The sequence below is a fragment of the Myzus persicae genome, unplaced genomic scaffold, assembly GCF_001856785.1.
Source record: "Myzus persicae strain clone G006 unplaced genomic scaffold, MPER_G0061.0, whole genome shotgun sequence".
Lineage (NCBI taxonomy): Eukaryota > Metazoa > Arthropoda > Insecta > Hemiptera > Aphididae > Myzus > Myzus persicae.
In genome coordinates this window covers 1-72,089 of record NW_019102455.1, presented here as the reverse complement: position 1 = coordinate 72,089, position 72,089 = coordinate 1, and the positions used below count along the sequence as shown (strand labels likewise).

General features: G+C 30.8%; 8 protein-coding genes and 2 long non-coding RNA genes across 22 annotated transcripts in view; 5 read left to right on the top strand and 5 right to left on the bottom strand.

The window, feature by feature from the left end:
- Nucleotides 1-24,327, bottom strand: part of LOC111032176 (potassium voltage-gated channel subfamily H member 2) — a 128,799-nt gene extending 104,472 nt beyond the window's left edge. For 5 of the 6 annotated variants that reach the window (XM_022312410.1, XM_022312415.1, XM_022312413.1 and 2 more), the window contains exon 1: nucleotides 23,891-24,327. In XM_022312410.1, the coding sequence (XP_022168102.1) occupies nucleotides 23,891-23,966 (76 nt within the window). In that variant the 5' untranslated portion in view covers nucleotides 23,967-24,327. Of the gene's footprint in view, nucleotides 1-14,391; nucleotides 14,490-23,890 lie in introns of all 6 variants that reach the window. The other variant, XM_022312412.1, reaches the window with a different exon arrangement.
- A 10,300-nt stretch (nucleotides 24,328-34,627) lies between these two features.
- LOC111032195 (ceramide-1-phosphate transfer protein) lies at nucleotides 34,628-37,266 on the top strand. Its single transcript, XM_022312443.1, has 4 exons — nucleotides 34,628-35,202; nucleotides 35,299-35,501; nucleotides 35,586-35,761; nucleotides 36,658-37,266. Exons 1-4 carry the CDS (start codon nucleotides 35,099-35,101, stop codon nucleotides 36,781-36,783), a joined length of 609 nt encoding a protein of 202 aa, XP_022168135.1. The 5' UTR covers nucleotides 34,628-35,098; the 3' UTR covers nucleotides 36,784-37,266.
- Nucleotides 37,267-39,604: 2,338 nt separating this feature from the next.
- On the bottom strand, nucleotides 39,605-41,986 carry LOC111032186 (NKAP family protein CG6066-like). Its single transcript, XM_022312435.1, has 4 exons — nucleotides 41,767-41,986; nucleotides 40,829-40,928; nucleotides 40,628-40,760; nucleotides 39,605-40,561 (listed from the first exon to the last, which is right to left on the bottom strand). The coding sequence occupies exons 1-4, from the start codon at nucleotides 41,865-41,867 to the stop codon at nucleotides 40,173-40,175; spliced, it is 723 nt and encodes a 240-aa protein (XP_022168127.1). The 5' UTR covers nucleotides 41,868-41,986; the 3' UTR covers nucleotides 39,605-40,172.
- An 85-nt stretch (nucleotides 41,987-42,071) lies between these two features.
- Nucleotides 42,072-42,967, top strand: LOC111032187. Of its 2 annotated transcripts, none has more exons than XM_022312437.1 (3): nucleotides 42,072-42,167; nucleotides 42,366-42,548; nucleotides 42,616-42,967. In XM_022312437.1, exons 2-3 carry the CDS (start codon nucleotides 42,443-42,445, stop codon nucleotides 42,810-42,812), a joined length of 303 nt encoding a protein of 100 aa, XP_022168129.1. In that variant the 5' UTR covers nucleotides 42,072-42,167; nucleotides 42,366-42,442; the 3' UTR covers nucleotides 42,813-42,967. The 2 variants fall into 2 exon arrangements, with proteins under 2 accessions (XP_022168129.1, XP_022168128.1); XM_022312436.1 differs by having other exon boundaries at nucleotides 42,101-42,293; nucleotides 42,616-42,897.
- An 11-nt stretch (nucleotides 42,968-42,978) lies between these two features.
- LOC111032183 lies at nucleotides 42,979-46,686 on the top strand. Its single transcript, XM_022312425.1, has 2 exons — nucleotides 42,979-43,073; nucleotides 43,155-46,686. Exon 2 carries the CDS (start codon nucleotides 43,436-43,438, stop codon nucleotides 44,927-44,929), a length of 1,494 nt encoding a protein of 497 aa, XP_022168117.1. The 5' UTR covers nucleotides 42,979-43,073; nucleotides 43,155-43,435; the 3' UTR covers nucleotides 44,930-46,686.
- LOC111032185 (probable serine/threonine-protein kinase DDB_G0267686) lies at nucleotides 46,354-53,447 on the bottom strand. 2 transcript variants are annotated; one of them, XM_022312433.1, is made up of 4 exons: nucleotides 53,286-53,447; nucleotides 52,125-52,418; nucleotides 48,601-48,868; nucleotides 46,354-47,240 (listed from the first exon to the last, which is right to left on the bottom strand). In XM_022312433.1, the coding sequence occupies exons 2-4, from the start codon at nucleotides 52,344-52,346 to the stop codon at nucleotides 46,711-46,713; spliced, it is 1,020 nt and encodes a 339-aa protein (XP_022168125.1). In that variant the 5' UTR covers nucleotides 52,347-52,418; nucleotides 53,286-53,447; the 3' UTR covers nucleotides 46,354-46,710. The 2 variants fall into 2 exon arrangements, with proteins under 2 accessions (XP_022168125.1, XP_022168126.1); XM_022312434.1 differs by lacking the exon at nucleotides 53,286-53,447 and adding an exon at nucleotides 52,842-53,030.
- A 6,593-nt stretch (nucleotides 53,448-60,040) lies between these two features.
- LOC111032184 (protein PFC0760c-like) lies at nucleotides 60,041-67,645 on the bottom strand. Of its 6 annotated transcripts, XM_022312429.1 has the most exons (6): nucleotides 66,297-66,516; nucleotides 64,860-65,124; nucleotides 61,364-63,267; nucleotides 61,205-61,272; nucleotides 60,759-61,107; nucleotides 60,041-60,364 (listed from the first exon to the last, which is right to left on the bottom strand). In XM_022312429.1, the coding sequence occupies exons 1-3, from the start codon at nucleotides 66,489-66,491 to the stop codon at nucleotides 62,306-62,308; spliced, it is 1,422 nt and encodes a 473-aa protein (XP_022168121.1). In that variant the 5' UTR covers nucleotides 66,492-66,516; the 3' UTR covers nucleotides 60,041-60,364; nucleotides 60,759-61,107; nucleotides 61,205-61,272; nucleotides 61,364-62,305. The 6 variants fall into 6 exon arrangements, with proteins under 6 accessions (XP_022168121.1, XP_022168120.1, XP_022168119.1 ...); XM_022312428.1 differs by having other exon boundaries at nucleotides 61,187-63,267; XM_022312427.1 differs by having other exon boundaries at nucleotides 61,205-63,267.
- On the top strand, nucleotides 63,563-64,971 carry LOC111032189. Its single transcript, XR_002604289.1, has 2 exons — nucleotides 63,563-64,566; nucleotides 64,869-64,971. It is a non-coding gene; the product is annotated as an uncharacterized LOC111032189 (long non-coding RNA).
- LOC111032188 lies at nucleotides 66,422-68,409 on the top strand. Its single transcript, XR_002604288.1, has 3 exons — nucleotides 66,422-66,533; nucleotides 67,701-67,918; nucleotides 68,066-68,409. It is a non-coding gene; the product is annotated as an uncharacterized LOC111032188 (long non-coding RNA).
- A 1,140-nt stretch (nucleotides 68,410-69,549) lies between these two features.
- On the bottom strand, nucleotides 69,550-71,743 carry LOC111032190 (poly [ADP-ribose] polymerase 12-like; the record flags this gene model as incomplete). Its single annotated transcript, XM_022312438.1, has 2 exons — nucleotides 69,550-70,517; nucleotides 71,479-71,743. Coding segments are annotated over 2 exons (657 nt in total), but the record flags the coding sequence as incomplete, so codon positions are not given.
- Between the last annotated feature and the right edge of the window lie 346 nt (nucleotides 71,744-72,089).

Sequence of the window (72,089 nt, the reverse complement as noted above, 5' to 3'; positions counted from 1 at the left end):
GAAAACAAACTAATAAATAGAAGATTCTTATTTATTATAGTAAAATATTTTCAAAAGCGAGTTCAAAATTTTCAAATTGTAAAATTAATATTATATAATTATTGTTTTTCAATTAAAACAATATCATTTATTAAATTAATTTATTGAGCTCAGGTTTTCAAATTAATCTTTTGTTTAGTTTTTTTAATACAAAAATTAAATTTAAAGAGTATAAAATAGTTCTTTTAAAAATATGCTACTTTGAAATGGGTAGGTTTTGAAATAATTGTTTTATTTATATTTCATTATTTTACCATAAGTAATAAGTTAAAAATGAAAAACTATACAACATTCATAATTATTCAAAGCTTATTTGACTTACACGTAATTAAATTTTTGATAACCGAACTGAGTAAATACTTTTAAACGTTTTTAACTGTTAAACAATATAATAAAGCCATAGATGTATAAATATGTGTTAATAATAATATAATATAGCATAGCACATAGAATATTATTTACTTTGCAGTATTACAACAAAGTATAGCTTTTGAATAAATTATTTAATTCATTTTCATACTATCGACAATATTATACCACCTATTTGCTGATATTCCAATATTTATTTAAAATTATAAAAAACTATTTTTTTATTTTCTTATTGGTTTGTTGATTCCTTTGTAGATTAAACTGATGTTTATTAACTTAAGATTCGCAATTATAATTTAAATAATAGCATATTATAATCATAGTATGTTATAATTCATATAAATGCAACTTTGAACGATTCAAATAGAAGTTTGTCACCACCACTAACAATTCAACAAGATAGATTTTTTTATATTTTATTTGACGTTTATTAACAACAAAATCCTAAAAAAGGACCACACGCGTGAATAATATTATTAACAAAATGTCTAAGTTTATTAAAAATAGGTAGGTATACATTACACGTAGATGTATACGTGGTGTTCAATAAACGCTTATTAATCACGATCGTTTAAGATATTAAAGAACGTAGAGCAAGAAACAAGACATGGCCACAACGCAAGTGAATACATACTTGTATTATAATATAGGTACTCCGTGTCGAACGATCGATAAAAATGCAATTAGGAACACAATCTTTCTAAATTATAATCATACACCTGGTCAAACGGAAATGCGTGTACAATATTTAAATACTTACAACCTGCAAAATTCTATATTATTCTCGCTAACAACCATAATAATGTTTGTATTGCTTATCATTTAAATCACAGTTTGTCCTAAAAAGCAGAAGAACGGCCACTATATTATTATTACGTAAATATTTAATTTTCCTTATTACAAGTGCAGAGAGAATCGATACACAAAACCTAAAATACCTACATTTTGAAACGTTATCATACGACCAATATCATATTTTAATGCCTCGTAATAATACGGTTAAGCGTCGTATTATAATTGCCGTTAATCATCCCATAAACTAATAGTTTCAAAAACTACGTGTTACCTTGAAAAGTGTAGAGTAGAAAATTCTAAGTGTATTTTAATTTAAAATTTGAAATCGAATACTTTTGAAATCAAAAATGTTGTGCCCAGTAAAAAAAAATGAAATAATATTTTTTCACGATTTAATTGTATCTATCAACTTAATATAAAGTACATGGTTTTTGGTTAGACCGTGGTTGAAATATTTTGACGTACCTATATAGACTATATTATACCATAATAATATTGAATATATATTTCCTGTCGAAAAACCGTGTAAAATATATGTTTCTATACAAATTTCATCAAATTTTAAAATTAAATGCTTACCTATAATAAAAACATATTATGACTGCTTTATGTATTCTTGAAATTTTTTGATTGCTATTAAAAAAACGTTTGAGGGGTCTTACATTAAATTGTTAAGCTTTATTATTCATAGACAAAAATTAAATTTAACCATACATTATTAAATTGAATAAAAACTAAAAAAAGTTCGAAAATGTCTAATGACTATTAATAGCTCAAAAAGAGTCGAAACATTTTAAAAATTGTATCACGTCCAGAAAACATTATATGAATATTTGATAAAAATATTAACACTCTAGTACTCTACGGTTGGTTTAATTGACTATTCGTTTTTGAATTGGAACAAAAAAACAAGATCGATTTTTCCAAAGACTTCAGGTTATGGGTAAATATTGTTTTTTTGGATTATACTGTAATAAGGTATTGGGAAATTTCGACTTTTGACTTAATCTTAAAGGACAAACTAAATCCAATTTACCATCTCAAAGAAACCTCCCTCAAAGTTGAGGATCAGAATATTTTTTCTACTATAACAACACCAATGTGTCAGTGTATTTTACCAGACACAGAATAAAACAACAAACAAAATAACACATACACATCATTGTAAACCTTAAATGTATATTGTATTAATTTTTTTTTTTTTTTTGTTATTATTATCAAATTTCATGTAAATAATATATTACAACAATCTTGCACGTATAATATTATAGTGACAATCACCGTGCTCCCGGTGATTTATAATGTGACAATTACCACGCTCCTCGTGATTTATAATGAACGATAGACAGACAGCGCTGATATACGGCGATATACCATGAACGTTGAAAACGTTCCTTACACACAGGCCACCTATGTATAACGAACGTAATAGGCGTTACCAAGGGGGGAAGGGGGGGGGGGGTAATACCACACGCCCTGCACCCCACACGGTAAAAAAATAGGATTTTTGTAGTCTTACCAGAAATAGGACATTAGGATCTTCGTTTTTGTACGTCGCATTATTTTTTCCTCACGGTCATTAAGCACAATAGTCAAAAAAGTTGTTCTTCAGTGCTTCGGATGATGATCTGGTTCATGATTATGAATGTTGCCACTTTCAGCTATACAAATTGAGTAGTTAGAATTTACTTTCTATGTATTATGGTCTGTGGGTCTTTGGTACCATCGTGGTTATGCATTAATAGTTATAGTTATTATAAGTTGTAGTTAGAAGCTGTTTGAATTTAGAAATTATTTTTTATTTTATTTTGTCTGATTATAGAGCTAGGAGGTAATTGTTTAAAAACTATTGCGTCTCTGGACTGCAAGATAATACGACTAGTATGATGCCTATTTCAATATATTATTATTTTCTTGTAGGTACTTACTGTAGTATCCGACAGCGATTATTCAAATAATCAAAAGTTTATCCAGTCAACGAATAAAACGACACAATTTTAGATAAAAACGTTAAGGTGACTTATGACGCTATGGCACCATCCCGTTCTTCTTGGAAACGAGTAACGACGACGGTTACTGGTACGCTGCCTCGCTGCAGTGTCATGGAAGATTAGAAGAATAAGCTAGTAAGTTGGCGCTGGCGGAAACGATATTATATGGAAGATAATATTATATAAAATCAACAACGAAAAAATGGCGCATTTTGTATTTAATCGTTTTACATTCAGAGCGTATTGTACAACAGCTAGGGACTTCTATAGATATAATTTTCAATTTTTCGTACTAAGCGCATTCCGTCAAATGCGGAATCTTGTACAGAAAAAAATTTAAAAAATCGGTTTTTTAACGGTTAAACTGCAGATATTATCAACAATCTGCGAGTAAAGAAAAAGTAAAATACCTATATACGTGTCTTCGTAACGCACGACCATTACTCTGAACATCGCCATTTTTTTGGTTTTTTTACAATTTTAAAACTGTATTATTTAATAAAATGAAAACAATTTAAATAATGCAGACTTTTTTGTGCAAGGCACTCGCTCGATTTTCTTTGTAGGTTGGTATGCCTACACAGACTGTTGTACAGCAACTCAGATCTATATACATACTACACTGTCGATGTGTTTCATATTTTACAGAGATGTAGTCACCATTAAATAGCCTCTCGACCACATTTATTTATATTTAAAGAGTTCGGAATAAAAAACATTATCGATAACATTGTATAATATTTATTTATTAGTGCTGTATCCTATCCTTAGCTGTTCTATAACTTGAAACTGTGAAATAATGATTATTCTCACTCGACAAAGGCAAAGTCAGTTAGCATAGAATTATTTTAATTCGAAAAAACAAATTCGCACTAAATACAAGAGTACTACAACGCATTACAGGTCATATAAAACTCTTTTCAATTAAATCTTTTTGAGATTTGACATATTTATTAAATTTCTTTTTATAATTTATCAAAGATTTTAGAAATAAATGCTTCATACCACTTATTATAAGTACCTAACCTCGTTTACTGATTATAAGATATTCTCTTGTGGTTGACAAAACCAATTTTTTTGGACTACATATACCTAAGTAATTATTAATTATGAAAACTAAAAGTATGTCAATTAATATTTAGTTAGCTTGTTTAAGGTAAAGTTTAGGTAGAGGAGTGACATAGTGCACTCCCATCGAACTATTACGGTATCAGTTGTTGTCATTGTGCCCTTCAGAACATTATATTATATATTTATACGAGTGATATAGACATAATGCTGTATGAATTTCAAATATAATAAACATTAAAACACATCGCTTAATGCCTCATTCGTCGAGGGAATTTGTCGAACTAAGACACCAAGTAGTCTAGATAGTTTCAAACTATTTGATAAATTTAACCAATGCAGTGCCTTCGAATATTTTGTTGGGTAATAATGTAAATTATGTATGTAAATATATATATAGCTATATAGGTTACAGCAGCGATTTATAATATAATCGTGTTGTCGTGGGCGTGGTTAAAGGTATACTTTTATATAGCTGAAGAGGTAGATTGTAATTTCATACAAATCACAAAGATTTTACTATAGAGAATTGTCCTTTTTTCAAATTCAGAGTATAAAGAAAAAGTTTATCGTTGTGGAGGAAAAGATAATCTCACCCCATCGGTTGTCCGTAAAGCGCTCTAATGGTCTTAGAACCCCCCCTCCCCCCTCTATCGTCGATCAAACGCGTTTTTCAAAAATGTTTTTAAAGATACTTCGAGTGTGTATAGCAGAGTTATCCATACCATATATAAAATTATGTATAGGTATACATCATATTTTATGTAAGTTCAGTTACTTATTATTATGATAAATCGATTTTAATCTAAATTCTAAATGTTCTATAACTATCAATTAGTTGTTACCTATTTATTTATCAATGTGTCTTAATAATCCTGTTATCAGTGTTATCGCAAGCCAATAAGCATAATATACCATAACTCATAAGTATTATGTAGTTACTATATAATTGCATTATCTAACTTAAGTAACAAATACCTTCGGGCTTCAATACACAAGTAATACACTTAGAGAAGGTACCCCCAGTAGCGTAATTGTAAAGTGACAAAGAAGTCTAGTTGTCTCCCCCTTCAGATATGCCAGCAGTAGAAATCTTCAAATATTCTAAAATAAAAAAAGAATGCATTACATTTGACACTCATTTATAAGATAAAAATATTGTTTTCCTCAAATTATAGCATACAAGTAGGTTGGTACTTGGTACATATTTTTGGTTTTTGTAAAAACAAGCAATTAGGTTATGATTAGGTTTTAATTTTGACTTAAGTTCATCAATTAGTTTTCCCCTCTAGTTTTTTTCTCAGATACGCCACCAGACATCCCTAACATGTAAATCAAAACGAAATACCGTATACTGTAAATATTTGCAGTTTGTAATATTTACGTTAAATAATAATATTAAAAATAAAAAAAAATTAAAATTATGTATTATTAACTATTATGGTAAATAGTATAATCATCATCGTCATCATAATATTATTATAGGAACTAATCGACGGTGCCACGCCTAAGACGCTTCTCTCTCCGTTCACCATCGTTATAATATTACACAGCATCGGAGTACGCTCGCATCACACGTCGTATTTAAAATTTAAATAATATCTCGCGAGCGTTACGATCTCGAAAGAGCGGACCTGGACTGGCGGGCGGGCGGGCGGAGCGGACAGAGAGGCGACCGCCGACGCTCGCGTGCCGTTTAAATATAGACGCGCCGTCGCCGCCCGCGCCGTCGTGTTGTTCGGCGGCATGAGCACGCATAAAACATGATCATGATGATCGTCATCGTCATCGCCGTCGTCATCATATTTATATTATAATATTATATATTATTTTATATATTATTATTATTATATACACGGGTGTTCTACGCCAAAAAAAAATACATTTTTGTCCACCGGCGAGACGACGTCGTCGTCGTCGTCGTCGTTGGTGTGGCGTCTACGCGTGGTGGTATAATAATATCACATAGACTATAGTACGTACACCTAACCTACCTACACGACTTATAATAATAGGTGATACAAGGTGATCAGTTTTAATATCCAGCAAGTCATACAATTTTTGAAAATATTGTCTTTAAATTATAATATAAAGATAGATGGACATCGTACGCCATTGCAATACAATTAATAATAAAATTAGATTTTTTTTCAATTTTGATAGTAAGTTTGATTTTTAAATTGTTCTGAAGACGACATACATTTTTGATTTCATATTCCGAAGAATAATACATATTTTAAAATTATTTCGATACAAATCAAAATCGAATTTTTAACGAGTGTGATGAGTTAGGGATAGTATCTACTTAAAGTTTAGATGCCCGGAGTAGTTGACCAATACTTTGATGCAGCGTAACGTCGTGCACCTATTTCGCACCAATAAGAAGATTGTAAGAAATATCATTTTTTATCTGAAAAATGATGGTTTACAATGACACCGGATTATACAAAAACAAAATATTTTTAAATAAGTTAAGACTTTTCGAAATAATACGTGTAGACACTTAAATATGGATCACCTTGTACACTCGGACCGCAAGTATTTGCACACATGTACGCTGCGGCGAATACTCCGTTACATGCACTTACAACATATGGCGTCCGTCTCTGTTTGACGGCGCCGTCTCCGGATTAAAAGTTAAAACGATATAGGCACCTGGTACCTACATACTTAATGTTATTAAGTGACGGATCGGCTTATCATTAAAATATTATAAGTATTATTCGAAAGCACGGTTTGAGGTAAGGTGAGCCGTGAGCATACCCCCACTAGTACCTAATGACCCTTGACATTTTATCATATTAAAGTATTGAGATTATAATATAGTATTATTATAAGACAAATAAAAAAATAATATCAACTATGTAATTACTAATTAGTATATACCTGTTTCTATCTGTATATCAGATGCAGATACAAGTGCAAGGTGGGGCAATCAGCCCCCTCCCCCCAACCTAATGTTATAGTTCTTAAATAAAGTTTTTCATAAACTTAAAAATGTACATTTCATTAATATTTTAAAGTTTTCGTAGTTCTAGTGTTGTTTTTAACTACTGTAACTTTCTCATATGAAATATGAATGCCCAAAAATTGTATATTTTAATACAATTTACACTTTAAAGTTTATAAAAAAAACTTTTTTCAAGAACTACGAAAACCCATCCAAATTTGTTTATGATTTTGATATATGTTATAAATCAATGTCTATAAATTACTGTAGAGATGAGAATATTATAATATTAATAGGCATAATATATTATTCACAAAAGTATGTTAACGAACCATGTATGAATTTATTTTTTCAACAACTTAATTGAATACAAACGTTCTATCTATTGGAAAGTCTCTATTCCCTCCCTCGAACTTCTGTATCAGCCACTCAGTATACTCAGTGACGATGCTGACGTTACCACATTATGAACAATTAAAACATTGTTTAAATTTTAAGTTCAAGACTAACTAAAAAGAAAGTAGGACTTTAGCACACTGAGCTTATCAAGACATTTTTTTAATTATTACAATATACTCGAATTCGATGGGTCTTGATATTTGGGTGTATTTCAGATATTAGTCGACGTGAATTTTTTTTATGTAAATTAAGTCGGGGGTTTTTGTATGGCCCGCATGGTAAAGTTATAATTTATATAAAAATAAACATAATCCATAACAAGAATAGTACTGTGCTCGTTATTTTTGTTGATAATATGAAACAAGGATCTCTTAAATCATTTCAGTTACGCATAATACTGTGCAGCGTAGGTATACATAATATAATCTACATTTGACAGTGTTTAGTGAAAAGTTTCCATGCAAGTTTGTGGAACGTGTTTGTCGTAAAAAAAAATAAGTAACCACCTTGATGAATAGCGATATGCTTTCTTGCAGTGGCCCCTGATAAAATTCGTCATCATCACGTGTGCGTGTTAGTCACGTATTATCGTCGATCGGCCGTCACTACCTGCACATATTGGGGTGCGTGTGACGGGACGCGGAAAAGGTAGTGGTCGAGTATCGTTTTTTTTTCCTCAACTTTCATACAATTTACTGCTTTATATTCGGTTGTAATGTCGCGGGTTGTTATTATTCGGTTAGCGCGAATAAGTATATAGTTCTTGTCGAACGGCATGGAGAAGTTCAACGATTTTCGCAGAACGTTTCGTCGTCCGTTACAGTCGGGTTATCAGCAATACTCTGGGAAAGATCGAGTTTAAAATAACAAACAATTTAGTTTTTAGATTTTCTCAACTTTTTCGTGTTCATATTATTATGCATTAGCACCTATGTAACATTAACGTGACGCGTGCCGCCGCTACCACCGTTGCGTTGCTCCAAAACCGTGACGCTTTTTTATTTATTTATTTTTGTCGCGTGGTAACCCGCATTTGTGTGCGTGCCCTGATTTCGTTTTTCAAAAAAGCTTACACGAAAAAACGGAAAAACACAGTACACCCTGTGTCCCTGTACGTATGTACTGTAGTTGGATCGATAACGTTCTAACGTGACGCATACACAACAATAGTGAATTATCATAATGAAATATTATGTACATATAGCTCATATAGTAAGGCGCCGACAGTCCTCCCAAAATGGATAATTATCACAAAACGGCTGCGCCAGAACTCAGAAGACGACGGTTCAGCAGCCTGCAGTCAAACAAGTTGCATATATGGTTGGTGGTGTTGTAGCCAATATAGTCGTCATTCATCGTCATCATCCGAAGAGACACTCGCGTTTGACTCGATTAAATAGAATACAAAATAATTGTTGAAGACAAAGAATATTGCTTAGATATAATCTTAAATGTTTGTCGATGGAATTGTTTGACACCAGCCGATCGCATACAATTGCAAATTAATTTTCGGAGTTTACAAATCTATGTTTTGTTTTTTAAGAAACTTACATCTGGCAGTCTTTTCGTCGTTTTAAAACATCGATTTGCAAAATCCAAAACTCAATTTGTTACCATGGCCTTACTCGATTTGTGATTATTCAGTACTATATTTTGAAACCTATTATTGGCATGGTAGAGGGCCCAACTTCGTGCACATCCAGGCCGTTACACAGCACACGCCCCCACATACTATACGAGTACGCCCTTGTTCGTATACATTTAAGATCGATACGACGCCGCGGAGTGTATTATTATAAATACAAGAAAGCTGGGTCTTATCGTCGATGGAACGGCGATACCACTCGAGTTCGAGGCTCAGTGGCCGGAAAGAATAACCATCTCGTCCTCCTCTCCCCTCCCCCCCCCCCAAAAAAAACCCTAAATAAATTACTAATATATAATTTACAACGAAGGACGTTAGTATAACATTACATTTATATTATATACCTATTATAGTTAAACTTACACACGGCGTCTTGTGATTTGTGAAAACCTAATATCAAATTCGGCAACGTCATTATATAATTATTGTTATTTGTCGCATAACTCATAAGTCTTAATATATCTGCATATAACATTTATAACATTATATGTAAAATGAATACGTATGATACGTGTGAGGTCTGTAATATTTACGTTTATTATAGTATTATGTATGTAAAAGCGCGTTACGGTGCAAGTCTCCCAACAAATGGTATCGTCGACCCACATTATATAATATAATATGTAAGAAAATAATATACTCGGCTCAACATAATAATAATTATACACCCTATCTCGGCCGTTTATGTTAATATTATAATATATTGTCCCGACCGCATTATTATTGTCCCTTTATGTTTTATATACGCGCTTGTGTTTTCCGTGTCACGGTGTCTTGACGTACCTACCTACGAATTTTGAGTATACCCATTAATACATACTGGATAATATAAACTGTGGTTAGGTAATTAATTTTGAACTCGTGATTTTTCGTAATATTTTCCCGTTAAACGATGTAACCAAACAGAGCGCCCTGCTTAGCTTTATCTTTCAAACATTTAAATTGAATTACCTATAGTGAACGCAGTAACATAAATAATAAAACGTCCACATTATATTTTGTTGGAACCTAATATACCCACTACCCAGTATATACGTTTACGTATGATTCGTACGACGATCGCAGTCTGTAGGACATCACGTTACTGCCTATAATGTAGCTATAATCGATATGTACGCATTACTCCAATTTCTCGTTTGTCCACACAAAGCCTTACATATCTATGCTTTGCACGTAAAGTAAGAATTTAAAATCTAATAATATAAAGTGAAGTATATTTTTCTAGGAATCATATTTATTTATTTGTCATGGCAAATATTTTAGATATTATGTATATGCTCTTAAACAACTTGGTTCGATATTGACACTATAGCAGTGGAGCATACAAGATGGGGGAGGGTGTTTAGGGTATATATGACCCTTTAGCCAGTGTTATATATAAATTGTATTGTAATTAAGTATTTAGGCATAAAAAAATTAAATATATAAAAATATTTTTCATGTTATTCTTTTCATATACATACATAAATACGTAATATACATAAATATCTTGACTGGACGATTATCTCTAATCGATATTTTTTTTTTACAACCTCGATTTATTTTAATTTACATAAAGTAGTTGTAAAATAATATACTATATATTTGGTAACACCTCTCTTAAACAAATCTTAGGTATTCAACTGGACTATAAAATAACAAAAGATACATTATACATATTGTTATACTAGTCTTCAGCGATTGTTCGTGGGTACATTAAATTATCATAAAAATACTATATAAAGAAAAACTGTTTTAATACGTAAATTTAAAATATACGTTATTATACACAAACACGGTAAGCTAATTTATTACGACCAGATAAATGCTGCGACGTTAATAAACATAAGCTTATAAGTTCGATTCGTATGTAATCAAAACTATAGATGATACCTTCCTACCTACCTATCACAATAACTAATATTACATACACCGCTTATTATCTGGTATTATAGTTAGACTCGATTAAGTACCTTAACAACCAAAGTTTAATTTTATTTTTGATATCCTCCCCGAAAACTGTCATTTGGCATGACTTGGAAATGGAATACCAACTTCGTTTATTTGGGAATAACAGTTCATAGCTAGTTCTAAACATTATTATGCACAATCCATACAAGAATAGATATGTGTAGCTTATTATTTAAGTGCAATATATTTAATCCAATAAATCTTATAATTGATTTGTTTTAATAAATTACTCAATCGTGTTATACATATAGGTAAGCCAATAATCAAGTTATTGATTCAAATGCAGCGTCGTGCCGTCTTATTGTTACTATATAATACGTTAAAATTGTATTTTACATATTTTATTATCCATTGAAATTCATAAATGTTTAGCTACATTTCTTTGATCACATTATATTTTAAAATATACCTACTAAAAACTCACCCATTTTTTAGGTAGCTTATAGAATCTATATATAATATATATAGTTAGAAACGGTGAGTTTTATGTTTATGAGTGTGTTCAATTCGAAATGTATTGAAGTATTTAATTTATTCTATATTATTATTCATAATTAATAATATGACTTTCGATCGAAAACGCACCGGAATGAAATAACCATAATTTATAATAATAGGTGGTGATTAAATGTCTGTCTTTATTGTTGAACATTATACGCACTGTCGCAGTGTGATGTTTGTTTGGAAATCGAAGTTTTGGTTTCGGAAACGTTAAATTAAGAAACTACGATAAGACTTCCATAAGCTATCACTTTATGTAGAGCAGCGTTGAAAGTTTATTGTGCGAGATTCGTGTTTATTCTGAAACTGCAGTTATATTCAAGCGATTTCGGTCATTTAAAACGACAATAAAAAAAAACTACACTAAATTTCAACCCACGCGTAATTAGTACATTATAAATAAGTATTATAATGATTACTGGAGATGTGCAAACAAATAAATAACAAATAACAAATCAAAACGAGGCTCACGCCTCAAATTTTCCCTCTCCCACGTTCTCAGAAAAAAAACAAATCTGGGTGCGGACCAAAACGGATGAAAAGCCAACAGAGTATAAGACTCCGAGTAATACTCATGTATTTTATGTGAAAACGTTTAACTAAATCACAAACGGAAACATTGAATATAATAATATTATTATTGTGTAATATGCGAATATATTCCGATATATTTAAAAACCATATTTCATAATAGAAGTAATAATAATAATAATACCAGTAATATCGAAACGAGTTTAAAGTCCGGAAGTGGGGCAAACCGAATGAATATGTTTTGGCTTACAGTTTACTCAAACGTATGGAAAATTCCTATTGACGAGAGTTTTCGTCCTATAAACTAAAATAATATATTACTTTACGGTCTTTTCAAAAGGACGTCCGTTTATTATTCAAAATATGACAACACTCCCGTACCCAAACCGTTTTTTATTATATTTTCGTATAACATTAATTTATCCAACACACTGTGGTGAAGTGATTTGTTTCATCTCACCCCCCTCGTCATCCTCACCCTCAACCATCTTCAAACACCACCGATTACCGCGTTTTGACATTTTCCGTTCAGTTTCGCAACTGTTATTACTTTTTTTCCGTTTGTTGCTCATTTATTGTTTAATGTTCATGAATTAAAATTATATTGTACTTAAAATTATGTATAGCCGCTTGCGATTATACTGTACGGCCAACGAAAATGTAATAACTTCTTTACGTGTCATTTTTGGCTCTTTCCTCGTGCTGCCCGAAATCACAATGTTTACTGGTCTACCTCTTTTCAATTAAGCTCTTTAACCTTTTATATAATAATAATATGACACTGAAGTGTTTGACGGTACTTAATACGCGTTCGAGGGGATGGGAAAGATGTAATAACAACGGAGCCTTGAATAGGACATTATATATTTTTATGAAACTCAATATTCGATCATTATAATTATATAGGTACATTGAATGATACTCGAAAATATTGCTAAACAATTTGTATACATAGTTAAAACAATTTTTCATTTCATCTCGCTTAGGTAACTTAATCTATAATAATTTTGTTTTGTTTACGTATTTACTCGTGACTGCTTCAATAATAATAACATAAACATTATTATTCGTCGTTCATTTTAGATTCTGAAAGAAGCGATGAATGTGTTTATTTTACAATCATGTGTGTTTTTTTCTTTTGTCTGTCATCACCTTTCGAAGCAGTAAAAATACTTCAACATACTGCTTCAGCATCTTTTCCAGTAGAAAATTAAATCTTATTACTACTCTAAGGGATCAAAAGTAAAAAAATCTCAGTAATTTTTAAATCATAAGGAAAAACAAAATCAGGAATTTTCACTCAAAAACATTTTTGGACAAAATTAATTTTGATCGCCTTTTTTTTGTTGTATACACTTTTTAAATCATTCTGAACAGCCGACAGCTTTTATTGTTTTCATACAACAATTATATGAATACACTTCGATACTTACTGATCATCAAACCTTCTATTTCTTATAGGCTATTATACCTCCAGCCTCAATTTTAAAATTATACTGAATATCGTTTATTATAAATGATAATGTAGGTACTTACTATACAATAAATACACTGCATTTAAGTTCATATATTTGATTTCGTCATAAAATCACATAAACTTAATTAGTGTTAGTTTGAGTAATCAAGCATACAATAATGCATGCAATTACGGTTTATTATTTAGAAATGAAGATTTATGAATAATAAGGCAATATTCAATAAATACCTGTAAAATATACAAAATGCAATTGCTGTAAGCGTAGTACCTATATACTGTGCATTGTGAAAATATAATAGTTTATGATCATAATAATAAATTATATTATTTTAATTTATGATAAACAAACAATGTGAGTTTTTAATTTCAATATCAATATTTGTAAAAAAAAAATATGGTCAAATAATTTCTGGGAAAGATAAACCTTTTAATCGTGATTTTTGATTCCACTGATATCTGTCGCTACTTAAAGGTAAAAAATATTTTTGTAAGCCTGATTATTTGTTTAATTTGTTAATTTTGAAACGAATGCGACTGAATACGTGCTAAGATATTTTAATACTACAAAATGTCAATAATAAATTAAGCAAATATATTAATTTTGAAAAATTCAAAAATGGTAGTAGATATGTTAAAAAAACGACATAAAATATAGATTAATGATAACACTTCTCACTTTTGCGCTTAAAATCTTTACGGAAATCCAAAGGCATTGTAGTTTTTAATAATGATAACATACACCGTGTTGGCCTGATCGTTTCACGGAAACCATGCCTAATTTGAAACAAAAAATCTAGGTGTTAAAAATCACAGTTTCTTATACACGATGTGTGTATTAATGTTGCTATAGTATAACATCAATGTTATGATGGTAATTTAGAATATCAACAAATTGGTTGTACAGTCCAAGCTAAATTTTGGACGTACTCAAATACGAAATCAAAATTAAAGAGTAACCTAAACAGATGTATAGGTAAACCCAAATAATTTATTTTCAATGAGATAATAGCTGATTAATTGAATTACATCAATAGCACAGCTCGGTGGTATTTACAATCTAATTTAAACATACGTTAAATAAATTGTAAATTTTGCTTAAATTTACACTCACGCATTGGTAGTCTCAGAAAGAGTGGTTCGGATTAATATAACTCCTCGCAAAAAAAGCCATACAACTTCAATACACAAATTAATGTGTGAAATTTGTTTGAGTTTGTGCACTTTTAAAAAAAAGTTAGTTCTCCTATAAGTTCTAATTAATTAGAATAGTTCACATATTATGGATTGTTATAATATAATATATTCATATTATATTAGTAAAAAACTGGTGTATTCGTCAATAATTAGTGAGTATGCCAACAAATAACACAAATGCATGGTAGAAAATCAACAATTTTGTGTTAGAATTGTTATAATTAAAACTATATTAAATTTAAATAAGGTAGTTAAGTATGCCACCTACACATAAAATGCTACTTACGTCGTAAATTAAATTCGTTAAATAATTACTAATAAGTATCCCACACATTTTAATACTCTGATAATATTATCTTATCTTACCTATCTTATTATTTATCCTTATCTTATTTTCAGCAACATAACATTTAAATATTACTTCGTAAAAAATTTTAATTTATCTAAAAAATATTTTTCAGCTTTAAGTCACACTAAAAAGTCTCGAACACATCAGTTAAATGTTTGCGACCCTTCACCATTCCTCCTAAAGCTGATAGAGAGCTTGTTTTTTCAACTTCCATAATAGCTCTATACTTTGAGTATGGTCCTCCGATATCGGATCAATGAAGTTTTCACTACAGCTTACTGTACCGTACCTATCATGTTGAAAACCAAGACTGGTTTTAGTTTGCATAAGCCATCCGCTTATCTGAATGAATAGTCGTGCACTAGTGATTGGATTAATTAAATTTAATATTATACGAATAAGCGTTTCTTAATCACGTTTTTGCGCACTGAAATGTGCTTTAAAATGTCACCATTAATACATCCTGAAAACCTAGGGATCCTGGACTGCACGTTGACCATAGTTTCGACAATCAACACTTAAATCTGGATTTAATTCTAAATCTTCAGTGAGTTATCTGTTAGGAGCAAGCTAACGGCCTAAATTATATTAAACAGTTTTATTCATTTTATTATCCAACCAAATATTTACCAGTGTATTAAATTAATTTATCATAAGTATAGTTATTGATTTTGTAGATATTAAATATGTTTGCAGCCTGGAGATAGGTATAAAAGACAATTGTAGGTAGCATACTTAACGAGTATTTACCTATAGGAAATACCAGTTAGATTTATATTTTTAGTTTTACACTGAAGCGTCTCAATCACTAAATGTTTCTAAAAATGTAAACATTTTAAATAGTAGACATGAGCACACATAAGCTATTACACATATCTGGACCGAGTTTATCTAAGCTAGGCATGATATTGTATAAATTGACGAATAAAAGTCAAAATTAATTTACCCATGGAAGACATCAACTTTAATCAACCTATACGTATCTATTTTTTTAATTTAACAATTCTGGTGAGGGTAAAATAGGTAGTGTAAAAATAGCGTAGATACAATGAATTAGTATGTCGAAGTAACTTATCATCTATTACTATATGCGTTATGTTTTTTATTTAGTTATTAAATAAAACTCGCTACTCGCTAAGCTTAAGAATTAACAACCAAATATTTTCTTTAATGTTAGTGCCTGGTGGTATTATGCTATGTATGTTTATAATAGTTATAAGCCCATTTTACCATAATATATGACCGCTTTTGTTGCAAATTGTATTTGATGTGTAACGTGTGAAAAATGCCGATGTCAAAACTTTTTTTCGAGATCTTTTTAAAAGAATACAGAACATAAGAGTCATATAATGCAGTATTTTTACACGCAAGACAAAAATAAATCATATAAATAAATGAAAAAAATACAAAGTGTAAGTTAGTCCCTCAAAAACTGATAAGTGGTGATTTAACCATGAAAATGTAATAATTAATACAAATATTTAAACACACATCTCACATGTTTTCAAATAATTTATTTTTTGTAATATTCTAAATGAATTTTAGTATACTTAAAAATGTTAATTGTATACAATTCAATTCTGTTAAATAAATACATTGTTATTATAACATTTCATGCATTTAGAATCAATTTTATTTAATAGGGATCCCACAAGATTCTAAATGTAGCATGAAAATATTATATTTTAAAATTTTCAGCGGATTTCTTCGGGGAAAATAAATATAAGATTATTTAATATTTTTTTACTGAAAAAATTGAACAGTCATCTTGGTGATTTACTTACGTGATTACTATCATCGTATACTTACTATTTACTGTTTTAATATGGTACTGAAAAAACCAAGTATATGTTTGACAAAATATCATATCTGGCATTGATATATTTATTACATTAAAATAACAAAACTCTATTCCATCACCAGACTTAATTGAATGTATTCTAATCAAATAACTTAAGCATTTTTAGAATACTAAAATTTTAGCATTTTATGAATATTTTATTTAAATTGAATTGTTCATTTGCATTTATTCAAAATACATTTCTGAAGGTACATATATATTTTTATTTTATTTTAAAGATTAAAATAAATCTCAGTGTACTAAAAACAAACAAAAAACTAATTACAAAGAAAAAAACAGAAACAAAACGAAAACAAACAAATATTATTACAACAGTATAACAAAATAATAGTATTATTAAAACATATATATTATAATATTATACATAATATATCTTGTAACATGATGGTTTTATATTTGAATATTTTTGCCATTTTAAAAGTAATATTTTTTGTTCACGCTAAACACTAGTTTATAAATCACTTATTTCTCCGAAAAAATAAATGATAAACGACAAAACATATTATAAGGACTTTTTTAACTTCTTAATTTTATCGCAACATAAAGCAATACAATATATCCAATTATTGTATTGTATATCAAAGTAAAATAAAATAAAATGCAAAATACGTTTTTATAATATATATATTATTATTATTATTAATTCGTCTACATCATTGTTTTATATTTAAGAATTGTATATTATTTTTAATAAAATGCATAAGGTTCGAATCTTAGAAATTCAGAATTCTATATTATAATTCAATAATGATATTTATAAAAATGTAAGTTATGATAATTATTATTAACATGGAAGTTGAAATCACTAATTTCTTTTTTATGTAGGTAGGTACATTTTCAATAATGTTTCGGCAACCTAATCATTTTAAGGTAAACTTAGATAATATCATAGTTTTACTTTTTTTCTGTACACAGTTTAATATTTTGTATTCTAATATTTGTAAAAAATATAAATTCATATTTTTTGAATTTAATCAAATGAAATCTAATATTTAAAGTATTTAATTCGAGAAAAGATGATGTGTAAGTGAATTCAATTTTTTTTTTTTGCTGACATTTATTTAAAAAAAATAATTTACTCTATTTAAACTTGCATAAAAAACCAATCAACTAACGTATTCCAAATAAACTAAACTATGTAAACAAATAATAAATAACATCATAATAGATGTATTTATAGTAATTATTTATACTATTTTATAGAATTATACGAGTATATAGTTTAAAATCAAAAAATCTTAAGTGTTTTGTTATATTCAAAATCTTATACTTCAGGTGGTCGTATGAATTATTCGCAATGTGTTATTGAGTATTTGAATGTACCAATACGTAAGAATTGTAAGTATTTATCTAATGAAAATTTGATTATTATTATTATTACTCAAAGTATTATTACTAACCAAGTATTTTATACAAGCAAATTGTTGTGAGATAAATCAAAACATACTTAAGTTGAAGGACAAGTAAATTGAAAAGGGAAACTGTACTTCAGAAATTAATTCATTCAAAATTATTGCAGTACAAAACACATTAATTATAGTTACCTATTCATTATATCATTATGATACTGACGCTTTTATTCGTCAATGTCTTAAATTATTGATTTAACTTTTTTGTTGTAAGGTATTATTACTATAATGTATGACTTTAAATGAGCAAAAATTTTTTGCCATTTGTTTAAAAAAAAATATGAGTTCAGAATTGCAGCTCATGAAGTAAATAAATTAGAATATGAAGTAGGTACCTATATATCAAGCAAGGCTGGATCAAGCAGTTTATTTTTATACTTAACTTAATAATTTTAATATATAAAACTAAATAAATTGCTATAAGTACCATTGATCAATGCTTCCGCGGAAAACCTTCATTATATATTTATATAATATTAAAACAAAAGTGAAAATATTTTTTATTTTTTTTCATTTACCTATATTATAAGCATGTTTATTGTATTACACATTTTTCTAAAACCATGTTTACCTAGTTAAAATATTATGGGCATATTTGAATAAGTGCTTGGGATCAAGGACACGTAAGTTATATTTTACAACATTGCAATAAAAAACACGTGAGTTAAAATAAAATATGAGATATTTTTATCGTATTTGTGTCATTACAAAATGCGTTTTTTACATATTTTATGAACCCGTATAGCTAAATAACAGACTTTTGGTCATAGTTTATTTAATAATATTTTGCATTATTATTTAACTTAGCTTTTCTATTTCCACGTAAATAAGGTTATAAAAATGCTATTATTAGTAAAATACTGAGCGCTTTAATTTAGTTTTAAATTGTATTTATACGTATTCATGTGAATTTCTTATTTATTCCTTACCTAAAATGGTATTACTCAGTTTAGTCGAGTTCATTACAACTTTAAACATTTCCTACAGGCTATATACTTTGAAAAATGTTAAATCAATAATATATACTACAAGTTACAAAATAATTATATATACGTACTCAAAGTTTTGTTGTTGACAAATATGCCAAAAAAAACAAAAAATTTAAAAATGTGTGTATATATTATGTACATTGTACATGTTACGGTTAGTCGGTAAAAATAAGAATTCCGGTGAAACCTAGGATTTGCCACGATAAATAGTTTAGAATTTTACAAACAAGATTTTGTAAGTCTTAGGATAAACATTCAGTGTTGGTACAAATCCGAGAAAATGTCACCAATTGTGGTACGGTTTTCCTATTGCTTTATACTCGTATATAATTAAAATTTATATGTTAACTAAAAAATAATAAAACTATTATTTAAATTTATTAGATTATTTATACATATTAGCTACTAACAGTAACAACTATATTAGATACACAAATTTATATCTATATATTTTTTTATATAAATAATTATAATACCACTGCAAAACTTTAAACTATTATTAAATATAACTGAGATAATATTGAATTTAATATCATATGTATATTACTACATAAACATAAATTACTATTATATATTATGTTTTATTACAAAAATTATTCTTTTATTTGTTTAGGCTTCAATACTGTGACATATCGAGTTGCACAATACATTTTTGAATCGTCATTTACTTCGTTTCATGATACGATTTTTGAATAGTCAATAATTTATAACATTGTAGTAGTAATATATAATAATGATATAAACGTGTGTATCTAATGTGGGTACTAGTAGAAGCTAATGTATAGTAGGTACCTAAAGGTACTAAAATAATTATTTTTATTTTTTAAGTTAACGTGTAATATTTTAATTCCATAGGTACGAGTATAAAACAACTAAAAAATATCACACAAATAGTTAACATTTACGACTTTTGCCAACACTAATTGTATATCCTAAGATTTATCAAACATCGTTTGTAAAAGTAAAACTAGAAAAATTAATCAGGGTTTCCTAATTCTTAGGTTATACAATCATGTTTAGTAAAAGTCTGACAATTTTACGTTTCACCAAACTATTTTGTATATCCTAGGCTTTATTGAAACCAATCCGACAGCAGTCGTTGAAACGTAAGATTTACCAGTAAGTCATAGGTTCCATTGATATTCGTGTTTTCACCAAAACTTATATTATGTACATGGACAATTCATGTTTAAAACTAAATATTAAATTTAATGAATCATTGAAGGGAAAAAATAATATTTTTTTCAAAATAAATCAGCTTAAATTTTTATTATTCAATCAATAACTACCGATAACTTTATGTAATTTTTTAATTAAAATTACTCGTACCTACTTACAAATTATTAATTTATAAACTTTTAACTTAAAGGTTAATATGTAATGAACTGAATATTGTATTTTTAGGGGACGGAAAAAGAAAAGCATAAAACATTTATTCCATCAATATTAAAAACAATGAACATAACTAATATTTTTATTTTTATTTTTTGCAACTATTATGTCATCTAAAAATATTGATAATTGTGTCATTGTTATTGTGAAAATAAATAGAGTAAAGACAATCTTTTTAACAAAAAAACATTACACTGAATAGTGAATTTAGTATTTGATTTTGCAAATCCACTACACAGAATAACATGTTTGTCTTGTGGTATTTTTATTCCTTGTATTAGCTTGGTAGCAGTGGCCATTTAATACTTTAACATTTATTTACAATTTATATGTCTACTTTATTTATATTGGCTTCAGTCGTACGATGTATATAGCATTTAATTTTCTTCATTTCTGTTTTATCTAAATTTTAAGCTTGATATATTTTATCGACTCAAGAAGATTTTAGATTAATTTTTACAATTAAAATGTTAACTGCATCCAATACAGTTGCAAGACGTCCAAAAAAAAAAAGAAAAAAATATATATAATATGTATAATGTAAAAACATTTTAAAAATAAAAAAGTTAAAATAAACATAACATTTAAAAATACGTATTTAAAATGTTTTTAAAGACTCGGTCAATATTGTTTTACTTTGCACTTTATACATAGTCGTTGTATATTTATGCCTACTGAACTTTTTATAAATTAATCATTAGAACTGACATTTTAATAGATTGTTTTTATACTGTGTGTCTTAATTTATAAAAGTTATTTCGCACTCGGTTACAGAAATATTAAATAATATACATTTACGATACGTGTTCTCAGTTACCCATATACAGTTAAATGGTTTTAGTTTTGGCGCGTTTAAATAAAAAAAAACTTTTATGTTAAAAATGTAAAAACTAACTATACACAGATATACTCGTCAATTATATACAACGGTCAGGTGCAATTTATCATACAGCCCCCAAGGCCCGGAGAGAAAAACTTTAAAACTCGGCTGAAATGCTGGTGAGTCAGCCGGGCTTGAAAGTTTCGAAAAGGACTTCGGGCCAAAAACGCTTCTGCGTTAGAGAATAATAATAATAATAATAATAATAATAACACGTTCAAACCGTCGACACGGGTCGACGAGAGAACGGGCCTACTCGAGCGGGTAAAAGAGAAAATAGCGTTACTACAACGCTAATGCCCATTAAACGTGTAAAATACCAATAGGCATATAATATTGTAAAACGGTTGTTAAAAGGTTGAAACGATTAGGCAACAAAAATATATTATTCGTTCTTGGAACGCGATTCGGCGGCGACCGGCCGCAGTGGCGTATAAGTATAGTAATAATAATATAATGATAACATAATATATGAGTACAAGTAAATATTATACTCTCGGGGTGTTGCGCCTCGAAAACGCGTGGGATCCGCGGCGACGGTTGCTGCAGCAGACAGGCCGAGGTTTCCACGAGGAGATGATTTTTTTTTAAATTTCTAAACGAAACCTGCACGTGATTGAGGACGTTCTACGCGTATATTCTTACAACCGCGGTCGTGGGTATTAATCGCCCCCGATGACACCTGCAGATGCTTCGCCGGTGCAGATTTTCGTGACACACCTGCATGCCACTGCGGGACACCGCCAAAACTACTCGAAAACCGCTCTACGTATGCATAATATGTATGTACAAATCAAACACGCGCTCACACAGGACGAGTTTTTAATACAATCGTTTAGATATTAGAACAAAATATAATATATTATTATTACGGAACTATGAAATATGAAGATCAACAGCCTCTGTACACGACTGCAAACATTGACGATCATAATATTGTACGACGTACGTGTATGTATAGCGATGTGGTCGCGAATACATAATAATAATAATATTATTATCATCGGCGCGATTTGGGGGGGGGGGGGTAGTGAGGTTGGAGGAATGGACTTTTGGGTGTGTCCAGCTGTCAAATCAGTTATAAGTTATAAGTGACACATAAGTTATATTATGTCGTTCACGGTCGATTAAATTACTTCTTAAAATTCATATTGTATATTAGTGTTATTAATATGATAATAACAATATTATGTCTAGTAGTCTAGTACAAATTTATTAACTAATGAATTGGTGGTTTGGGGGGGGGGGGAAGTAGAGTCTAAAGTTGTCTGCGTGGTCGGGTGATGTAACGCAGACTAACTAAAAAAGGGGGCTTATTTCTAGTTTTTTCGTTGAAATCGCGCCCCAGCATAATATTATTATGAATATATCCTACAATGACATTGTGACACATTATATTTACAACAATAGGAAAAAGTATAGTAACATTAGGGCTGGGATTTTAATGCCCCAAAAAGTGCGAAAAAGCCTCGAAAAGCTCAAAATATGCACTGCAAAAATGCGTTGGAAAACGATATAACGGAAACGTGTGTTCTAGGTACAGTTAAGATATTTTTTTCAAAAACGCTTTAAAAAACTATTGACTCTAAAATAGAAAAAGTATAATATTATTGTTATTGCCTATTTAATTATATGATTTATAAACATGAAAACAATGGTCGGTCAGTTAGTAGGTACTGCACATCTATACTGTCCATTACACGTTTCACATTATCTGATCACATGATTATGTAAACGTCTACCGATGTGCTGGTTCTTATCACAACAATGCATTTTGTACTACTACAATAATAATTTACATTCGCTTTATAAAAAATGAGATGTGAAAAATGATCCAAAACCATTGAATAATATTGTAGGTATTCGTCGTGAAATGTGGGCCGACTATAAAAACGTCGTTAAAAAAAATCTGCGGGATCCCCTTAACGCACATTTTCAGCTTACGCGGGCCTAAGTCGACGGAAAAGCCGAAAACAAAAATGGAAATCGCTTCAAAATCCCAGCCCTAATCGCAAATAACAATAGTAATAATAATAATAAAACGACGACGACGCGCGCGCAGCAGTCATATTTATACATATTATTATAATATGACACTCACTGTGCGTGTCGAACTTCCTGATGATGGTCTCTATGACAGTGGTGCGCTGGGTGACATGTCCCCGGCGTATTGGCATGCCGTAACAGGCGGGATTACCCACCGGGCGAGCCCACCATACAGTCACGTTTCTGGCCACGCTGGTGCGGCGGGACGCGTGTGCGGGCGGCCGACGGCACTGGCCACCGGCATAACAGGTATTATCGGCGGCGAGCGGTGTTCACGTCGGGCGGCGGCGTCGGCGGCGACGGTGTCGTGCTTCGGACGACGGACGCTTGTTCCGGGACGACTGTTGGCGCGACGGCGGCAGCGGTGGCGGTGTCGGCGGCGGCTTCGGCTTCGGCGGCGACGGTCAGCCAACGAACGTGTGCGCGGTGTCGCGGCGGTGCAGCTTGCGCGCGATGCTTGGCGAGAGCGTCGTCGTGTTGGCGTTGCGCGGCACTGCTCCTGCCGGCGTCCACCAAAGCGCGGGCAGCGCCGCTACGCCGCCGCCGTCACGACTCGCGATCGCCCCCGAATCGTACCGAACGATTTACAACACTTTTATGCGCGCGTGTACACTATATATAGGCGTAGGCGTAGCGTGATCGAATTCGGGCACAATGGGGTGGCGGAAGCCGCGAGGGGGGGCATGAGCTCCTGCGAACGTTTCGCCGCGTATAAGTACTGTTGAGGGGGCTTCTGCCGATGGGGGGGCCTTAGCACCCTTAGCACCGATCTACGAGTTGTATACCGTCGAGGTTAGGTCTTGTATAAATATCGACATGTTATAATGTTATTACTGATGCAGGTGTATATAGGCGTGGGCAATGGCAAGAAATCTGAATTCCACAGAATTCTTTTTCCAGCAAGAACTTACCTGTAAATGCACCCTCGTCCAGTTTTTATCCAATGATATGCGTTCAGATTCGCCGAGCACGTCTTAATTTATTATGCACTCGCCCCCATTTCTTCCTTTAATAATGAACTCGTTCAATTTTCTCATTTTTTTGGATTTTTATAATATTTATAGTAGTACCATATTTTCATATGCATGAAGTCGGACTTTTTATGCAATTTAAGAAATTATCCATAGTGGAGATACAAACTTCTTTTTATCGAACGAGAACCACCATTTTTATTGTAAATTGTTAAAGAGATGGTTTTTTTTATTTTGGAACATTTGTATGTTTATAAATTGAAATTAGAACCAGAAGTTTCTGAGATGATAGTTCACTACAATAAGTTTATTATAGGGCTTGAAGGCTAAAATAATTTGGAAATTATAATTCAATATTAATACATGAACGTTTTATTATATTTTGTAAGATTGACGGAGTTTAATAAGTAATGGTCTAAATAATTAGGTAGCCAGGTAGGTACGACGGTTAGTCTGATCTAATCTGTTTTATATTTGGCATAAAACCATTGTAATATGGACTATAATTTACATCTTTAATTCATAGGTAGTACATTTTAATAACTCAGAAACTACAAGTTAAAATTTAAAATCCTCAACATTTTCGAAAAAAATTCTCTGCTTAACAATTTAGAGTCAAACGAAGAGGTTCTCATTTGAAAAAAAGAAGTCTGCCCATCGTCGAACAATTTCTAAAAAAAATTGTAATGTGGGTAATAAACATAAATTAATAAATATTATATGAAATCGCCATTTGAATTATTATTGATAGGATAAAAAAATATAACAAATAATGATAAACAAAAATATACGGGTTTGGTGAAGCGCGATCGTAAGCTCAATCTACGGCAAAACTATAAGCGTACTGCGTACATACCGGCCGTCATTGCTAGCACTCGGATGGGTGACCACCCAGATTTTTAGCAACACATCCTCACCAGTCACCACACTTAAAAATAAGTATTTTAAATCAATAGTTTCTCCCACAAACAGCTAAAGGCCATAGTTTCCGGCCTTTAAATCAATAAAAAAAAAATTTCAAAAAATATACAAATTAAGCTAAAACCGAACCAACGGGACATTAAATCACATTCGATCACGGTTGTAATAATGTTGTCGAAACTAGAAATGTTTGTACATCGTATTTTATAAAATATTTTTTCCATGGACTTATAAGTATAGTATATTATTTTGTATCGCGGAAAAACTACATTTAAATGGTGATACGTCAAAATATTCCATGACAAAATATCCCGGTTAAATAATAGCTCAAAATGTTGACCTTTATTATAAAAGTTGCGATTAGAAGTAATAATCTCACTTTATCTAAATTCCAAAGTGAACGAGTGTTATTCGTTATTTTGATGATAGAATGATAGTATAGAGTGTCATACTTTCATTTTATTTCATTACCTACAAAGCGTGTCGTGAGAATTTAACGTTTCTTATTTTGTTTTATTATTTTCTTATTGTATTAAAAGATGCTAGAATTTATTAAAAGCCAAAAGGCTGTAGAAATTGTGTGGAAATTCATAAACATGTTGAAGCGAGAACAAGGTCTACAGGAGACAAAAATGGAACAGCAAATAGCTGGAGTGCCTCAACAGAAAAAAAGGCGTAAGTATAAAGATTTGGACGAGCGGCTAGTTGCTGTAAGTTGTAAAAGGTTATAGTGACACTAATAAAAATAAATATTTAAAATCAATAGCGCATAACTTAATATTATAATAGGTACGTGTTTTATTTTGTATAATTTTTGACTAATCATTTCGATATTTTTGTATTCTTAAATTTTTTAACAGACAATATTTTGCATTCTAAAATTCTAAGTCTATTTTATCATGTTATTTTTATTTATTTATATCATATTTTATTTGTATAAGTATTTTACTTTAAACGAATTGTAATATCGTTGAACTTCGTATACCAGATACGAGCTTATAGCTCAGTTGGTATATGTATCAGCTATTAATAATGTATCTTATTGTAATTATTTAATTAAAATTGTTTTGGCTGAATAAATAAATAAATAAATAAGTATCTAATTTTTGAAGAATATTTTTTTTTAATTTTGAATTAATAATTACGGGGGATATTATGTCATGGAATATTTTTGTGGGGATATTTTGACCAGGATATTTTGACGTGGAACCCATTTAAATAGAGATTTTGTAATGAACGATATTAATTTGTATTATGTATTAGTTATAATATATGTGTGCATACTATTTATCTTTAGGGAAACTAACTTTATTTTTAAGTTCTTACTTCTTACATATTACTAAATAATAACAATATTGTATTTTGCTTTAGTTTCCGTAAGCAATATTCACGGAATTCAGTAATGTAGTACGTCTGTTCTTATTAAGAATTAAAAATGTCCATTTCTGTTTATAAGAATATTATGTTTGGCAACGAACGTGTAGGTACCGATGAAATGTATACTTCGTAGAAAAACTTAATGATTATAAAAAGCCAACACAAGTTTTCAACCGTGGACATTCATAACATATTATTTTTAATTTTAATAACGGCCAACATATAAATATATTAAGACACCTGTTCCGATAAATGTATTATTGGTAAATTTAATTTCATTCGTTTTAAATTATACAGATTCATCAATCGCACATTAACCAATAAGTAATGCTATAATAGTAGTAATAGTAATCAACTATTATAGTATAATAATATGGAAGAAGTGAAATATAATGTATTTCTTATATTTGTATTACAAAAGTTGATATGACGCAGAAATCTTAAGAAACTAATCTCGAGTTCATGAAAATTTCAAATTAAGTTCAACTTAATTTTTTGTATTTTACATATTTTGGACACTTACATATCTTTTATGTCTGCAGTATTGTAAACGGAATAAAAAAAAAACTTTTTGCGAAAGTCATATATTTATCGAGAAACAATTTTTAGATATTGTAAATATGCTCGTATTCCTCGTAAGTCGCAATTTTAAGTTTATTCAAAAATTACAAGTAAATGTACAAAACTCTTTTTAATTATTGAGCATAATTAATATAAGGATAAAATAGGTATAGTAAAAAATAAATATTAGACGTTTCTAGTTTGTTATGTGTTAAGTACAATTTTTAATGTTTGAAAATCAATATTATTAGATACCTACTTAAAATGATTGTAAACATTATTTTCTTTTAAATTGTTATTAACTTAACTATCAATTCTTAATAGGTACCTGAATGTGAATGTGTCAATTTTCTTAACAATTAAACACTGTACTTTGATCATTTTTCATAATCACTTTCTTTGCTTCAAAATGATGCTCAAAAAATGCATCGCTATCGGTGGCGTATTTATGATTAAGATTATGAAGGGGGTTAAGTGTAGAAGGGGGTAGGTTCTAAGTTTAAACTAGGGGACATTAACAGCCTGATGCATCCCCTCCCTCTCTAATTGTGCCAATATTCACAAATTTTAAAAAGAAACTTATAACAGTCATTGTGATATTTAAATATTTTACTAACCTTTAATACCTATAGGTATTATTTTGTGGATTGACGACTTAATTTAATTTTATCGACCAAATACCTAGACATTAAAATAGTTAAGTTATTATTTATAAGGTATATAATATTATAAATTATAGTATTTAAAATTGTATAGATTAAGTTATTCATTCGAGTTAAACTATGATACGATTATTCAATACAATGACAACAGAAATGTATTTACGACAACTGTTCAGATGAAAACTAATAAATACTAAAATTGCTGATTATACGTATGTATATAACAATATGTACACAGCAGAGTGCCCAACGAAGGTTTATTAATTTAAAATGTAATCTGCTTTACCCAACCAATTCAAATTAGTGAAATCCTCGTGGGAAACTGTGTGTATTATTATTTGAATGTTTAATTTTTTAGACAATATTGCAGGTATATGCGTATACAGTTATTATTGTCACAACTCATATTCTTAATACTTATAATAAATTTTTTTTTTTTCAACATATAGTATGTCTGTGGACAACAAATTAAATACGAAAAATTAAAAATTACTTAAAAGATGATGGGTCACTACTCACAATTTTCTATACACATCATTCTAATTATGGGCTGCTTCATAAAATAATGAGTGTTGCACTTAGGTATAAAAATGTAAAAATGTGACGGGCCGAAGTGGGAGGGACTTAAAAATGTATCACGGAATACATGTAGCTATCTATCCATTGGCTAAGAAAATTTGAATTAGCAACTTGCCTTCTATCAACTAAAGTACTTAAACCAAGCTTGTTCATAACTGGATAATAATCATGATGAGGTAGATGATCAATATTTAAAATAAACGCTGCATAATTTAGGAATTTGTGTTGTACCCTTTCAATTCAACAAGAAGTAAAAGCAGGGTCCTCTACAATAGCTCTGTATTCCAAAATAAACCTCACATAGACACAACATAAAGCCTTTATGGGGTATGGGGATACCTAAACCAATAAAACTGTTTACCTAAATACTTCATGTCTAATATATTAACAATAATATTTATGTAAATTTTCATGCGATTGATGGAATTAATTACGATTTGTAATTTTTTGAACCCTAGAGCGGCGGGCGAGACCTGTTGATGACCATTTCAGTATAAATTTAACTTGTTTTTGAATTTTGTAGTGGAAGGATTTATGAGATAATTTCAAAATTAAGCCAATAAGTTTGAAGCACCGATGAATAACATTTAAAAAAAAAATTGTTTATGTTTATTTTAACTAGGTAAGGAGTATAAGTCACTTGCAGAATCATCGGTACGACGGCGCAGACCACTAAAGTGCACCTGTGTTAACCAACAGTATTATTATTCTCCGTATTGGAGTAGCCCACCAGTGGAAGCATTCTGGTATGGCGAAGAAAGCTCCATATGACCATAATATTAGTTCACCGCGGGTCGGGAATTTATAAATTTGAGCAACCAATGTTCCTTGTCTTCAACGGAACAGTAAGTATTGGCAGCTCCGAGTTAAATGTTAACTAACGAATCGGCTCTCAAGTGTTGGAGGTAAGGTTTTGCTGCTTGGTTTGACAGCACACGTTTCTAGACGATCCACTCCCAGTACAGTTCAACTATTCCAAAAATCTCGTTATTCAATGCCGTTGCATTGCATATCCGCATTGACGTGCCTCGTTGCACACATTCGTACACGAATAACCCTCAAATTAGGGTTGGTGTGGACCGTCAATTATGTACCTAGTAATATAGTTTAAAGTAGGTTATATATTTATTTATAAAATACCTATATAAAAATAAACCGATTACCGTTGCACACGTTCATATTATTCGTATTGTAATCACAATATACGACTCTGAACTTAGTATGCTTTCTTAATAAAAGTGTGCATTATGTTTTATTTGTTTATTCACAGCAAATTGGCAATGAGTATATATAAGAACATTTCGAAAATGTTAAATTTTACTAAAAAGAGGTTAGGCATTGTCGTTTTTTTTATGCACCAATGTTGATTTTTTCAAGATTTGTGCCTCTAAATTCACAGTGGTGGTGCAGTTTTAGGAAATCCAAATACTCGTTGTTGGTCTTAAATAGAAGTGATAGAACCGATTTTGAGTCATGGTGCTACAAATATACAAGAAAATCAAAAATATGGAAAACACTTTTGTTAGATGGGTATGACGTGTACCTATTGAATTGCGTTACGCATGTGAGCCATTAAAGTTCTAATGTTCCGAACTCGAGGGCAGCCCCTCCTTGATTTCTAAGTTGTTTAATATATCTTTAACAAAGCTTCGAATAACTTAAATCGCTGTAATTAAATAGGCGCCCTAATTTATTAATATATTGCATTTCCTTCCACCACACCTTGGATTCCACTGAGTGTTTTAGAGCAGGTGCCACACCACAGTGTTTGCCTTCACCATCTTAGGAAGTGCGTATATACACGTTCATTTAGTTGTATATGCTTTTAATCCTAGTTTTGAAATTCGCTAGACAAACCTTTCCCCACAAAATCCAAAATACATACATTTATATGAAACGGGCATGTAGAACTGTTAAAAGAAAAATTAACATTTTTGAAATTTTTGTTTGTTAAGTTAAATAATTGAAACTTGCCGATGCTATTAGGTGGGGCATGTACCCAAATTAAACCTAATGTTCTGTTATTTATTTCTACACCATTTTTACCTTTGAATAATTATTTAGACTATCTCAAACATCATTATTATTTTGTGTTTGTTGTGTATGTCTATGAATCCCTATACAATATTTTGCTTTATTTGGGAAACTTTTAACCCACCTAAAGTACATACTATAGATCCAATTTTATACTATAAACCATTATCAATATCACAATATTGAAGGTTGAAGTATTTTTTGTTGTATAAAAAATGTCTTCAATCAACCAATTTTTTTTTTTAAATATACATCGTCATTGTATATTGTAAAACCAATAGTTTACTATGCATATAGCTCTGCTCAGAATCTAAAATGTTAGAGAAGATTCTTGGTGAATCACTGTGTATATACAGTAATAGCAATACCTCCTTATAACGAACCCCTATAAAAGACAAAAATCTCCTTGCAACGAAAAATAATAACAGTCCCGTACCACTTATATCCCATAATCCAGCATATTTTAGTATCCCTATAACAGAAAAATCAGTTGGTACCGAGTGATTCCGTTATAAGGAGGTTTTACTACACATATGTATTTAATATAATGTAAGTAAGAGGTTCCTATATATGTACATAAGTCACTTCGAATGACTTTTTGCAAGTACATGTTTCTTCTCTTTCTATATATATATATATATATATATATACCTACTATCTATTATTGACTATTGTCTATTATATAATATAAATAACTCATTCTAAAATTTAATATTAATTTAATACCGGTGATCAGTTTTTACGATATAACCTTTACCAAAATACCAACAATAGACCGATTTAATATTTATTCTTGTTGTTTAAAGATAAAATTTAGTATTTATTTAATGAACATACCAAACTATATCGAGTTCTATATAATACCATTACCACTTAAACTATAAAAAAAAATATATATATACGCTATTAACGTTACATGAGTTTTGCGTCTTAAAGGATGCGAAAACCTTAGATACACATCCCAGTAAGGGATAACTGGATAAGTACCTATATAAAGTAGCATAATATAGGTAACTACGAGTTAGCACTTAATTTTTTCTATCATTTTAGTGGAAACCATGAACATCATATAAGCTACTCGGTACTCGTAAAATAACATTTTCAAATTTCCGCATCTGTGCGACCGCACGGTGAACTGCTGCAGCTTTCGAGTGGGTAAAGACGTCATAAATTAATAAAGTCAAATTAATTTTCTTTCAAACAACAAATGTTTGTATTTTACCCAACACAACACAAACATTTATGTATGTAGACGTCATGCTACAATTTATTATACAATATATTAATAAATAATAGTAAATTCTTAATGAAAATTATGAGTTACTTTTAATGACTTTTGTTAAAGAGGTACCTAGGTTCCTACCAATTTCAGAAAGTCGTATAATTTTACACGCTTAGAAAAATAACTCATATAAAACATAATTTATATACACCCTATAAGTTCTGATAGGTTTACTCAACCATTAAGACGGGTCTTCACTTTTGTATGACTTTACCGAACAGCAAGTCACGTATTTTTTCCCCGGCTGGCCGGAGACGTATTTACCAAAATTGGAAAAATCTATATATGACAATAAGTATTTTTATTTTAGATTTTGAGCGTGGACAGAGAGTCATTGACTCTACTGTAATGCATTTTTTTTTTACTTACCACACAAACACTTTGGAGTAATAAATGTGATTGAAATGCTTCGTGTAGATCTATGTATAGTCTGTAGCATGTGCAATCAATTGTAAATCCGATGTACATTGTACATATTCAGTTGGGCGAATTTTCAATTCGTAAAACCAACTATGGTACATATCTTTATAATAATACAGAATGGTATCTATACGAAAATACATACTGTCTAGTGCCTATTATACACATCTAAATATTATTATTTATCAGTACAGTTTATAGTATTTTGTAAATTAAAAAATAATATAGACATGCATATAGTCATCTGTTGTGTGGAATGTAGATACCGTTGAGATTTTCGGGACACAAGTTAAATTCAATAAGCAACTTTCAAGTCGTTCGGGGAGGATTATTAAATTTTTTTTAAAGTGTTCATTTTTAATTCATGCGTGATATTTTTTGCTACTCAATGATATAAATTTGGTAATGTAGACTTTCTATTTTACCAGAGGTGGTGCAAGTTATATAATTCTGTCTTTAAAAAATCTCGAAAATCATAAATCAAAATTTTTTATACAAAGGTAAGCTTATAAAGTTTTTAACACAAAATGTGATTTATTCATCAACAAATGAGATTTTCTCAAAATCATTTTTAAAGTATGATGATTTATGACTTTCGCAGTTCAGATTTTTTTAAAAAAAAGTCATCAACACACCTCCAGCTAAACAACTTTAATAAGTAGCTTATGTATGTGAAAAAGGATGTAATAACCTCTCTCAAACAGCAGTAGGTAGGTAATAGGTATGTATTATTTTGTAGCTACTTGTTACTATAATATAGTCAACTCAGAATAGTAACTCAAAATGCGTAGGTACGTATATTGACATTATATTTTATATACAGAGTATATTCGCGAACATATTTTCATTGAGTTATGCATTTATTTAAAGTCAGATTTTTGAAATTGTTCCGTTTAGGTGGATAGTAATTAAAGTCTAATATTTAAATGGGAACTATTTAGTACTTATACCATTTGACGAGTGTTTTGCGGCGAACTCTAAATTGTTCAGCGAATGATTTTTATAATGTTTTGACGTTTAAAGTTTTAAACGGAGAAACTTGGAAGTGAAGAATTTATATAACAATTGAGGCCAATAAGTACGTACTTATACTTTACAGATAATTAATTAACTTTATAATGTTGGAGCTCGATATTTCACGAATATAATATAATATAGTGCCAGAAGTAGGTATGTTATATTTTTGCGTAAGTAATCTTTGCAGCTTGATAAAATGTAGATTATAAAAGTATCGAAATGTAATTTTAAATTAAATAGGTACTATTTATATTATTTGCATACGAAAATTGTAAAAACTTGGTTTTATTTATACTTAAACACCCTCCCCCCCCCATCATAATCAACTGCGAGTACTTATACCGTGGCTTATGTTTGAAAAGAATTGTTATAGGTATGTTTATAAGACACTAAGACGTGTAGTTACGAATGCTTTTAATTAGTATACATATTGTATACTAAATAACGTATCTAAGCGTCTATTATGTCTCATTGTCTCAAACTAAGCGCCGTAGGAATATTTCGTTTTCAATGTTCCGCTTTGATGATATTAATAATTTCGCCAAACTGCCATTGTGGTTTGAGACGTTATTTGAGAGTTAGACGATTTCTGAAGTCCGAAGCCTAATCCTGGAAGGCAATAACCCATAATAATTTTCTAACGTAGGGTACTAACTAAAATAGCACAAAATAGGTGAAACTATGATACTGCTATACACTCACGGTGAAAATATAGCATAATAGGTAGTTATAGTTTCATCCTCAGATCATATTATTTTTTATTATGCAAGACAGCTGGTATGACGTAAGGTTTCACCTATTCTGTGCTATGGTGGGAACTGCTAACCACGGGTACCGGAGTACGATACTACCGTAATCCCGCGGTAGGGTCTTATCATCTGGTAACACTTGCCCCGGTATCCGACAACAAGATTATAATAACAATATTATGATTTTTAATTTGATTATTATTGTTATTTGTTATTGTTGTAGGGACTCGCATAAACAACAGAGCCGGTACCTACGCCGATTTAAATATTTTGCGGACTCGACAGTCGGCAATTACAACGATAACGTTTGTGCCGCAAGGTGCACCGATTGGCGGTTACTTATTAGTAATTAGAGTATTAAGCGTAACACGTCTTATCGGCGATAAGTTATCGCACAACCGAACGTCTTGGCTCTTTTTAAAAGTAACAAGACGTGTACAGTAGTGTTTGTCGTTTGAGACGAGCACAATCGTCAATACTTGACCAAAATAAAAATATTTTTAAAGCATAATTATTCCTCGTTACGCCGCGGTCGGTCTTCGTTATTTGAAATTTTATAAATATTTTAGTGCAATATTTATTGGAACAACAATTTACTGTCTTCGCGGTGGATAGTGGATTAGCAGTTAGCACGTTCCCGGTGATTTCTGTCTGTAAGACATAACTACAGTAATTAATATTGATGTAAAGATGTTTAGCGTGGCGGCTGTGCAAAATGCTTTTCAAGAAGCTCTGGTCAATGAAGATGACGTGGACGTGAAGAACTACGCGTTGGCCTATCAAGAACTTTGCAAGTAAATATCGCGGCCCATCGATGACACTCAAAATATTGTTGACAAAACGTTCAAACGACATTACTCGTATGCATGCTTTATTTGTTGCCCTTGCAGATTCTGTTCCCAACTGGGTCGTTTGTTCGGTTTCGTCGTCAGTGATCTCGAGGAAAAGATTGGATTCCTTAACCAGCTGGTAACCGAAGACGAGCAAAATTTTTCCACTGTTCAGACTATGATACTCCATGAGATCTCCAAGCAATTGGTGTTCTCCGGTCGTTCTGGCTCTATTACATTGTTGAGATTGCATCGCGGTCTTGGTAAAACATCCAATTAACGTTCTATGAACGTGTCTTAAGTACCCAACTTCTAATTTTTACTATAACTGATCAATGTTTTTTCAGAATTCATTATTCTATTCATGTCTAAACTGGTTCACCTCCAACCTGATGATAGCACAAAACACTGTGCTCAAGAAGCATATAGCAAAACATTGGCTAGACACCACACATGGATTATAAGGAATGGTGCTCTGTTTGCTATGAAATTCCTACCTTGTCAAAAAGTCTTGTATAATCAGGTTGGTATTTTGAAATTTTATGTATCATATTTCCATTAACACATTTAAAATACTTATAATATTATGAACCAATATTTCATTTGAAGCAAATTCAGTTAAACATACCATTCGAGATTTAAAAATTTGCTTGTTTTGCATTTATAATATACGATAAAATGCTGATAACGTATTGCTTAAAATGTTGTGTCACACACTACTGAAGTTTGTACTGGTGGGTCATGACCCCTAATCAGCCTGTCTTAGATATTATTTCTATATATACATTTGTACAAGCACCTACAACACATTTAATTTTATAAAACATTACTTATATTTTTATTCACTTATTTTTACTTGAGTATTAATATGTAGGCACCGTCATTGTGTATAGTAAAATATAGTAAATATTCTATTCAACTTTAAAGTTTTTTTTACACAAAAATTAACACTTGATCATATTTAGTTTTTTAAAATTTTAAATAGGTATCTTTAAATTGCACTAAAAGAAACAAAATATTTTGAAAATTATACCAATTCTAGTAAATACATGTATGAAAATTTAAGATCTATATTTATTTATTTTTAAATTAGGTACTTACTATAAAAAGAAACAAAATGCATGGAATTTGTTCTAACTTGATCTACATTCAAATTTATGTTTATCTCTAACTATTTTTTTCCTAATTTTTTAAATGTACCAAAAAATTTCAATTTTGGCCTCCCTTAAGTACCAACTAGATCCAATTTCACTCCCACAAACCTCCCTCCAAGTTAAAGAATTTGCATCATTATAAAATTATTTAATTTATCTTTCCACTTAGAATCTAAAGTTGCATTGTTAGGAAAGTGCAACAATTTAAAATTTTATACAAATAATAATATGTGGTCTAAAAAATATTTTTTATTTTTTTATTTAGACTATTGGCGATACATCCGTAGAAGAAACATTGAAAACTATGCCTGAAATGATTTCCAAAGCTTCTATGGTTCATGAAAGAGTAAATAATCTACTCTTAGACTATGAAATTCTGAATATACCGTGAAAGCTATCAAACTGACTGTGCAGTGAAGTACTTATTAATTTGGTTCAATGTTAATTTCATATAGCATAGACCTTCTATGATCTATATTGAAGAAAAGTATACATAGTGATAATTTCCATTAGTTATTAATTATCTGAGAACATTTTAGTAAATATGATTGTGTGCTAATTTTTTTTGTCATTGTGGAATCATTTAAACTTGACATGCCTATAATTAACAAATATTATATATTTAAGCATTTTGTATCTTATACCTGGAGTACCCTATTTTGAAAATGAAGTGATTCGTCGATTTATGACGCAATTCTTTTCATCATAAGCAGTTTATCAAACTATTCAAATAATCTTAATGTGTCAACGTTTTCGATTAAAAAAAAAAATAGGACACTTGTGATTATGCACATGAGTGGCATGACAAAAAGCTTAAACCATTCCATAATGACTGAAGAATCAAAACAAAATAACATTGATCTTTATAAATAATTACAAGCCAATGATACTATTACCATTCAGCATTATACATAAGGTATATTTAATTATATTTTTAATATTTTGCTCAATCGATTAAAAAAATTAAATAATATTGGATAAATATCAATAAATATTATCTCAAATAAAAAATTATCATAGGATTAGTGTTAAAATCTTCATAAGACCATATAATATTATGTAATGTACATTGATTTTTCATCTGTAATAATTTAAGTCTTATGATATGTCATATAATGTAATAGTTTCCATTTTTATCTCAAAATTGTATTAAGTAAAATTTATTGGATTTTATTCTGATGTAGGTGATGTTTAAGGAATACTAATAATAATTTTACTATTTTATTTTATATTAATATATTATATAGCTCAACATAACATTAATTACCATACTTAGCTTTCTAAGAATTGGAACATAGACTTAAAAATGTATTTTATGATCCTATATTATATTTTTATAAAACCTAATTTATAATTTTTTTTTTATTAATATTATGTCAGTTAGTTTATATTTATATTTATTTATATGTTATTTCATAATAAATCTATAATGTTAATGTTTCTCTTATTTAATAACCAATGAGCAGTGGTGCATACTCATTTTGTACCAGAGCTGTCTAGCTCATTTCAGATAATATATTAGGGATCACTGAACTGCAACTCATGTCTTAACATTTTTACTTCATTATATGAGTGGCTTGTGACTTATCAATGGCAACCCTTGTAATATATAAACTTATATCTTTCTCACTAGGTACTTTAACTGTAAGCATTAAATATGAAAATATATGGATGGATTTGTGGGGACAGTAGAAAGAGTTCATCAATTGCTGAAGTATTACTTAGGGATCTGGAGAACACAGGTAGAACTCAAATTATAACAATAACTGGTCTCTTATCAGGACTCCAGCACCTACAAAGGTTAAAGACATTTGCCTATCATCGAAAACACTTGAATGGAGTTAAACAACTTAGGGAGCAAAGTTTGATTTAGTTAATCAATCACATCAATCACTGTGTTATTAGGAATATGTTAGTCAAAATGCATCAATCAAACTGATAACACTGATAAAATAAACCTCTTATGTCTGAGATGTACGTACTATTGTTGTTCCTGTACCTACACATTTTCTAAGAAAAATCATACTTTCATTCTGCCACCGAATTGAAATTATGAACTATTGCCTCAATATAATAGACCTAATACATCTCAATTTTATCAATGATTATAAAGCTACTTTATAACAGTGTCATGAATTTGAAAATACCACACGGAGGGCCGCTGTTTGTATATTATAATACATCTAGCCTGTTTATGTTTGATGATTAATTATTATTAGATAAATAAATGGTGCTAACAGGTATGGTAAATATATTTTAGTGAAAAATGCTATGTACGGTGCATGATCTGTAGGTAAGGGGAATCCATACCTTTAAATGAATGAAAAAAAATAAGAGCTTTGAATATGTGTAATGATTTATACATATAACCATTGATTATAAATACTGTAAATCAATAACTATTTTTAGCAAAGATATAACTAATAGATTTTTAACATCTCCCATGTTTTGTCAATTGATTTTTATTTTTGAGAACAATGCTATAACATTATAAATAGTTATGTTAATAACAAGCAATTTATAATCATTATTGGAAATCTTCAATTAAAATTTAAAACAATGTTCCTGAACAAAAAATGCATATTCATTTGAGTATAGTATAAAATATTTTTATGATTCATAAAAAAAATCAAGATTAATATTTTTACAATATTTTGATGTAATTATTTTATATTAAATTGTTATCAATTTATCATAAACTTACAAAGAAATCAGATACTCGCTAGTTGCCCCACTACCTCATAGTTAAATTTCTCGATATTATGTTATAATAAAAATGACAAAAGTACTTAATTTTAATAAATAAAGGATTCCTATTAAGTAACTATAATACAAAAAAATTTCCATGAATGTTTAAGTATTTAATTATACGGGAGTCCAACATTTTGGATAAATCTTTTAAAATAGTTGCAAACTTGCAAATGCATCTCACCCATGAATTTGTGTTTTCCACATAAGTTCTGCCAAATACAAATCTAGAAAATGTCAATTAGTTTCAAAACGCTTTTTACTGTCCAATTTACTAGACCCACAACCTCTGTATTTTGAGGTGTATTGCAGTGTCTGGATCAACAACATATGAGGGTTGTGAACTTGGAAATTGTAGGCTTTCTGATAAAATTATACCTCGTACATATTTTTGAATGATAAGTACCAAAATTTTTTCTGATCGATCGAGAAGACAGGTGGCGATAACAAACAATTACCAAGCATTTTATACATTGATTTATTATATTTTAATCATCAGTTAATCATACATTCATAAGTGGAGGTCTCTTCATTCTGATTCATAGCTTATATAGTGATGGATACAATTTTTTATTTTTTTGAATGATGATTAGTTCTATCAGTGTGACTGCTGACTATTGACCATTCACTATATCTATGTGTATCAAACTTAATAAAATTATTTTAAATACTTTCCCACCAAGTATTTCCTCAGGGAGAAAACATGTGTTCGGTCAATATAATTGAGGTATAGAGTAGCCACTATATTTAAGTGTTAACATTATATAATATGATAATTATGAACAATTTTTTTATTTGTATTTAGATAAAACAACATAGAATAAAAAATGTTCCATCACAAGTTATGACAATGAATACTTTTTACATCTCCAATTTCAAATTTGTCTCATTCTCTTAGAGTTTACCTTTGAATTTTATTATACAAATATAATACCTAATGAATTTTTTTATACAAAAAACAATAAATTATAATATTATATTGTAATCAGTCAATAATATTACTTAATACTTCATGCAAAACTGAATTTCTAATTATTTATTCGAGGTTTTGCTTTTCACCATATCCCTAAACTGAGTAAGAATTTTATTTTCTCTCTTCTGTCGTTCTTCTTTACTGAACATAGCCAATGCACGTTTTTCATCAGCAGAATAAATTTGATTTTCTTTACGAATACGCACAGCTTCCATGCGCCTATGTCGACTTCCGCTCATCACATACCCAACTGACTCGTAAGATGATATTTCATCACATGTCAAACCAATTTCACCACGCCGAGGAATACGTTTACCATCTTGTACATAAGCTGCCATGGCTGCACCTTCCCCGGGTAACAAAGCGTGGCCATACTCTTTTTGTGTTAAAGTGACATTAGGCTTCGGTAATGGTCCCACCATGTCATCTACGGTAGGTTCTTTGGCACCTAATAAATAATTTAAAAATTATTAATTTCATAAAAATAACGTTTTAAAAAAATGAGCTTACTAACCTTTTTTCTCAATCCATTCATCACCTTCGCCTTCACTACTTGAATAACTTGAACTGTCTGATGATACTTTTCTCTTCTTTTTTTTCTTATGTGATTCTTTGTGTTTTTTAGCTTTTTTGGACTTTTTTGATTTCTAAAAAAAAGATAAAAATATTAAACAAATAAATACCTTGAAAATTCCAAAACTTTTAAAAATATTACCTTTGATTTATCTTTTTGTTTCTTTCTTTTCTTATGCGATTTAATTGGAGCGATTGCAAGATTATTTTGATTCAAAGTGTTTTCGTCATCTGTATCTAAACTGTTTTAGAACAAAGTACAAAGTAACAACTATTACTATTTATTGTTATGATCCTAGAAAATACTTACATACTAAACAAATTTACATTAATGTAATAATTAGTAAATTTGTGATACCTTTTTAATTGTTTATGAATCTCCAAATAATATAGGTCATTTACATAGATTGGTACTATACATTATTATGGTGAGACAAAACCGAGAGAAAATTATAACTAAAAGATTTTATTTTATTAAGCATGATACTATTGATTTGGCAGTAATTTCTACTCAACAAACGTAAAACAAATATTTTTGATCCAAATAATGTACATAGATTTTTTTAATTTTTTACATTAAATTAAATTTGTATACAATCAATAGCATTATATTATTGACTGTAATTCAACGATCAACACATCTTATTAAGATTGTTTTTATACTACATCAAAGGAAATGTAAATTAATGTCCAAGAAATAAACTTCTGACTAAGAATAAAACTTTCATTTAAATAACTTAGTACTTATTTAACATTTTAAATCTTTAAATAAAAATCAAAAAATCTTCATGCCAAACAGAACAGTATACTAAATCAAAATGCATGCATTTTGTATGGTCAATAAACCTAACAGCAAGAGTAAATAAATGTTGAAATTTAAATGTATCACAACAATTATATCTGATACTGACATTTGATAACTCAGTAAACAATTGTTAAGAACCAAGTAAGGGACAATACCGCTACAGACATATAACCTGCTCTTTATAATCGAATCTCAATTTTCAATAATATATTTACTTATGTTTTGCACAAGCTAGATATGATGTTAAAAAAATATGATATATGAATATATATTACTTGTTGGTAGGTTGTGGAGGTGATTTTTCCCAGATTTCTGGAACGCCAATCAAACCGATATTTTCACGTTCTTTCCGTCGTCGGTCATTATAAGTCGACATTGTCGTATACAAATAATAAATATACAATCACAAGTGAGTAGTGACTAGATACTGCTGTTCTGTTTTTTTCAATTTTGAAGAAAAAGGATGTAAATTCACAATTTGATTGTTTATCAGTTTATCACCCTTATAATCATTTTATCACTTATCAATTACCACTACAATTGACTTGATAACATGTCACAATTTACCATAGATCTTATACCATCTTATACCTTATAGTGATTATTATTCCGCGTGTTCCTAAACTTTTGCATATTGTTATCAAATCCATATAGTTTAAATTTAGTTCTCTTCAAGGTAAGGATTTGAAAAATTCATATGCAAATATTTTTTGTAAAATGTATTGTTTTAATTCTTCAGTTCAAAATTTACTCTTAACCCAATTAAGTATCATACATTCTAATAATCTAATTTGTATTCCGAGTATGAAATAAAAATATTCTTTACACTACAAAACTGTATTAAATATCTATATTTTATTAAAATTTGCTGTAGAGTTTAAGGATTGGAAAGAAAAGGAGGAATTGGCCACATCGACACGCTATGTCCAACATAGAGGATGTAAAACCAATATGGACAAAACTATCACTACCAAATATTTCTGCCATCGGTCTGGAGCATTTAAATCAAAAGGAAAAGGAGAACGTGCGTTAAAGATAACTGGATCTTGTAAAATTGGTAAAGAGCCAATGTTATAATTTTATACAATACATTTTTTTATAATTTTTATTTTTTAATGATCAAGATAAATGCTGTCCTTCTTTTATAAGAACTGTTGCTGGACCGATTAGTGTCGAAGCAACATATTGCAAGACTCACATAGGTCACCAAAATGAAATAAGATTTCTTCCTATTCCAACTGGTGTTCAAGAAAAAATTGCTGGTATACTTGTATTTATTTTTGAGATTTACTCTTACCAGGTGGAGTTGAACATGGTCTAATATATTAATAATAATTAATATTGTACTTTATTGTTTTTCTCTGTAATTATTCTGTTTTTGTATATTATTTTAACGATTGATTGTTTTTATTATTAAATACTATACTTAAATAACAGTCAATGTTTTTATATATTGGTTCATAGTAACAACTAACAAGTAACAAATTGTGATTGATATTAATGTTTGTTTTATTTTATGTTATACAATTGTTTATATATGTATTAGGATATTATTCCAATTAATGCAGTTAATGTGAATCTTGTGAGTATTATATTCAATAACATAAATTTTAATTATATTTTGAAATTATACCTTTTTATGTACTTATTATTATATTTATAGATAAAATTGAAAATGGAATCCCGCCAAATGTCATAATTGATCAGTTACGCAATGAAACTGATTATAATATCGAAAAAAAAAATATAATAACAAGGAAGGACATATATAACATTTCTGCTAAATTTGGTTTACTCCACAAGTACAAGTTACATGATGTTGATGCATTAAGTGTGGATCTTCAGGTAAAGCGATTTGCTCAGAATCCTAATAAAACATTAAATCCTATAATTTTATACAAAACACAAGGAACTGAGTATTTCCCATTAGAAAAAGATGATTTTATGATAATTATATTTACTGAAACACAAAAGGCTGTTCTTGAGAAGTTCAGTAGTGAAAAATTATGTATAGACTCTACTCACGGCACGAACCAATATAATTTCAATTTAACAACTATTATTGTGATTGACGAATTCGGTGAAGGATACCCTGCTGCTTTTTGTATTAGTTCTAAGATTGATGAAGTGCACATGACTGTTTTTTTTTCAAAAATCAAAGAAGTAACTGGTTCTCTTACACCTAATGTATTCATGAGTGATGACGCTTCTGCGTACTGGAATGCATGGATAAAAATTATGTCTCCTATTCCTAAATTTCATCTCTTATGTAAATGGCATATTGACAACAATTGGCGTAAAAATTTAAAAAAAATTGATGGATCAATAACTACAAAAGCGTACGTTTATAAAACCCTCCGTGTCTTACTAGACGAATCTGATATAACAGAGTTTGAAACTTTATTAAGTTCTTTTCTGTGCAAGTTAGAGGAAGAGCCTGCAATGCACAACTTCAAGGCATACTTTCAAAGTACTTATGTTCACCGGAAAAAGTTGTGGGCTGCATGTTACCGACGTCAGGCTATGCTCAATACCAATATGGTTTTAGAAGCTTTTCATAAAACTTTGAAGCATGTCTATTTAAAAGGGAAAAAAAATCAAAGGCTTGATGCTCTATTGTGGCATTTACTAAAAGTAGTAAGAGATAAAAATTTTGAACGACTTGTTAAGTTATGTAATGGTGGTAAAGTAACTCATTTTGTAAATGCTATTAACAGTCGACATCGCTCTGCTCTACAAGCTAGTTACAAAGTTATTAAAATATCAGATGATACTTGGTCGGTGGCATCTAATTCATTAGAATTAGATTATTTAATTAAGCAAAATAAACCATGCTCGTGTAAGGTAATTTGTATTGTGTGCAAATGTTGTGTTCATTTGTTTTCTTGCACATGTTATGACTACAGTATTAAAAACAACATGTGTAAGCATATACACGCTGTTCGGATGAATTCAATGCTAAATAATGAAGATGTGAGTATGGATGTAATATGCAATCCTATAGAAAACGACGAAGTGTGTATGAAAATGCCTGCTGCACAACAGCTTACCATACCATCAACTGAATCTGTTGCTAATAAAATTCAGCAATTGTATAATATGTTTATATCACAAGCAGGTACACTTGATGATAAACAAATCCAAAAAATAAACTCATCAGTAGATTCTAGTTTAACAGTTCTTTACCAACAAGAAAGCAATTTTGTAAAAAATTTAGAAAATCGAGAGCCATCTAACAAAAATGTAGATAAACAGATACGGTTTTATTCCACGAAAAAACCAAGGACAAAAGCACCGGAGGAACAAAGGCTAAACAAGCCGACAATAAAAGTTATGAATCAAATAAAAAATGATTTAAAAGGCATAGACACGCCATACATAAATATTGACCATAATTTTGAACATTCGTATGGACGATTTGAGCAAAAGAAGAAATGAATTATATTATTATTGTATTTTAGTGTATTTTATAAATGTGTTTTTATATTTTTAATTTTTTTATATTTTACATTATTATTTTTTTATATTTCTATAGGTATCATATTATTTATAAGTTATAACAAACAAGTTTATGAGACACTTGCATCTTTTCTAATACTTAATTTTTTAAAGTTTCCTTGTATGTTATTTGTGACTTATATCATTGATTATAAAGAACATTTTTTTCAAATAATTATTTAATAATGTAATAGGTATAATATGAATTTTTATTTTTGATTATTTTCCGATTATGTGATAAGACAACTGTAGTGATATGTGATACTGATAACACTATTGCTGATAAGAGGCGCTGTCTCTAGACGCTCGTGTTTCATTTCAGTCCATCCGTAAAATAACAGATTACTGATAAGTCAATCGGCTTGATTACCTCCCCTCCAGCGGCTGACCGATCAGATGAATTTAGGAACACACGGATTAAGGCCATATCATTTATTCAATCCCACAGGTTGAGTCCACGATAAAATGTTATCAATACGATAACGTTTTATCGTCATTATTCGAACAATGTGGATAATTTTAATTTTTTATTTTAGACAACTATAGATAGTACAACTACGTATGTATTTTTGTACTTATTACAGATAAATTCCACACATAAGGTACCTACAGAGTACAGACTATAGATGTAAGATTAATAATCGTCAATTATTGTGGTTTCATTGTCCGCGGTTTCGTTATCCGCTCAATTTTACTGGAACGCAACCCCCGTGAATAACGAGGGATTACTGTACAGAAGTACAGACAGGGGCGGATAGGGCCGCTAGTTTTTTTTTGTTTTTGGTTATTGGTTGCCTGCAATGGTTAATCGGGCAGAACAGGGTTAAGCATGTAACAAATCGAATTTCCGCATATTGCCTAGTGCCTACCAAGGAGGCTGAGATGCACTTATTGTAGCCGCTCATCGAAGTGTCCACAATCAAAATAAAAAATAAAATAAAACATATTATTCATATAATCATAAAGATGGTAATATAGTATTCACCTAGCGGGGCCTGTGTGGATTGCCTACCTGAAAATATAATGCTCGCATTATCATTTATCACCATCAAGATTCAAGTTTCTTAAAATATACAGATGGCATTCTTAACGGACAACGAAGTGCACGGGATCACCTAGTAATACATAATATTATAATAATAATAATATATAATAATATTATTATTTGTAAAATTATTATAGTATTGAAACATAGTCTTTACCGTAGAACTATACCTAGCCAACAGATCCACTTTGGCGTAATATATAATACAGTTTCATTGCAAAATCAATATTATTATACGTTTTTACTTCCGGTTGCCGTTTTTATCAGAACATCTTCAACATTTTATCAATTGCAAAAGAAGTTCGGGAACCAAACAACAGTTATCTTATCCATTTATTCGCAAATAAGTATAACAGGTAGGTACACAATTCTCAGGTATAATAGTGTGAGTATAATGAGACCTACGTTCATTTGAATGTATTTAAAAAATCCAATCAAACGTTACAACGCCATACCTTTATGATTGGTAGGAAGAATCGTTCAAGAGAGAAAACTTTGTACAAACTATAATTATGAAGACCTGAGTGGAGTATAATATGAAAATATGAAAAGTGTAAACAAAAATTGTGCGATTTAGCGAAGGTAGAAAAAAAATTCAAATAATTCTACGGACAATTATAGTTGAAATCGGTCGCGTAAAAACTACTGACAAGTCGAACATTAAATATTACAATCATCAGAGAATCAGACAATTGCTATTGCTTTCTCGAGAACGCGGTCCCTGTGCTTGCCGAGAGTACGACAGCTCCTGTTCCCGCTCTCGTCGACGGCGCTCCTGCAGTTCCTGCTCCTGCCGTAGTTGATCTAAATAACGCTGCGCCTGCTGCTTTTCCTGTTGCCTCCACGCCTCTTGCTCTCGCTGAGCCCGCAGCTCCCGCTCACGTTGTGCACGCTCTCGCTCGCGCTGCGCTTGTAACTCTCGCTGCTGCTGTTGCTGCTGCACCACCCGGTTGTTTTGCTGCCATTTACTATGGGGGTTGTTATGGAAATATTTGCTTTCGTTCAGGTGTTCTGGTGTCCGTTGATAGTGCATAAAGTACAGCGGATAGAAGTCGTAGTCGTTGTACTTGACGTACACGCGGCCGTTGGGGCTCACCGTCGTGTCGACACTGCCTGGCGGTACGATCAAATTCCCCTCGTTACGTTTACCGGATACCCGATGCGTTTTATTCACCAGCACCGCACAGACGATGATCACCCGACTGTCTGGGTTGGCCGGCCACGAGAACAGAAAAATAAAATAAAATGTATTTCACTCGACTGTACAATATTACGTGCACGCATATAAGGTTAGGTTAGGTTACTTAACTAGGTACTAGTTAAAAGTAACGCAGGTAACTTTAACTTCTTGACTCGTTAATGCCCACTCGGCAGACTCGCCAGCTGTTTGTCAACACGGTTAAAGCCACGTACAAGTTATTTTAAGAACCATAAACTATTATAAAACTGCGTATGCATGTGCGAGCCGAACCTATCGCGAACCGCTCGCGAAGTGTTCGTGTCATATTCGTTAATTTCGCGTACACACTTGCGATCCGCTCGCGAACCAATACCGACGTCCAACCTACAACGAACTTACCGACAAAGGTGGGCATTAACCAGTTAAAAAGTTTATTTTTTTTAAACTTTTTAACTTAACTAGTTAGTTTGTTTTCTAATTAACTTATGAACTTAACTAGTTTAATTTACAGTTGAAATAACTTAGCTATTCTCAGTTGATTTTAAAAAAAAACCAATAAGTTAAAAACATTTTGAAATTTTTTGTTTATACGTAAATATTACTATATCAGTATAAAATAAATATAATCCAATACTATAATAACACAAACATTTCTGTACTTTTTCTTGATAACATAATTTTGTGTATATTAATATATTTATTTTATAGTTTAATTTAATAAATAATAAAAAAGTAAAAGGGTATACAGTGCACATTATGATAAAAGTTAAATCAAATTGATTTATAATTTATAAATTAGAAACTAGAAAGACACATTCACTCTTTATGTGATTTACTTAAAAAAAAAAATAGATTAACTTTTTTTAAACTGAGTTAAGTTAATTTTTTTTTCTATATTAACTTTTAACTAATCGAGTTAAGTTTATAATTTGTTAACTGTTAACTTTTAACTTATTGATCTTGTGTCCTCTTAACTTAACTTAACTCGAGTTAATTATTTTCATTAACTTGCCCACCTTTGCTTACCGAAATACCAGCAGTATCGTTCGTACTTGTCTACTAGTAACTACTAACTATATGTCTTCCGAAGATTATGCGATACTGGTAATGAGTAGTGCGACTATATTGATGACCTATTTGGAAGAAAAGTAAAAAAAAAGGCTAAAACAACGACGTTGGTGGCAGACTGATTTGTACAAAAAGAGGAATGGTATGGAGCTATTATTGGATTTAAAGTCACAGCTTTCACAGCAGCTTTACATTCGAATGTATCGACAACTATTTTTGAGGACCTTTGAATTTTGGTGCTTTTTTTTTTAGTCCGTGGAAGGTGGAGAATTTTGTAGACAAACAAACAAAAATTAATAATAAACGCTGTCACAATACCTTCTTTGGTGAACTTGTCGGCATAATAGTTGGCATAGTCGGCGTCGTCGCTGAACGACACACCGTTCCCGAACTTGGAACGTCGAGTGCGCCGCCAGTCAAGTCCGTTTTTCAACGACTCCACTGCCCTGGACTTGGTGGTGACGTGATAAAGGATAAGTTCCTTGTCACTTTGTCCCACGTGGGCCAACCGCATTTCCTCCTTGCGCAACAAGTACATGCCATACATCTGAGGGGCATTTACCGTGTGTATCAGATTGACGTTGCACTGCAATTTTATGTGACATAAAACGATAAATATTTTATATTTATATTTAGTTAATATAATATTATTGATTAACTAATCAAATTTCGTTAATTTGTAAAACTATAAGAATATATTATACTATTTTAGATAATAATTCATTATAAACACAAAATGTATACCTATGAATTATGATTGTGTTTATGATTTAAATAATTAACTTTTTTTATATGTTATGTATTGGACTCTGCTCACCCTTAAACAAACTTTGTTTATTGCATGATTTAAATTGTAATACAGGGATATCATATCTAAATCGTATTTGACGTACCCATATCATATTATTTGATCACAATAAACTATTATCATCATTAGTTCTACACTTCTACCTATTAGTTCTAAATGGTAACACACGCCATTCAAAATGCTACACTAAAGCAAACATTGCTTTATTCCCTGTTATCACTGTAGTACATTGACCTTTTACTCGCAATTAAAAAATTGGATTTGACATACCTACTTATAACTTCAAAAATAAGTAAAATACCAATGGCTCAAACAATTAATTCGATTGAGGCACTTATTTGACAAGTCAAATATCTGATGTACAACGAGGTATGGACTTTTGGACATGCCACGACAAGACAAATGACTCAGCTCTAAGCCCGGCTTAAAAAAAATGTGTCGATGAGGTTAGTATAATAGTATGGTAACGTAATTATATTATTCTTCGGGTCTCGACACTGTAACCCTAAGTCAGCTTGGTAATGTAATTATATTTTGCATCGGTTAGGTTAGGTTAACCAATCTTGCAATATGTGATCTAATTAGGTACTGTAACTATAAATTATATTATAACGTTAAATAACAAAATTTCTCCTTTGTTATTACTTGGTTGGCATGGCAACTGTAATGGTCAGGAAAAATTTAGTCTGAAAAAAATGTTGTGTTCAGCCCCCAAAACATAGGTACATAAATATAATATGTATGGCAATAAAATTGAGGGCGTGCTCGTAGATTATAATCAATCTCGGAATAATCTATGTCTTGTCTCTTATTGTTTAAAGTGTTCGATCACATTCGATATTGTTTGCTAAATCATTTATCTGACAATTTGTATTATTATATTTTTTTTGTGTACTCGATGAGGTATTTTTTTCTCAGTCTATTTATCAGTATCACTCGTTGTAGTTTAATAGACCATATAGTATATATACTAGACATTGACAATATTGAATTTGTTTTAGTAGTACGCTTATTATATTTTTATCATAATGAAAATCCAAAGGTCATCGCTATTGACGGTGTCTTCGAGTACATTATTAGATTATAATTAATAATTTCAATTTAAGATATATAGTATACCACATAGTACGGGTATATATAATTATATTATATTTTTATGATATAATATCATTGCATAAGAAAAACGGTTCTAAGCGGAGACGGTATGTCGGTCTAGTATATTTTACATTGTTATTAATAATTATGAATACGGTACCCTGTAAGTTGAATTAATATAATTCATAATTAAAATTATTCAATACTTCAATGATTTTGGAAAAATATTATACATATTATATACTTATGTAAAATTGAGCTGTTTTGAAACCGAATTACAACAAAATTACTAAAATCTTTATTTTTTGTGTAGATATGTTAATTCATCTAATAAATTTCAACTTAAAATACCTAACTATGAAAAAAGCTATGTTTGTGTTCATTTTTTAGATTTTTTAGTTACGGAAAAAAATGCTTACGTAGAACCTTGTTTTAGATTTTCAATCATCAGCTATACAAATTGAAAATGTTATACATTTTTAACTATAAAATCATTTTTCAATTTTCAATATAAGAAATTTTGTCAACATTTAAACAATAAATTATAAATAATAAAAAAAACGTGACTATGTATTTTAAATATTTTTTAACTGCTTTTGTAACAATATATCAAGAGTCTTGTATTACATTTTCATGCTTTTTGACCCAACCAATAACATTTTATTGACATTTACAGAAGAAAAAAAATGAAAATTGAAAATGACCGACAGCTTAAAAGAAGTTAAAATATTTTTAAAATTGTATCAAGTATATGAATTGAAAAAATAGACATATAATGGTGTAAATTTCAAGTGTCAACAAGTATTCGTTTTTGAATTACAACAAAATAAGAAAACCGTTACACGAGAAATCGAGTGAATATCCAATGTTGTAAAAATGTCTTCAACCGCTCATAAAAATTTAATTTGACTTTTAAGGTAGACATTTTTTTTCGATAAAGGTAGACAAACTTATGAGAAATCTTATATTACATTTTTCAAACTAAGATATAAAAAGTAAAATTTTTATTAATTTCTAACTCAAAATAATTTTATAATTTTCATGATTTTACGAACTTTGTAAAAATTCTAAATTCAAAAGCTCATAAAAATTATTGTGGATTTAAGTCAACTTTTTTTTTAGTTTTCACTAACAACAACTTGCGAGGAATCTTAAATTACATATCCGAGCTTTTGACCTATTGAAAATTTTTAAATCAACATTTAGTTTAAAAAAAACAAATAATAATCGAAAATTTCATATGCCTATAAAAAGTTCAACACAAATCAAAATATTTTCAAAATGTTATGGTGCATAGAAAATGCTCACACAAATATTCAGTGAAAATTGCATGTATCTAAGGTCATTTTTGCTTGAGTCAAAATATTTTGAAAATATTGGGCCATGGCCATTTTAAACATATGTTGGCCATTAAATTATTATTATCGATATCTAAATAATGTCACGACACTCGTTCGACTCCTATGAGTCCTATGACCATACGTAAAGAATGTGACTCCTATGTCCATATCTAAAGAATGTTTTTCTACTCTTAGGAAAAGACATTCCACCTAATGCAAGAATTTACATCATACTTGTATGTTGATTGTATAACTACCCAAGAAATAACAATTTGTACATTTTATCACGTAATAAGTAAACAAAAATTGCAAAATATTTCAAAATCTTCGAAAATTACAAAAATTTACAATTACAATTAAAAATAAAATAGGGAAATCGCTGGTCCGAAGATAACTCCAATTCGTGTGAAGTTACGATACATATCAAACCTGGTTTTTACTAAAGAATAAAGATGACTCTTACAACTGTTATGAATTATAATAACAGTATACGATGTCTAATAAATTACAAGTACACCTACAAGGCACCTATACAAATATAACTACAAGGTACCGAAATATTATTACTGTGGTCATTGGTCGGTCGTCGTTATACTCACCGTGGAAAATGTCTTGTGGACGAGGCTTTTGAGTTGCATGGAGTCTTTGTGGCTCAGGTCGTCGAGCAGCTGACCGGCGGCGGCGGCGGCGACTGCGACCGCGCCATCATAGTGGTTGGACGATTTATTGTGCCGCCGTTGCAATTGGACCGCAGCTTGGGTGCTAAATTTCAAATATCTGGAGTCTCTACTTGTGTAACCGCGATGCGAATACATCGACATCGTAGTGAAGAACCGCTGTAAATGAGACGTCAATATTGAAACGTGTGTTGCAGTTTGAGAACGGTGAAGTTACTGAAAACAAGACATAATAACAATAATAATAACTGATAAAAAATAAATGTTTGTAGTTGTATCACCATATATATTATATTATTATATATATAAGCAATCCTGGGAGAGTTAATGATAATTTGTTGATAGAAAACATTTTAAAAAGTCTAAAGTTAATAGATATCATAATTTTTTTAAACTCAGTTAAGTTAAAATTATATGAAAACTTACAATTAACTTATCAACAGAATGTATCATCAATAATAATTATAATATATATGTATTGTTTAATTTTCATAAATTAACGAAATTGGATTTGATTATATAAGTAACCCGTTAGGTATTTTTTTAAGTTTATTTCGTTAAAAATCAGTTAAGTGAAAAATTATGTTAATGAAAATTAAATTTTATTAGGTAAAGTTAAAAAGTTAAAATTAACTTAACTGTAACTTTTCAACTTGTTAATGCCCGGGGATTGTATATGACGTAGGTACTCTATAGGTATTTATTCTGTATGGTGTACAGCTCCTTTATGCCTGCACCCGTATACTCGGCGTGGAATAAAAACGTACCCGGACGGCGGACCAAACGAGATGCACCGATCGGCTTCGATGCTTCGAATGGATTACAAAAATTTAAAAATACCGATTTACGACGAGTATGACGAGGTCCCGGATTGTAGCCGATCCACCGCCTGCGGCACTAGGCACATTCCGATTTTGCGACGAATAAGACCAGGGTGAATTTGGAAGATTTAAAATGTTAAGCTGAAATTCCGTTTCAATGCGTATATGCAAAGTCGAAATTCAAATCTATCGGATTTCACACATCGTATGTATGATATTATTTAAAGGTAATGATATCACTTGTAATTATACGTTTGCTCACCCGACGCACAGCTAGGCGATCTGTCCGAGTGCCGCTCATAGAATGTGAATTGGACATCTGCAGGATTCTGAATTCTGGAGTCTTTTCTTAGTCTTTTACTACGACTATACGTGTTTTCATTATCATATTAATACAATAATATTATATTATATTGTTATTTGTTATTACTTATATTATTATTGCTATCGCCGACGTCGTTATTGGTGCACGCTGGTAGGCGATACTACCTAGCCACAATCAACAATTTCGGAAACATCCAGACTGGAGGTCTCTCTATTTTTCATGCACGAATGATGCTTATTGAATTAATTGAAATGGTAAGTTTTGATGTTTGAGTTTTATTGCGGGCGGGGCAAAGATCGCCACTCCGGCAGCTACACTTTATAACGAGAATTTACAGTGACAAACTGCCGACTGACAACACTTAAAACTACACTGAAAACTAATTGTGGTCGACAATATTGGTAATGAAAGCGAACTATTTATTACGGAGATAACGGTAACAGACTCGTGGTTCACCGGAATCGCGTCGGAGGTTTGTATTCCTATATGTCGAGGGCATTGTTATCGCACAAACATTATCATAGTAAATAATTTTTTTTTAATCGTCAATAAAAAACTACCTAATTTAATGACTGGTTTTAAAATATGAATTTACTTATCTTAAGCTCTAGACAAAATTACCTAAACAAACAAAATATTTTGTGACCTTTTTTATCTTTAGACTTTAACAGTGCAATTACAATAAATTGTATATTAACTATATTTGGTTCCTTAAATTGTTTACTTATAATTTATACAAAATTATACAATAACAGCGTATTTATAAATGTACAATATAATGTATTTAAATACGTTAACCATTAGACGTAAACCTTATATCTATTTAAAAACAAAAAATGTGTTAATTTATAAAATAATATTTATAGATCTGTAACAAAAGTTTTGTGATAACGCAAAAATAGAATAAACAAAATATTAAAAATGAAAGAAGAACCGTAAATATAAGTACGACGCCTGCCGATACTTATATTCAAAATTGTCTCAATTTACACTTTTACCTTCCTCCTGATCGTCGGAGGGCTCTCGAGGTCGTGTATTCCAGAATTTGATCAAATACTCTGTACAATATAAATGTATAGGTATGTGCTTATAATGTCATATAATGCAGTCAATAATAATATATTTTATGTAATAGTATGTCTTACCTGACTCGTAGCTGTCTCTGGGTTATGCTGTAGGAGTTTTAGGTGACACAAATTAATTACTCAAAATACTCGAATCAAAATAATAAAACGCACTGATTATTGCTCGTCATAAGGAGTCCAGTTGTCGCTCGTAGAATTTGGTATTATAGAGAGGTTGTTACTCTGTTTGGTGGTGCGCATGCACTGGTGAGGGGTTGTTGAATTGGAGAGAGGTGCTCATGCACTGGTGAGGGACGATCCTGTTGTGCCGAACCAGGTTTTTACGATTCACAATTCTGAAATTTTAATTTTAACCATACGGAAAAGCTAATACGTCGGTCCATTTTAAGCACTGTATTTAGGTAAACTAATACGGTAATATAAAATATAAAATTACAATCACAAGTATAAACACTACCTATAATAGTTAAGTATGTGTATTGGTAGGAACCATTCTCGCGGAAATCAGTGTAGTACCTTTTGTATAATAATGAATACTGAACAGCGTAAATACAAATCCAAACAGAACTCAGCCAAAACAGTGAAAGTGAAAGATGTAAAAAAATGTCATCTTCCCGAAAATCTGTGAAGTAGGTAGGTATAACATCATTATGGCAAAATTAATGAGTTGAAGAGCGAAGAAAAATATCAATAGGTATGTAAGAATATTGAATAGTATATATTATATTATTATGTAAATATGTAATATCAAAATAATTGTACAATCGTCTTCTTGATCGGTTGCTTAAAAATGAAAAACAATTATTTATGACATATGGATTATATTACAATGGGAAATCTTATTCTCTATGGTTCTCCGAAGAGAGATCCATAGCCCCCTGAAAATGCTCCCACAACAGTTGCGACTGTACCCGGTGGTTATTGGCACGGTAATATTTGCTCTTGGTCAAGTGTTCAAGTCTTCGTTTGTAGTGCACAAAGTACAGTGGATAAAATTCATTATCGTTGAACTTGACGAACACACGTCCGTTGTTGCTCACTGTCGTATCCGCAAGGCCGGGTGGTACTGTCAAAGGGTTCCCATCGCTCTGCCTCAGGACCACGTGCTTTTGGCCAATTGCCACGCAGCATATCATAATCACTCGTGTTTCTGCAGTCCGTCGCGATAACAGAAAAAAACACGAAACGCTCACATTATTCAACGATCACATAGGTATGATTGATAATAATTAGTACATAATATTAATATGGATTTGGAGTTCCTGAATCAATGGTTACCGCGGGTAGCTGGTAGATGAAAGAAGTCCATGCGAACAGTACTGTCTTAGTACCGGTCTTACGTATACACGTTCAATGATTACTGTTGTATAGGGATACATTGTGTGTGAAATTGTTTTATATTGTACTCTCAAAATTATATTTATTGTATAATGGTATATACCTAATACAAAATATTATTAATATTTGTATTCACTAACTAGAAACATTTTTTATACCATTATGATTTATATTACCTATATTAGAATATTATCCTATAAGAATTAATTTAGTAAAATCGGAATATTTTTTATCATTCATTCATAAAATGTGTATTCATCAATATTATACAAAATGTTGTAAGAAATATAAAAATTAAACAAAAGTAAAACTTGTATTAAAAAAACTGATGATTTAAACTTAATTAACTGATATATTAAATTTAATAATACATAATATTATGTATCTTTATTCTGATATACGTATGAATATAATAATTTGTTTGCTTTTACTAAATTACTTAGGTATGTTATAATATTTGAATTTGATAAACATTTGATTTAATGTTTTGTTATTAGGTAACAATAAATACCTATATTTTTGCCACTTAAAAAACATTTCACACAATATTCACAGGGTAATCGAACGTTTAAAGCATTAATGTCCACTTGAACTTTTTTACCTCCCTGTAAAAATGGACTTATAACCCCAATAATAAAATAAATAAATAATGTATACAACTTGTATCAGTTGTATCTACAGGTATAATAACGGGTACCCAGACTAACACGTACGTCAGACTAACCACAGATGGAAAATAGTGCTGTTATAAATATAAATTATAATAATTATAAATTAATAATAATAATAATATTAATAATTATTAATTATAATTAAAAATTATTAATTATTAATGAGACCGAAACAATTTTTTAAAGGACAACAATATACAAAATTTCAATTTTCAAAAAGTTTTGTGTTTTGGGAATTTTCATTGTTCTACATAATTCGAATATGTATTTTATCTTAATTTTTACAAGCTTACACCCTATTTTTTGTAACCATAGTTAATGGTTTTTACGTTTTTGGTTGATGGCATACATTTTTGAAACGTAATTTCTTATGGCGCGATGTGAACGGAGGGACCCTAGCCCAGAAAACCCGTGCGTAACGAAAATAAAAGCGTTAGTCGCTATCTCTCTTACTCTTTACCGCTTTTTAGATACTTCTGTTCCTCTCGCTCTACGGCCGGCTACGTTGCTATTATATATCTACACGCCACCGCCGATAAAACACACACAATAGAAAAAAGGTCAGGTTCCAGGTAGCTGAAACACTAGATACTATTATTATTAATTATTATTGTCATAATAAATTATTATAGTATTACAATTGAAACCGTTCATAACAAAATAAATAACATTAAATGTTATAAAATCACTTTCAAACATACGTGTCGTATTTCAGTTATCACAGGCCTATCATTTCGGTGATTGAATATATGAACTATAATAATAATTCACTGTATTTTTCAATGTTCGTAATTTCAATGAATTAAATAAAATAAAAAAAAACCTGGTAACATAATATTATTTACTTTCATTTCGAATAGTTCCACTGAAAGTAATCTGTAATCTATAAGACTGCTAAAGAAACTACGTTTCTACCGGGTATCCCATGACAGCACTCGACTTTTTAATTTAAAAAAGGACATTATAAAATTGTAAGATTTCACATGTGGTTAGATTCAGAACAAAAATAATGAGGCCTCGAGGAAAAAAAATACAGGTACTTATTGTGGACGGTTTTACAAAAGTCAGTTTCGGATAGAAAGTGCGTTGAACAAACATCTGAATATTTTGAATACGATATTTTAGATTGCATGATGATGCGTTTAGTGACGTGCATTACGTAATCATCAAACAAACAAACATCATATTAATTATTAATAATTAATAAAAAACGATATTATCATACCTTCGCTGGGGGCATTGTCTGCATAATAGTTGGCGTAGTCAGCGTCATCACTGAATGACACTCCGCGCCCGAACTTGTTACGGTGGGTGCGTCTCCAGTCTAGTCCGCTGTCCAACGACTCAATGGCTCTGGATTCGGTGGTCACGTGGAACAGCAACTTGTCTTTGACACGTCGGCCAATGGCCAATTCCATTTCTTCTTTACGCAGCATATACATGCCGTACATCTCCGGGGCGTTGACCAGGTGTATTTCACTGACGCTGCACTGCATTATTGATCGACATTTCATACATAAATGACAAATATATAATATTTTTTAAACTTATTAACATTTTTTTTAGTTTAATAACACTACCTCGATTTAGTACAATCATAAAAAATTACAATAATAATAAAAATTAATTAAAACTAAAAAAATTTAAAAATTAATATGAAATAAATAATAATATTGTATAAACAATAGCTGTCAAAAAGTCATCTAATGTTTAAGCCATATTTAGTATAATTTTGACTGCATGTTGTTTTCTTTTTTTTGTTTGGGATTTACGTTTTCTACTGTATTTGTATCTCGAGTTGTATATAGTATAATTCAATGATAAGTCCAATCTAATTTTTATTAATTTGCAAATTTACAGTCCAAACAAAATTGACTGTGGAAAACTAATTCTAAAAAACGATGGTTTCACTACCTAATCTGTTTAATTTTTAGTGAGATGTCCATTGTCGAGTGTCGTTTGATGGACATTCTACGTTGATGGTGACTTAGTAGCGGAAGGATTGGCATACCTAGTTGTACTACTGACTTCAAAGTAAAGTAGCACTTTAGGGTCTGGTAAAAAGGGGGGGGGGGATGATTAAGGTTAGTTCATGGCTGAACTATGCTATATCTAACATACAGCTGCGGAGACAACAATTCTATTACCTAACTGGCGATTGTATAGAGGTGACCTATAATCTAGGAGTTAGGACTGCCCTTATATTAGTGCTATATATTCCCCTTAATGCCCAATAGACTTTCGATATAGGCACTATTATTAGTACTTCATTACTTCAAATTCAAATAACATTTAAGCTGGTTTCAGTTAAATTCTGAATTTGGAAACACAAAAATTAAATAAACATTTACGTTCCAAATGTCCACGTGATACAAACAATAAAAATGAATACTAAGATAAGTATAATAAATAAAGATTAGTCACACGATTTAGCTTATCATACTCTACTGAATACTAATAGTAGTAGGGGATTTTAACATGTGTTTAAAACACTTAACGTCAATCATAACTGTTAGTGAAATTGATTATTGATCTGCACAATTTGTTTACAGTTGTAGACAGTAGTGTCACTGTCAGTTTTAGGATAATGTTTTCAGCGAGGAAACAACGAGAATACAAGTGGAAGACGGATGGGCATAATATATTATAGATAAGTANATAGTGTCACTGTCAGTTTTAGGATAATGTTTTCAGCGAGGAAACAACGAGAATACAAGTGGAAGACGGATGGGCATAATATATTATAGATAAGTATACCTACCTATGTTTGTTTAGAACAAATATAATACAATTTTAAGTGTTCGTAAATAATACTAATAAGTAAATACGCAATAACCTATACGCGGTATCAATGCACTATATACATTTATCAGGATATACCTAAACAGGGTCATAGATCAATCTTCACAGTACTCACGGTGGGAAATGTTTTTTTGACTAATCGTTCAACTGCGGTGTAGGCTATGCTTTTCAATTCGTTGAGCAGTGGACGGCCAGCGTCGTAAATGTGGTGGAGGACGTACGACGAGGCACTCTTCTCAAAACAGCCCTCAGCGTGCTCGGTAAACTCCGACTCTCCGGTGGACGACCAACTACTTCTCAAGCTATTAAAGTCCATCGTCGCCGTGCAGAATCGCAGCTGACGAACAGAATAATATGTTGATATATTAACGCCGTTCCAACGGTAAGCTATAGCTCACTAAAAGGAAAACACAGAATTTATTGATGGAAAAGAAAAAATAATTTGTTTGGGTGTATCGCCCGAGATTTAAGCTGTGTCCTGGAGGCTTAGACAATATTTCACCCTGAAATAACATGTAAATACTTACCTGAGTAATATTTTACACTATTCTTACCTATATTATAATATCATGTAATCATTCGCTTTCCTCAACCTGATTGAGTGCTTCTAACAAAATATTATATCACGTTAATGCTGTCGCTAGTAGAATACAAGTAATCGAGAATGATAGCTTTACAATGGATATTTTGTAAGAGATTGTATACTATAAATTATAATACCCGATTTTATTACTCATCGTGTTTATACATTTATTGGTGTTATTATGTTATCGTTGACTTCTTCGTTGGTGTTCACTGTCGGTGCTGTTAATCTAGCTTAGTAGGTAAATAAACAATATTATTATACCTTCTTTGGGCGGTTTGTTTGCATAAATATTGGCATAGTTAGTGTCGTCGCTGAATGAAACTCCGCGGCCGAACTTGTTGCGCCGGGTGCGTTTCCAATCGAGTCCGCTGCCCAACCACTCCATGGCTCTGGATTCGGTTGTCACGTGGAACAATAACTTTTCTTGGACATTCTGGTCAATGTTCAAATTCATTTCTTCTTTATTCAATATATACATGCCGTACAGCTATAGGGGGCACTGGGGCAGGCTAGGCGTATCTAACTGATGTTGCTCTGCAATATTAATAAACATTTTATACATAAAAATGTTATGAAAATATTATTTAATTTTTTTATTTGATTATTTTTTACTAAACAATAAATTACGTTTAATAACAGTATATAATATACGTATACAATATATGGTAGGTTTTGATATTTTTATTTTTTCTATTTATACGAATGCAACATTGTTTAACTGAGAAACAAAGGGTATAAGGTGAGTGGGTCTGTCATCTAGATACACATGTAGGTCCAGTACGAGTCTATTAGAGTAATAAAGTGTTATTGACTATTGTACTATGCTGTTTAATAAGTAATAGGTAAATAGGTATGGAATAACCACGTGGTACCAATTTACTGTAATACCTAAAAAACGCAGTTACTGACCACTCGTCACGGTACTCACGTTGGGAAATATATTTTTTACGAGTTGTTCAACGTCATTGTGAGCATCGCTGTTCAATTGGCTAAGCAGCGAGTGGTTGGTGACATACGTCATGTGGAGCATCAACGGTGAGACACGTTCCGAAATACAGGCCGCGGTGTGATAGGTAAACTTCTTCTCACCGATGGATGTCCTGAAGCTGCTACCGCTATAGTACATCATCATCTTACAGAATTGCTGTGTATGAACAAAAATACAAAATATATTGAAACTTCTCAAGCGGTGAGCTTGACAACACACGAAATTATTGAAGGAAAAACAAATATGTTTAAGTTGCTTCTGGAATGTTGACAATTGACAATATTTCCCACTGAAATGACATGTCAATAGTTAATAAGTATTTACGATACTTATAAATATATGTATCTTTAGTGTGGAACACTTCGTACCTATATTATTTAGCTTACCTAGTTGAGTGCTTCTAAAAAAAAATGTCTTGCACGATGCAGTCAATGCCGATACTCGCAGAATACAACTAGTCAAGAATGCTAGCTTTAAAACGGATTTTTGGATATACGTTGTAGTATCTATAATACTCAATTGTATTATCGCCTTAGTATACTTACTTAATAATAATTATTATGCCATCGTTGACGTCGTTATTATTTAATGTCCACTGGCAGTAGGTACTGATAATCAACTGAAGCTTAATGAGTATTTATTTTTATTTATTTACTGTCCAATAATTATTTATTTTTAATATTTAAGATGTTTGTGTCTTATTAGCGTTGCAGAGATATGTCGAATTAGTTTTATCATATGTCATCTTCTTAATGGAGATAAAAGTAGAAGCTTTTTGTATTTACCACTGCTTACTGACTACAACCAAATGCTAATCAAAGTCAGCCCCTGTTTTTTAGTAAGTTAGCAAAATATTTAGTCCAAAATAATACATCATATGAAATACAATAAATGGTATAATCCAGATTCCAGAAATAAATAAGAATGATCCAATTTAAACATAAAAATTGATTTTTTGGGTCTGATAACTCGCTTAAAAACTTAATAATTGTTATTTTATTTTAATTAATACTACCTGCACTAATTATATTCAGAAAAAAAAATTAATAACAAAGTATATGAACTGTAAGGAGAAATCAGATTAAAATGTATATATTCGCATGTAAGTATTCATACTGCAACATAACATACACATAAATTAAGAAATTCTCATTTTGCATGATTGTATAATTGTGTATAAATGTATAACAACACGATTACAACCAAAAGTTAAAACGCCAATCACAAATGAAAATAACACCTACAATACAGTTAGTGTTATTAGAATCGTTCATCCAAAAATGCGTGAGAGTAGATACTAGATAGGTGTAATAAAATTACCTATGATAAAAATAATAATTAGGTAGCGAAAGTCACAGAAAAAACTCATTGTGTATGAATATTAAATAATTTAATGTACATATAAAATCAAAATATTCATACAGACTGCAAGTGAGACAACACTTCTTGTCTGTTTGCATAAACATTAAAATAATTATTTATAATAATTAGTCGTCACAGTAATCAGCATAACTGATATCGTCGTAATAGAGTTCGTTGCTATAGTCGTAGTCATCGTAGTAACATGCATCTTCTAGATAGTCGGCATAGAGATCGTCGTCATCGAGTTCGTTGCTGTAGTCATCATTTACGTCGTAGTCGTGTTCATCGTAGTAATCCGTGGCTTCTAGGTGGTCCGCATAGAGATTGTCGTTATAGAGATCGTCGTTATAGAGATCGTCGTCATGGAGATCGTCGTCATAGAGTTCGTTGCTGTAGTCATCATTTACGTCGTAGTCGTGTTCATCGTAGTAGTCCGTGGTTTCTATTTGGTCCGCATAGAGATCGTCGTCGTCGTCGTAGTAGCACGTGGCTTCTAGGTAGTCCACATCGAATTCGTCGACATCGAGTTCGATGCTATTATAGTCATCGTTTTCGTCGTGGTAGTATATTTGTTCAAATATATCGTCGTCATCGTAGTCATCGTAGTAGCCCGTGTCTTCTAGGTAGTCGGCATAGAGATCGTCGTCATAGCTGAGTTTGTTACTGTAGTCATCATTTTCGTCGTCATCGTAGTCATCGTTGTAGTCCGTGTCTTCTATGTAGTCGACATAGAGATCATCGTCATAGAGTTCGTTGCTGTAGTCATCGTAGTCTCCAAGTGTATCGTTGTCATCGTAATCGTTGTCGAAGTAGCCAATTTCTTCTAAGTAATTATAGTGATCCTTAGGCCAGCGGATGTTGGCACGGGAATATTTGCTCATGGCCATATGTTCCGGTCTCCGTTGATAGTACACAAAGTACAGTGGATAAAAATCATTATCATTGTACTTTACGTATACACGTCCGTTATTACCCATCGTCGTGTCCGCAAGGCCGGGGGGTACGATCAAGGAGTCTCCTTTGACATTCCACGGGACCACGTACGTTTCACTAATCAACACGGTGCATATCATAATCACTCTTGATTCTGCAGTTAGGCGTGAGAACAGAAAAAGGAAAGAAACGATCATATTATTAACTATTATGACGTAAGTATAATTACTCGTACTTCATAAGGTACCAATGGTGGACAATATTGTTCTGCCATAGTATAATATAATAACTATTATAATAGACAAGTATATACTATATACAAGGCGAAGGCGGTTATATTAAAGATAAAAATAACTAACAACACTTAAACAACAATTTGTATTTAATTATTATTTTTATTTTATTTTAATTATTATTACTTTAATTTTTTTTTTATGATTTTTTTAATAATTTTTGTAGTGTTTGTAATTTTTACTTTTTAGTACCTACAGGGCTTATATGAAAAAAAACTTTAGGCAAATTCACTAAGTTATTTGATCGAAACCATATAATTTAGTAATAATGGTATTCTTAACGGTAATTTTTCGACCGTTGTCCCCTGACCTACACATACACATCATAAACACCGTCGCACTCAACGTGTTTAATAAAACATTCGTAATTAACTACGCATCTCACAGAGTTTGCGAAGGGTGAATAGCTGTAAATATACAGCCCGCATAGTCACAAGCGTGCCTCACAGGCAGTGCTGGATTGGATGGCTATAATATAATATAATCAAACGCGTCCTGACTCACTGACTGATCAACATAAAACCTAAATAATGAATTTTGTGGCTTGAGATGTAAATGTGTACTAAGCAAGAATTTAAGATGATCGATGAAATCTTTTAAGTTTTTGAACACCATTACACCGAATATTAAATAATGATTTTACCGTTGTAAAATCCATGTCAAATCCGGTCTATGAATCATAAAATATTATTTTGTTAGTAAATCATCATGACTACAAAAACCTTACGGAAAATCGGTCAGAAACCAAAAGCGTGTATTCAACCCAAAAACATGCTTATGTTAAAAATAATAACAAGTAAGGTACTTATTTGACCGATACCAAAAATAGTATTTAATCAATGATTTTCAAGTGGGTTTGGCCTGTATTAGTGCTAAGGGAGGGATACTACTGTAATGGTGTGGAACACCATTACAGTTTTCATATTTTTATAATTATAATATTACGAATGGTATTATATACTATACAATTATCATAGATGCGCGTGTCATCTTTTATCCAATCTGTAATATCACGGAGTAAAGCTATATATATATGTATAACTATTTTGTATAGTAAGCAAAATTTATAATAATCGTTCGGCCTGCTTGACATTCGTCAGCCGAACGAAGTTAGTCTCGTCTCACCACTTGCTCCGTGTATTGTTGCTGCCAGGTCATCGGTAAAGTAAAATATTACATTTTATTTTACATTTTAAAATATACGTTAAATCATACTCGGTATAACTACTTGTCTTGTCGAACATCCAAATCCTCTCACATTCCCCCGTTTGGTACACGATCTATCACTACGGTCTACGGATACACAATTACACACCGTATACCAGTAGTGATAGACAATAATTTAATTGTTACCACGTGACACTACTATTAGTGCCAAGCGATTCATACTCGTAGAATTTCATTGATAAACAAACCAACAAATAAACATTAATCATAAACAATATTATTCTACCTTCACTAGTGAATTTGTCGGCGTAAAAGTTGGCGTAGTCGGCGTCGTCGCTGAATGAAACTCCACACCCGTACTTGTTGCGCCGGGTGCGTCTCCAGTCGAGTCCACTGTCCAACGACTCCATGGCTCTGGATTGGGTGGTCACGTGGAACAGCATTTTCTCCTGGACACTTTGGCCATTGGTCATTTTCATTTCTTCATACCGTAGCATGTACATTCCGTACATCTGTGGGGCGTTGACGTGGAGTATATTACTGATGTTGCACTGCACAGACATTTTATATATACAATTTATGCAAATATCATAATATTTATTAAACAATGCATTGTCGTTAAGTTCAATAACTAAAATAATACAATCATATACAAAATTACAATTATAATAATAATTAATAAAAACAAAAAAATAAATAGGTAAATACTGATATGCAATAAAATATAATAATAAACTATTTTATAAAATGGAAAATGAACAGTCATTAATAATTTAAAATAATCGTATTCTGTAAGCAATAGCTGTCAATAACTCATGTACCTATGTTCATAAATTTTATTATTATTATTATTATTATAATATTTTGTATCTGATTCAACTACCTATTGGTACTCTTAATAATAATACATTGTAGTATTTTTTTTTTACACAAAAATATTGCATAAAAACGAATTTGAAGTAAGAGTAGTACACTCTGTATAGCTTATTCCTTATCTTTTTTGTCTTTTTTATCCTATTACCATAACAAACATGAACCACTCTGAAGTTGTTGATAAAATAATTATGACAGTCGATTTTAAAATCAAAACTAACATAGTTATCATCCTCACATTTAAACCATTCATTCGGTTGTGCCTCTATTTTATATTTTTATTGCCTTAACTCATAAGCAAATGAAAACTACATTTTTTTCATAATCATACATACTTTAATTTTATCTTCGATATATGTGTACCTAATAAATTAATTTAAGTGCCTGTGCCTTAAAATTAGGTTTAACAATTTAATTTTTCTATTTAAACGAATGCAACAATGTTTATAAATAATAATGGCAGGATAAAAAAAAATGCCGCTCAAAAATTTGAGGCCCGTCATGGCAGTTATTTTGCCTGGCAGCCACTTAGCACACCTATAAGGTTAGGAACACCGTCACCCGGGCACTCAATGTAAATAATAAATGTTAGGGAACTTTATCTGTAAGTACTATTTTTTTTTTACACTATTAGTGTCAATATCAAACATTTATTTTTTAGCGGAGAACCAAGGGGTATACAGTATGAGGTGAATGGGTGTGTCATACATACGTGTACAGGTTTAGTAGAGTGTTATAAAGTGTTTGTTCCTCTATTTAATAAATAAACGTAATAACTACGTAACATCAAGGTACCTTGACACCTACATAGCTATATACGCTGTCGCTGATCAACCGTCGCGGTACTCACGTAGGGAAATGTATTTTTTACGAGTTGTTTCACATCATTGTAGGCATCGCTGTTCAATTCGCTAAGCAGCGGACAGGCGCCATAAATGTGGTGGAGCTTCAACGGCGAAACTCGTTCCGAAATACGGGCCGCAGCGTGCTCGGTAAACTCCGACACATCGGTGGACGTCCTACAGGTGCTACCGATATAGTACATCTTCGTCGCTATTGATGAACCGAATTTATTGAACCGTCGAAGGTACGCCGTTCTAGTAAAGCAGAATAAGTATTTATATAAAAATTCATAAATTCTACAAACACTTTGGCGGAAAAAATTCTATTCCAGTTGCTGCCTTGTACATTTATGCAGGATTCTTAAAATTAGTATATTTGATTTTCATAATTTAAGACATTTTAAGGTGTATTTAAAAGTCGTTAATTTAAATGAAACTGAATAAACTTTAAGACTATTTGTTTAAATTATTTGTATACTTAGTATTTTTGTGAACGCTTCAAAAAAGAAACCCTCTATTATAAAGAGATATATAATATCTATACTCTGTCGTCTATCGAGAGAACGCGCCAAAAACCAAATCTGGTTCCCCCGAGCGACACCCTACCATAGGTGAATCAGTTTCGAAGGCGGGATGACGTGGAGGGATAAGCAAAACCAAGCGCGTTCTCTCGCTGGACTGAGTATATGTAGACATACAATATTGACTAAATCATATTATCATAATAATATCCTTTACTTATTTTTTTATTGTAATATTTACAATATATATAGCATATAGCCATATAGGTACCTATTATATACTGTAAGTGTAAGATATATTCTTTGTACAAAAAGAAATATTATTAAATATTTAATACGTATCTACGGTATATCTTCCGTATCGAACACTCCGGAATTATATTATACATAATTATTCGCTTTTCTAGTTGAGTGTTTCTAAAAAAAAATGTTACTCACCATTCAATGCCTGCACTCGTAGAATGAGTAGTCTAGAATGCTAGCTTTACAATATATATTTCGTTAGATACTGTACCAGTGGCGTATTTGAGGGGGGGGCTATGGGGACGATTCCCCCCCCCATGACTTGAAGAATAATCGGTTTTTCTATAAGTCTTATATTGTTCATATTTTCATATACCTCCGTGGCATCGGAACCGCGGTTGTAGATATGCTGGTCATCGAACAGTAATCTTATCACATAAACAGCCACATACTCGCCTCGATTTATGATAATACTATTTTAAACCGTGATAATCGCATAACGATTTAAATAATCGCCCGTATTAAATGTATTATATTTACAATACTACTATATAAAATATAAATATTTTAAATTATTTTATGCAATAAAAATCTATGTTACTCGTTTATTGTTGGTTTATATTAAATAAATTAAACGTTTTGAACTAGTGTCTAGTATGAGTAAAAGAACCGGTTCTGATCTAAATTATATGTCATCGTGGCTGAATAAAGTACCTGAAGAATCTTCAGACGTTCAACAGCCTTCAAAATTAAAAGATGAGCAGATAAATTCACAGCCTACCACAAGCAATTTCAATGAATTCACAACTGACATATAAGGCTATTTTGGAAAGGGCCCAAATCTAATAAAAACAGACAATATTAAGGTAAAGTTATTAGAGTTACCTAATATGAAAAAAAGAAACATAGACTTTATTATTTAATTTGCAATTTGCTTCATGCTATTGTTATATTATTTTATATTTATTGAAATTATTATATTTTATTGAATATAATATTAAAAATATTTCCAGGTTATTTTGAAAAATACAAGTAAGATTAAATCTGCTACCATAAATCTCCTTTGAAATTGGACACCAAGAATTATTTCTATCATTATTGGATACAAAAATAAAAATAAACCACTTCATGGTAAAACCAATAGGGTAAAGTAAAAGCTTGTAGCGCTTGTGTATAATAATTTTAGTGCCCCCCCCCCCATAAAACTAAGTCAAATACGCCATTGTACTGTACTATGTAAAATACTATGGATATGTAGCTAACAAAAACTATAAATTATTTCTCCCGTGTCTCTGCCCTATTTATCTGGTAATAGCGGGCTGTTTTTGAGTACTTTGTTTTGAAAGGCTTAAAAAAATTGTGAGCGCAGATCGGTATCAGTTTTGAGTTGATCTGCCAAAATTTCTCCCCACGTGGCCTCATAGGGGTCCCTGTTTGAAATGCACGGTCGCCGTGCATTGTATAATTGTGTATAAATGTAAAACAACACGATTACAATCAAAAGTTAAAACGACAATCACAAGTAAAAGGAACACCTACAATACAGTTATTGTTACACAAAATGTGTAGTCTAAAATAATACTTCATAATATATGTACATGATGTATTATATAATGCAGAAATCAATAAGGATAATCAGATTTAAACATTGAAAAATAGTTTTATTGAGACTGAAAACCCAATGAAAAAATATGACATCTATTATATTAATTTTATTAATGGTACTCTAATTATAATTGTTAAAATAAATAAATTTAATTGTTTTTGTTTTGCCACTGCACCACATGTTCGAATCATAATATCTTTAATGTTTTATTAATATTATAAAAAATTAAAAATATACAAATTGTAAAAAGAAATCAGATTAAAATTTAAAATTGTCCTTTTATTCTCAAATAAGTATATTGTAGTAATGAAAAAATAGAATGTGTTTGTCATACAATATATTGTAGTATCAAATGTATCCTATGCTATGATTAATTATTTATATTATTATATAGGTATATTATATATATTATGTGCACTCTCTAGTCTACTTCGTTTTCTAATACATATACTTATGTACATTGTACAAGCATGCAAGTACATTTATGTATAATATAAACATTTAACTATAAAATTATAATTAACTCACCATAATTTAACTGCAGACTTGTCATACATTCAATGTAGCTTATTGATTTATATTAATACAATTTAGTATTAATGGAGACCGCAATTAATATATTATAAGAAATATTTTAAAGAATATATTTATTTTATTTTAAAGACCCAAGATATTATACTGGATATTATATACAACATAGGTAGTTCAACAATCAACATGCATGATCAGTGACCACAGGCGTCCACAGCCGTCGTCTTACGCAGGCGAAGTGCTGTTATACAAATGAGGCCGATGGTCGATGGATGTCGTCCGAGCCGATAAAGCAGTTTATTTAGATGAGGAAAAAGGACATAACGATAATATATGATCGAAGATTTCAACACCATCATATAAACATCAGTATGACTGTATATATATATATATATATTAAGAAGACACAGTAGTTGTTAGTACTTGTTACTTGTTAGCCATTAGTTACAAAGAGTGGCAATCATTAATACGATATAATATACAAAAACATAAAAATAAAATAAAAAAATTCTCATTTTGCATAGATGTATAATTTTTGTATAAATGTATAATAAGTAAAAACACTCGTGTACAATCACTACAGTCAAACGTTAAAATGTCAATCACAAATAAAAAAAGAACACCTGCAATATAATTATTGTGTCAAGAATCGTTCGTCCAAAAATGGGTGAAGTAAGTAGTTATAGTAACATTATGACGAAAAGAATAAGTGGCGAAAAACGTAGAAAAAAATCAATGTATATAAGTATAAGTAGTATAGTAGGTACCTATATGTTAAATCAAAATATTTATACGGACAACGCTATTCGTGTCCGTTTGGGTAAAAATGAAAATAATTATTTATTTGTTTATTGATAACAATCAGTGGTCGAAGTAGTCAGCATACGGAGGTAGTCGCTATCGAAGGGTTCGTTACTACTGTGCTGTGTACCTACTTCAATCATCGTGTTCTTCGTAGTAGCTGTCCATGGCATCTTTGAAGTCGCTGCACATTTGTTCGAATGTGTCGTCGTCGTCGTAGTAGCCCGTGGCGTCCAGGTGGTCGTTGTACCTTTCTTCGATTGTCCTTCGATCATAGTGACCCATAGCCCTGCGGGTGTTGGAGCGGAAGTATTTGCTATTGGTCATGTGTTCCGGTCTTTTCCGGTAGTACACAAAGTACAGTGGATAAAATTCATTATCGTTGTACTTAACGTACACGCGGCTGTTATCGCTCACCGTTGTGTCCGCGAGGCCGAGGGGTACAGTCAACGAGTTCCCATCGACGTGTCTCGGGACCACGTACGTTTTACTAACCAGCACGGTGCATACAATAATCACTCGTGTTTCTGCATTCGATCGCGAGAACCGAAAATGAAAAGAAATTATCAAATTATTGACTAACATGACGTAAGTATATTCCTTGGTCAATATTGTTTTATTATAATAATATCAAGATTTAATCATAAAAAATATTTTATAATATTTTTAATAAGTATATCTACATTCTACGATAAGGCTATATTGTATATAATATATATGAAATATTATATTATACTATATTATATGAAATTTTAAGTTAAAACACTTTAAAAAAATGATCAACAATCATTGTCGTTATTGGTCGTTTTAAATATTTTACATAATTTTAAGTAATTTAATTGATACGTCAATCTCTATGTTTTTTTATTTGACCTGCATACCTCGATGCATATTTTCAACTTTGTTTCGCCCGTAATTCTATTAAGCATAGTTTATCAGCATCGTCGAGCCTGCTAAAGTAAGGCACAAATGTATATTATTTTAAATAACATCGTATTGTATTTGATCAATTCTCGAATACATAGAAATAATTCTGCAGTGTCTTAACATACCTAGCACAAGCTTTAATTGCTTATTTTTAACTATTAGAATTTTTATTGATTTATTTATTTCAAAATTATAACATTTTACGTAATGGCTATAGGTAAACTCGGCTTTAATATTTAAAATATCAATGAAAGCATATGATGTAAATAAGAAAACGGTCTTTCCTTTAAATTTAATAATATTACGTCTACTAGGCAGTACATTTATGAATGCAAAACTATATATGCTGAAAGCAAATTTGGAAATGTGTGCTTACATACTCTGCATAAAAGAATAACGTCTTAAAAATAGTAAAAGGTAATAGGTACTTATCATGGACGGTAACAACGAAAAATATTTAGACAATGATTTTTGAGTAGGTTTGATGCGTTTTATTTCTGAGGGGAGGGAGTTCATACTTGTAGCATTTCGTCGATAAATATACAAACACTATTTTTATACCTTCACTTGGAGAGTTGTCGGCGTAATAGTTGGCGTAGTCAGCGTCGTCACTGAAGGACACTCCGCGCCCGAACTTGTTACGGTGGGTGCGTCTCCAGTCTAGTCCGCTGTCCAACGACTCAATGGCTCTGGATTCGGTGGTCACGTGGAACAGCAACTTTTCTTGGACACTCCGGCCAGCGACCAATTTCATTTCTTCTCCTCGCAGCATATACATACCGTACATCTGTGGGGCGTGAACTAGACGTATCCGATTGATGTTGCACTACAACATTAAACGATATAGCTATATTACCTTATATTAATACTAAGCAAATACAATATTATTTGATAACAATTTGAATTTTGTCGAATTTTATAACTAGAGGAAGGTCTAATGAATATTTAGGAAAAAAATAATAGTTTAGATGGCATAATGCCAGTGAAACTTTAATAAATAAATAAAAAAAAAACTTTAAAAATAAATATATGCTCACACATCATCATTATAACAATTATTTCAAACGTAACAAATAAATAAATAACGCCCAGACTGTCGCACGTAGAAATCGGAAATCTCCAGACCCCATTAAATCATTGTCACAGACAGTCTAATTATATTAAACGATCAG

What these genes read in the sequence shown, in the direction of transcription:
- LOC111032195 (XM_022312443.1), top strand. Translation starts at nt 35,099, where the DNA reads ATGTTTAGCGTGGCGGCTGTGCAAAATGCTTTTCAAGAAGCTCTGGTC. An exon ending in GCCTATCAAGAACTTTGCAA is followed by an intron (nt 35,203 to 35,298) that starts GTAAATATCGCG and finishes TTGCCCTTGCAG; the next exon opens with ATTCTGTTCCCAACTGGGTC. An exon ending in GAGATTGCATCGCGGTCTTG is followed by an intron (nt 35,502 to 35,585) that starts GTAAAACATCCA and finishes ATGTTTTTTCAG; the next exon opens with AATTCATTATTCTATTCATG.
- LOC111032186 (XM_022312435.1), bottom strand. Translation starts at nt 41,867, where the DNA reads ATGTCGACTTATAATGACCGACGACGGAAAGAACGTGAAAATATCGGT. An exon ending in CCTCCACAACCTACCAACAA is followed by an intron (nt 40,929 to 41,766) that starts GTAATATATATT and finishes GTTCTAAAACAG; the next exon opens with TTTAGATACAGATGACGAAA. An exon ending in AACAAAAAGATAAATCAAAG is followed by an intron (nt 40,761 to 40,828) that starts GTAATATTTTTA and finishes TCTTTTTTTTAG; the next exon opens with AAATCAAAAAAGTCCAAAAA.
- LOC111032187 (XM_022312436.1), top strand. Translation starts at nt 42,209, where the DNA reads ATGTATTGTTTTAATTCTTCAGTTCAAAATTTACTCTTAACCCAATTA. An exon ending in TAATCTAATTTGTATTCCGA is followed by an intron (nt 42,294 to 42,365) that starts GTATGAAATAAA and finishes AATTTGCTGTAG; the next exon opens with AGTTTAAGGATTGGAAAGAA. An exon ending in AACTGGATCTTGTAAAATTG is followed by an intron (nt 42,549 to 42,615) that starts GTAAAGAGCCAA and finishes TTAATGATCAAG; the next exon opens with ATAAATGCTGTCCTTCTTTT.
- LOC111032183 (XM_022312425.1), top strand. Translation starts at nt 43,436, where the DNA reads ATGATAATTATATTTACTGAAACACAAAAGGCTGTTCTTGAGAAGTTC.
- LOC111032185 (XM_022312433.1), bottom strand. Translation starts at nt 52,346, where the DNA reads ATGTCGATGTATTCGCATCGCGGTTACACAAGTAGAGACTCCAGATAT. An exon ending in TCCACAAGACATTTTCCACG is followed by an intron (nt 48,869 to 52,124) that starts GTGAGTATAACG and finishes ATAAAATTGCAG; the next exon opens with TGCAACGTCAATCTGATACA. An exon ending in CGACAAGTTCACCAAAGAAG is followed by an intron (nt 47,241 to 48,600) that starts GTATTGTGACAG and finishes CGGCCAACCCAG; the next exon opens with ACAGTCGGGTGATCATCGTC.
- LOC111032184 (XM_022312426.1), bottom strand. Translation starts at nt 66,491, where the DNA reads ATGTACTATATCGGTAGCACCTGTAGGACGTCCACCGATGTGTCGGAG. An exon ending in TAAAAAATACATTTCCCTAC is followed by an intron (nt 65,125 to 66,296) that starts GTGAGTACCGCG and finishes ATGTCTGTGCAG; the next exon opens with TGCAACATCAGTAATATACT. An exon ending in CGACAAATTCACTAGTGAAG is followed by an intron (nt 63,268 to 64,859) that starts GTAGAATAATAT and finishes GCCTAACTGCAG; the next exon opens with AATCAAGAGTGATTATGATA.